Source organism: Magallana gigas, chromosome 8 (genome assembly GCF_963853765.1).
Source record: "Magallana gigas chromosome 8, xbMagGiga1.1, whole genome shotgun sequence".
In the NCBI taxonomy this organism is placed as follows: domain Eukaryota; kingdom Metazoa; phylum Mollusca; class Bivalvia; order Ostreida; family Ostreidae; genus Magallana; species Magallana gigas.
In genome coordinates, this window is record NC_088860.1 from 29,510,190 (window position 1) to 29,561,176 (window position 50,987).

The 50,987-nt window shown below is 33.4% G+C and overlaps 2 protein-coding genes and 1 long non-coding RNA gene across 8 annotated transcripts; all 3 read right to left on the minus strand.

Moving 5' to 3' along the window:
- Positions 1-13,305: 13,305 nt before the first annotated feature.
- On the minus strand, positions 13,306-24,455 carry LOC105320890 (small ribosomal subunit protein mS26). The gene is made up of 4 exons (XM_034474579.2): positions 24,099-24,455; positions 15,454-15,594; positions 14,857-14,980; positions 13,306-13,747 (listed from the first exon to the last, which is right to left on the minus strand). Exons 1-4 carry the CDS (start codon positions 24,326-24,328, stop codon positions 13,604-13,606), a joined length of 639 nt encoding a protein of 212 aa, XP_034330470.2. The 5' UTR covers positions 24,329-24,455; the 3' UTR covers positions 13,306-13,603.
- An 8,319-nt stretch (positions 24,456-32,774) lies between these two features.
- LOC105320889 (uncharacterized) lies at positions 32,775-41,130 on the minus strand. Of its 4 annotated transcripts, XR_010708338.1 has the most exons (4): positions 40,983-41,001; positions 38,842-38,908; positions 38,521-38,721; positions 32,775-33,504 (listed from the first exon to the last, which is right to left on the minus strand). It is a non-coding gene; the product is annotated as an uncharacterized lncRNA (long non-coding RNA). The 4 variants fall into 4 exon arrangements; XR_010708336.1 differs by lacking the exon at positions 38,842-38,908 and having other exon boundaries at positions 40,983-41,130; XR_010708339.1 differs by lacking the exon at positions 38,842-38,908 and having other exon boundaries at positions 40,938-41,035.
- Positions 41,131-42,307: 1,177 nt separating this feature from the next.
- On the minus strand, positions 42,308-50,643 carry LOC105320888 (protein mono-ADP-ribosyltransferase PARP14). Of its 3 annotated transcripts, none has more exons than XM_011419018.4 (8): positions 50,254-50,643; positions 47,719-49,034; positions 45,930-46,400; positions 45,673-45,828; positions 45,117-45,188; positions 44,543-44,749; positions 43,569-43,730; positions 42,308-43,129 (listed from the first exon to the last, which is right to left on the minus strand). In XM_011419018.4, the coding sequence occupies exons 1-8, from the start codon at positions 50,472-50,474 to the stop codon at positions 42,996-42,998; spliced, it is 2,739 nt and encodes a 912-aa protein (XP_011417320.3). In that variant the 5' UTR covers positions 50,475-50,643; the 3' UTR covers positions 42,308-42,995. The 3 variants fall into 3 exon arrangements, with proteins under 3 accessions (XP_011417320.3, XP_011417323.3, XP_011417322.3); XM_011419021.4 differs by having other exon boundaries at positions 47,719-49,270; positions 50,254-50,394; XM_011419020.4 differs by having other exon boundaries at positions 47,719-49,289; positions 50,254-50,392.
- Positions 50,644-50,987: the final 344 nt, after the last annotated feature.

The following is a 50,987-nucleotide window of genomic DNA, read 5'->3' on the forward strand; positions in this document are numbered from 1 at the left end:
AAGTTTAAGTACTTTGGCCCCTAAAAATCCCTAATTACGTAATAAATGGGCGTGGCAATGATTTTTTTCAAATAGATATTGGTACGATCAACAACTTTGCTTCTATAATGCATTACAAAATCTTTATCGTTTTTAAGTTATTTGTAATAGAGTTAACGAGTACCTTGGCCCCTAAAAAAAGGGGCCAGCCCCTTTTTCTTGATTTCTTTGAAAAGGTCTTAAGAATACATACATTTTTTGTTCTTACACCCATGTGCAATTGTAGATCATTTTTTAGATACAAATGATTGAATATTTTAGGGGCCAGCCCTCTAGATCCTTAATGGGGACAGAAATTCGTGTTTTGATAAGTGGAAATAATTTAAATCATTTATTCAAACATTTTCTCTTCTATGATGTCTAACAAAATATGTATACTTTTCTAGTTATTTTTCGTCAAAGTTTAAGTACTTTGGCCCCTAAAAATCCCTAATTACGTAACAAATGGGCATGGCAATGATTTTTTCTAATAAATATTGGTATGATCAACAACTTTGCTTCTATAATACATTACAAAATCTTTATCGTTTTTAAGTTATTTGTAATAGAGTTTACGAGTGTTTTGGCCCCTAAATAAAGGGGCCAGCCCCTTATTTTTGATTTTGTTGGAAAGAACTTTTGATTTTTAACCTCTTTTGTTTTATATGTCTTAACAAAATATCAACTGATAAAAAGATATAAATCAAAACGCGTGAAAATTTTGAATGAAAATTTGTACCCAATTTTCGTGCCCAGGCGAGCTCCAAGAAATGGCGCAACAGGCATTAAACAACTACATGCTGCACAACTCCAAACTATCGTCTACCTATCCTGAAAATTTGATATTCATATCTCTTATGGTTTCCGAGTTTATAGCTGCACAAAATGGGTCGTCCAAAATTACAAAATGGCCGACAATTCGGTACCGGAAGTGACTACGAAAAAATTAAGAAAAATGTATTTAGTTTAGATCACGCCCTAACATCTGTGAAAAAATGTTTGAGATCGGTCGAATAGATTCCGAGAAATCGCGTGCACAAAATTTGGAAAAAAATAATAATAACTAGATCTCGTTACGAGTAACGAGTAGGTCTTCCGTCCGATTTTGTTTTCATATGATACGATGAAATATCGATATTCTCTGCCAAATCTGCGATCTTGGTGAATCTAGGTTTTTTTGTCTCGAGACCGAAAACGGACGAACAAAAGAGGTTTATGAAAATAAAAGCTAGGGTTTTTTATACATATGTTTAGTGTACACTACTGTTAATCATAGCAGATGAAACATCAAAGATAATCAGTTAAACTTGTGAAAAAAATGAATTGTTTGAACTCTTCTGGTGAGTACCGGAAGTGACGGTTGACAAAAGACAACCCGTTAAATATATTTTCAATCGATTGTCTATCATTTATAAAAGTTTGTTTCTCAATCACTTACAGTGACTAAAATCTCGCTGGTATCAATTTTGTAAAAAAGGCTAAGTACCAAAGATATTTGAAATCTTGCTTGTTTTCAAGTTATCTGTAATATAGTTTACGAGTGTCTTGGCTCCTCATTTAAGGGGCCAGCCCCTTTCTCTTGAGTTCAATCGAAAGTTCTCACGAATACTAACATTTTTTGTTCTTACACCCATCTAAAATTGTTGTTCATTTTTGAGATACAAATGATTGAATATTTTAGGGGCCAGCCCTATAGATCTTTAATGGGGACAGACTTTGGAGTTTTGATTAGTGGAATTGATTAGAATTATCAATGCAAACATTTTCTTTTCTACATTGCCTAACAAAATATGTCTCCTTCTCTAGATATATTGCATCAAAGTTTAAGTACTTTGGCCCCTTAAAATCCCTAATTACGTCATAAATGGGTGTGAAAATGATTTTACCTGATAAATATTGCTACAATCAACAACTTTGCTTCTATATTGCATTACAAAATTTTGATCGTTTTTAAGTTATTTGCAATAGAGTTTACGAGTGTCTTGGCCCCTAATTTAAGGGGCCAGCCCTTTTTTCTTGATTTTGTTGGAAAGAACGTTAAATTATCTACTATTTTTGTTATATATGTCTTAACAAAATATCAACTGATAAAAAGATACAGATGAAAACGTATGAAGAATTTGAATGAAAATTCATACCCAATTTTCGTGCCTAGGCGAGCTCCAAAAAATGGCGCCACTGGCGTAAAACAAAATAATAGTGCACAACTTCAGACTATAGACTACCTATCCTGAAAATTTCATAGTCATATCTCTGATAGTTTCTGAGATCAGCTCTGCACAAAATAGGTCGTAAAAATGTACAAAATGGCCGATAAATCGGTACCGGAAGTGCTGACAGGAAAAATCTCAAAAACGTATGAAGTTTACATCAAGACTCATCTTCTCTGAAAAAATGGTCGAAATCGGTCGAATAGTTTTCGAGAAATCTCGTGCACAAAATTTGTGGAAAAAAATAATAATAATAACTAGATACGATCTCGTTACGAGTAACGAGTAGGTCTTCCTTGCGATTTCTGTTTTAAATCATACCATGAATATTCGATATAATTTCAGAACACCCCCCCCCCCCCAACAAACACACACTTTCAGATAATGTATACAAATCCCTAATTACGTAATAAATGGGTGGTGCAATGAGTCTTCCAGATAGATATTGCTACATTTAACAACTTTGCTTTTATAATGCATTACGAAATCTTAATCGTTTTTATGTAATTTGTAATAGACTTTACGAGTTTCTTGCCCCCCCCCCCCCAAATAAAGAGGCCAGCCCCTTTTTGCTTGATTTCTTTGAAAAGGTCTTAAGAATACTAACAATTTTTGTTCTTACACCCATCTAAAATTGTTGATCATTTTTGAGATACAAATGTATAAATATTTTAGGGGCCAGCCCTCTAGATCCTTAATGGGGACAGAAATTCGTGTTTTGATAAGTGGAATCGATTTAAATCATAAATTCAAACATTTTCTCTTCTATCATGTCTAACAAAATATGTCTACTTCTCTAGTTATATTGCGTCAAAGTTTAAGTACTTTGGCCCCTAAAAATTCCCAATTACGTAATAAATGGGCGTGGCAATGATTTTTTCGAATAGATATTGGTACGATCAACAACTTTGCTTCTATAATGCATTACAAAATCTTTATCGTTTTTAAGTTATTTGTGATAGAGTTTACGAGTGTCTTGGCCCCTAATTTAAGGGGCCAGCCCCTTTTTCTTGATTTTGTTGGAAAGAACGTTTAATTATCTACTACTTTTGTTTTATATGTTTTAACAAAATATCAACTGATAAAAAGATACAGATCAAAACGTATGAAAACTTTGAATGAAAATTCGTACTCAATTTTCGAGCCCAGGCGAGCTCCAAGAAATGGCGCCACTGGCGTAAAACAACATAATAGTGCACAACTTCAAACTATAGACTACCTATCCTGAAAATTTCATAGTCATATCTCTGATAGTTTCTGAGATCAGCTCTGCACAAAATAGGTCGTGAAAATGTGCAAAATGGCCGATAAATCGGTACCGGAAGTGACGACAGAAAAAATCTCAAAAACGTATGAAGTTTACATCAAGTCCCATCTTCTGTGAAAAAATGATTGAAATCGATCGAATAGTTTTTGAGAAATCCCGTGCACAAAATTTGTGGAAAAAAATAATAATAATAATAAGAAATCGTACGAAAACTATAAGGTCTTCCGTTGGAAACGGAAGACCTTAATAATAACTAGATACGACCTCGTTACGAGTAACGAGTAGGTCTTCCGTCCGATTTTTTTTTTTTTTTTAGATAAAATGATACCATGAGATATCGATACAATTTCAAAATTACCCCCCCCCCCCCCAAAAACAAAAATTTGGAGATAAAGAATAAAAACCCTAATTACGTCAGACATGGGCCTGACGATGACTCTTTCAAACCGATAATGTAGAGATCAACAACTTTGATTTTTATAATGCATAACAAAATATTTATCGTTTTCAAGTTATTCGTAATAGGATTTACGAGTCTCCTGGTCCCTAATTAAAGGGGCCAGCCCCTTTTTCTTGATTTTATTGGATAGAACTTTTGATTCTCTACTACTTTTGTTCTATATGTCTTGTCAAAATATCAACTGATAAAAAGATACTGATCAAAACATATGGAAATTTTGATTCGAAATCTGTACCCCATTTTTGTGCCTAAGCGAGCTCCAAGGAATAGCGCCACTGGTGCAAAACAACTAAATAGTGCACAACTTCAAACCATGCTCTACCTATCCTGAAAATTTCAAAGTCATATCTCTTATAGTTTCTGAGATCAACTCTGCACAAAATTGGTCGTAAAAAATTACAAAATCGACCGTAAATCCGGACCGGAAGTGACGACGACAAAAAATTCAAAAACATATAAAATTCAGATAATTTCCCATCATCTGTGAAAAAATTGTTCAGATCGGTTGAGTAGTTTTCGAGAAATCGCGTGCACAAAATTTGGAAAAAAAAAATAATAATAAACAGTACGAAAACAATAAGGTCTTCCGTTGGAAACGGAAGACCTTAATAAGGTAAAATATTGAAATCACGCGTTCTTCGTTTTCTCGCACAGTTTAAAAGTGAAGCTTTCCATATTTCATCTATATAATGATTAACGTTATGCGCAGACCTAGAAAGGGTCTTGGGAATAAAACTGCCAAAAATTAAGGGATTTAGAGGGGGCTAACCCCCCCCCCCCCCCAAAAACAAAAACAAAAAAAAAATTAAATTTTTTTTTAAAAAAATTGTAACTTTTATACTATTCATCTGATTTTTAAAATCTTTTCGGTTTATTGTACAGAGGAGAGAATACAATTTAAAAAATGTGGTCCGGGGGTTACTTTTTGACACCTTTTAGGAGTTTAAGGCGACTAAAAATGACTATTGAATCTTCGGCTGCAGTGTATGGCTTGATCTGTAGGGGAAAAATTTGAAACTCCCGATCCTTTCACTCAATTTTAAATAAAAACTCATGTAAATGTACATCGGACCTCATTCTTATTGTCGGCCAAATCTTAAGCAGAATGAACAATTTATAATTAAAATCCTGAAATCAAACAGCACGTATTGATTGTACGGGGAATCAAAATGTACACAGTGCACGGGATGTAAGCAAACGTATAACTATTCAGATGCATGTATATTTTTTGTATTTTGTTAAATCAGAAAAGATATGCATTATTCCTGAATGTTGAAACTGTGAAAATTACAGTCATTGATTTTATACTGAATAAATTTACATGTTACGTGTTTCGTCATTTCTTCATTTATCAAGCATAATTATATCAATCCCATTTAATTCAAACAGTAGATTATCCTTGTAAACGACGTGAAAAAAACTTTTAAAGCAGAAATACATGTGCAGAATGCATAACTAATTGTTTATCGACATCCTTGCGTTGGTGTAAACTGAACCCGCGATTTCTACTTTCGGTTTGCTTTCCGATCGCAGCTTTTGAAACTGACATGTTCCCCACTGTTCAATCAATTACTAACATTATTTAGACCTGACCTTTCTATTTATGTCCTTACCGTGGCATTAACACACTCTCACGTCCGTGAATTAAGTGGTTTTGATTGCACTCTCTGCATGGTCAATGAAATTCGTACGCGCGAACCCAAAGGTGCGTTCCAATCCCTCTTCACACAACATTATTCAACTTATTGTCTACCACTCTTAAACGCCATGCACATAACGATTTTTGTAGAAGATTGTGCAGGATTTGGTATCACTAGATACGACCTCGTTACGAGTAACGAGTAGGTCTTCCGTCCGATTTTTATTTTTTTTTTTAGATAAAATGATACCATGAGATATCGATACAATTTCAAAATTACCCCCCCCCCCAAAAAAAAAAAAAAATTTGGAGATAAAGAATAAAAACCCTAATTACGTCAGACATGGGCCTGACGATGACTCTTTCAAACCGATAATGTAGAGATCAACAACTTTGATTTTTATAATGCATAACAAAATATTTATCGTTTTCAAGTTATTCGTAATAGGATTTACGAGTCTCCTGGTCCCTAATTAAAGGGGCCAGCCCCTTTTTCTTGATTTTATTGGATAGAACTTTTGATTCTCTACTACTTTTGTTCTATATGTCTTGTCAAAATATCAACTGATAAAAAGATACTGATCAAAACATATGGAAATTTTGATTCGAAATCTGTACCCCATTTTTGTGCCTAAGCGAGCTCCAAGGAATAGCGCCACTGGTGCAAAACAACTAAATAGTGCACAACTTCAAACCATGCTCTACCTATCCTGAAAATTTCAAAGTCATATCTCTTATAGTTTCTGAGATCAACTCTGCACAAAATTGGTCGTAAAAAATTACAAAATCGACCGTAAATCCGGACCGGAAGTGACGACGACAAAAAATTCAAAAACATATAAAATTCAGATAATTTCCCATCATCTGTGAAAAAATTGTTCAGATCGGTTGAGTAGTTTTCGAGAAATCGCGTGCACAAAATTTGGAAAAAAAAAATAATAATAAACAGTACGAAAACAATAAGGTCTTCCGTTGGAAACGGAAGACCTTAATAAGAAATCGTACGAAAACTATAAGGTCTTCCGTTGGAAACGGAAGACCTTAATAATAAATAATAATAAGAAACAGTACGAAAACAATAAGGTCTTCCGTTGGAAACGGAAGACCTTAATAATAATAATAACTAGACTCTTGTTGCTATAGCAACAAAAAGGTCTTCCGTTCCTCAAGTATTATTCTGTACAAAACATCCATTTATCTTGTAAACAGAAAATGGATATAATATCGACTGTACAGGGATTCCCCCAAAAATAAACAAAACAAAAAGACAAAATGTCAATTTTGGAGTACTTTCTATGACGACCGGAAGTTAGGCCGGATCATACAGAACATAGTAAACATATCTTCATACATTGTTTTGTCTTTCCTCAAAGTTTGTATGTTCAAGTTTTTGATAATTTGTTGTTAATATCTCGTTGAGAAAAGGTTTTTGTCTCGGGACCGGAAATGAACAAATGGAAGTAATTAAAGAAATTGAAAGTACATATTTTAGTACATTTACCTACGATACTTTACTGTTCATCACATTGAGTAAAATGTTTAAAAAAATCTAAAGTTAAAAATAAAAACTTCTGTTGCTTGAACGCTTCGTAGTGAGAACCGGAAGTGACATACGACTAAATGAAACCTCTTGAATACATGTTCAATTGTCCATTATCCATACAAGTTTTTTGTCTTGATATCTCACAGTTTCTGAGCTCTTGTGGGTACTTTGTTTTTTAAAAAGAAGGCTACCTGAGATATTTAAGAGTTCTCACCGGAAGTAAAATTTTTTTTTCACCATCTGTGGATGACTTTTGTATTTTTATAGCTAAAACGTTATCCTATGCTAAATAACTAACAGATTTTAAAAAAATTAAAATTGGGTGTACTTCCTGTGTCGACCGGAAGTTACGCCGGATAAAACAAAATAGCGTTAACACATGTACAAACAAAAGTCTATCATCCTACAAAGTTTGGTTGTTCAAGTCGTCACCGTTTAAGAGATCTCGTCGAAATAAGGATTTTAGTCTCGGGACAGGAAACGGACAAACGGAAGTGCTCAATGAAAATTTAATTTATTATTTCTTGTTTACTTGCCTATCTCAGATTATTATTTATCAAAGTAACTGAAACTATCGAATGAAAACAGTTAAACTGAAAAACAACTTGATTTGTTTGAACTGTTCCCGTGTGGACCGGAAATGACGGAAGACAAAATGAATCTAGTTAAACACATCTTCAATCAAATGTCTATCATCCATGAAAGTTTCTTGCTTTGATCACTTTTAGTCTCTGAGATCTCGTTGGTACAAAATGTGGTTTAAAAAAGCTACCTGAGATAATTGAGTTATCTCACCGGAAGTAGAATTTTTTTGTTGATATAATATCGCATAGATAACCTATGTATAGATTTGTACTTATATTTTTATCATATGGAAAAGTAATTTAATGTTTAAAAATAATTATTTTTAAAGTGCTTCCGGTGACGACCGGAAGTTACGCCGAACAAAACAAAATAGTTTAAACACATCTAGAACTATAGGTCTATCATCCCACAAAGTTTGGATGTCCAAGTGCTTGCCGATTCTGAGATCTCGAGGGAACAAGGTTTTTTGACGCGGGACAGGAAACGGACGACCGGAAATGAATTTTTAAAAAATCAAAAAAACGGCTCGAGATATTATCATTCTCTCTCATCCCTGAAAATTTCAGGGAAATCTTTCAAGCCATCTTTGAGAAATTCTGCCGACAAAAGAAGGGAAAAAAAAAAGAAAGAAACAAAGAAAAAACACTACAATCACTATAAGGTCTTCCGTTGAAAACGGAAGACCTTAATAATAAGAAACAGTACGAAAACAATAAGGTCTTCCGTTGGAAACGGAAGACCTTAATAATAAGAAACAGTACGAAAACAATAAGGTCTTCCGTTGGAAACGGAAGACCTTAATAAAATGCTTTTGTTTGGTGATTCATTTGGGATATGAAGTTAGCGACATTGCAGAAAAAATACGTATTTTTTCTGCAATGATCGCTACCTTCATAATCCGCATGAATCACTAAAGAAAATATTTTATTGTTTATATTAACATTTTTCTTTTAATTAATTAATAAATTGATTACGAAAAGTACGTAAAATTCACTAAATTACTGTTTACGTACAGTACGTTATCTAAAAGAAACAGCCAAACTATCTCCTGTGAGACTGAGTCTGACATCATCATGATTATTTCGTGCAGTCCGTGATTTTTCTTAAGTCGCTGTTGGTTTCGACCAATCAATAAACGGGGAGTGTAGATTTCAGTCTGGCCGTTTCTCTAGAGCTATGAATTAACTATGTTTCCGTAAGAAATATCTAGGAAATGACACCTGGTAGATGTAAATTATTTTGCAATGGTCCAAGATTTTATCGCGAAGTTTCTTAATATACGATTATCGCCCAAGGCACATAGTTCAAAACTTTTGTTCCTCAGTGTTGAATTATTTTGTGACGGTGCATTACGACATGAATGTATTTATGATTTATTTCTATGAGGTGCACAATAATTCTACCGTCTGCGCATTAACTATAGCATTGTCTTTACATCCAGTATCCCCTTGTATCATTTAAAACACGAGGCCCACAGTCCCGTAGATGGACCTGTCAGGAAACCACATGTTTGCATTTTAAGCTTTAATTTACTGTGTTAACCCTACTCCGAGACTCCTGTGATTGTTACCTCCGCTTTTATTATTTGATGCTTACTAATGGAAATAAGTTACCTGAGTGACTCAAGTGACATAAAAATATTAATGTTCACTACATGGCCATATTTGTCACCCCAACTAAGAATTAACAAGAGGCTTACATACTTTTACGGTCTCCCGAGTATTATAGCCCTTAGACTGACCTATCAGAGGATGTCATTTTTGCTGTTTAAGATAAATTTTGGATTCTAAACCCTAATCCAAAACTCCTCCGACTGATGCCCCTACCATTTATAATTTGATTTTTCAAACATTTATTCATATATGGGTTGGGAGGCTGCAAGAGTAAGAAAAAATCTCAAATTATCCACACCTTAGCTACAAGGGACAACAATTGTAGACTTTTGGTAAAAGGCCTTTAGTTTCATTTAAAATGCATACAAGCATACAATGCACAGGAAATTGAAGCAGATTTCCTAAAATAGAACACTAAAATAGCCATATGTCACCCGAGTGTCTCAGGTGACTTTATAAAGCCTGATCCCCTTACCCATGGGCAATAAATTTAACAATTTATAAATGGGACATAATTAAAATAATAAAAATACATTCGTGAAGGTAAAACAGAAAATATTACTAGTATAACAATTTTATACAGTTTCACAACTTGGTCATATTGGTCCCACCTAGGGGCCTGAAACCCTAATTCAGCGACCATGAATTTCACAATATAAGTTGAAGGCTAGGCCTTATGAACACCATAACCATGTATGTAGTTTATCTCCCACTACTTTGAAAGTGGAGAAAACGATTTTCAAATACATTTTCATTACGGTGCCATATTGGCCTTGCACAAGGGCCTGAACCACTAGGCCTGATCCAGGGGCCATGAATTTCACAATTCATGGACATCTTTATCATGCATTTAGGTTGCCTCAAATATATATGGGAGTAGAGAGGATTTTGTAAAATTTATTACATGTTTACAATACGACCTAGCACACGGTTCTGAATCCCTGACCCTGGGACCAAGAATTTCAAAGTTTTAGTAGAATGTTTCGTTGACATCATAATCATACATGGTTTATCCCCCACTTAAAAGTAGAGAAGAAAAGTTTCTGAAAATATGGCCATATCAGCCCCTTCCTCGGACCTACACCCTTTCCCCTGGGGCCATGAATTTTACAATTTAACATTAATTTTCTTAGATTCATATAGAAATAGATATTTAAGATTTTCTAAGATTTAATACATTTTCACTATAAGGCCATATAAGCCACATCCTAGACCTGAACCCCTGAATTAGTGACAGGTAATGATTTTCAACATTTTTTGAAGAGAGCATCATGGATATCATAATCATATATTCAATTTTTCTCCCACTACTGTGGAAGTAGAGAAGATTTTCTAAGATTTATAATATTTTAACTTTATGGCCATAATGGCCCACCTTAGGTCCTGAACCCTTTGCCCAGGGGCCATTATTTTCACAACTTCTGTTGAAGGTTTCATGAACATCATAACCGTGCATTTAATTTCCCATAAATTCATATGGTAGTAAAGAAGATTTAATACATAATCACTATATGCCATTATTTGCCCACCCTATGGCCTGAACCCCTGACTTAGGGTAATCAATTTCACAATTTGGTAGAGGGCTTCATGGACATCATCACCATGCATTCAGTTTTTCTTACATGTGTTGGAGTAGAGAACAAGTATTTCCTTTCAAGCAATATGAGCTGTATTTTTGAAAATTTTGTTTTGCTGCAAAAGCCTGCTAGCATGATAAGTCTACTTGTAACTTAAACTTTTATGATATTTAAGATTTGAAACAAGAGGCCAATTGGCCTTAACGGTCACCTGAGTAGCATATATCCAATACACAAACTTGTCATGGAGTCTCATATATGCATCTAATTAATTAGGTTTCATACTGGAGTAGAAAAATTATAAATTTGTAATGACAACCACATTTAATTCAAAAAGAACTGTGAAACCTATAATTTTGGTGAAAAACTTAAAGATCTGGTCTACAAAATAATGAATTTAGTTTTCCTTTCAGGTGTGTGGGAGTAAAGAAGATAATTTTTTAACGTTACATTATGTATATGCATTAGCATCTATACATCCATTTTGGCCCTGCCCTTGAGTCAAAACCCATACCCCAGGGGACATGAAAATTAAAATTTCAGTAGAGGACTTCCTGGTAAACATAATTATTAGTCGTTTTTTTTTTATACAGATGTGTGAGAATAGAGAAGAAGATTTTTAAACATTATATGCATTAACACTTTATCGCCATATTGCCCCCCCCCCTCATGTCCTGAACCCCTGACCCAGGGGCCATGAATTTCACAATTTAGGTAAAGGAGATTGTGGATATCATAACCATGTATTCAGTTTTTTGCCCACATGTGTGGGAGTAGAGAAGAAGATTTACTAAGATTTAATACATTTTTACTATTTGGCCATATCGGCCCCACCCTAGAGCCTGAACCCCTGACCGAGGGGTCATGAATTTCACAATTAAAGTAGAGGGCTTCATGGACATCATAACCATGCATTTAGTTTCTAACAAATATATATGGGAGTAGAGAAGAAGATTTTAAGATTTAATACATTTTTACTATTTGGCCATATTGGCCCCACCCTAGAGCCTGAACCCCTGACCCAAGGGTCATGAATTTCACAATTTATGTAGAGGGCTTCATGGACATCATAATCATGCATTTAGTTTCTAACAAATATATATGAGAGTAGAGAAGAAGATTTTCTAAGATTTAATACATTTTTACTACATGGCCATATTGGCCCCACCCTAAAGCCTGAACCCCTGACTGAGGGGTCATGAATTTCACAATTTAGGTTGAGGGCTTCATGGACATCATTATCATGCATTTAGTTTTTAACAAATATATATGATAGTAGAGAAGAAGATTTTCTAAGATTTAATACATTTTTACTATTTGGCCATATTGGCCCCACCCTAGAGCCTGAACCCCTGACCCAGAGGACATGAATTTCACAATTAAGGTAGAGGGCTTCATGGACATCATAACCATGCATTTAGTTTTTAACAAATATATATGGGAGTAGAGAAGAAGATTTTCTAGATTTAATACATTTTTACTATATGGCCATATTGGCCCCACCCTAGAGCCAGAACCCCTGACCCAGGGGCCATAAATTTCACAACTTTGGTAGAGGGCCTCATGGACATCATAACCATGCATTCATTTTTTTCCTCACTTGTGTGGAAGTAGAGAAGAAGATTTTTGAAAATTTGGCTTTTTTTGCATATTTGGCCCCGCCCCTGGCACCCCAGGGGTGGTAGAGCCATAAATTTCACAATTTAGATTCTTCTTACCATAGAGATGCTTCACACCAAAAATGATAATGATTGGCCTGGTAGTTTTCAAGAAGAAGTTAAAAATGTAAAATATTTAACGCACGACGCACAACGCACGACGACGGACGAAGACCAATTGCAATAGGTCACCTGAGTGACTCAGGTGACCTAAAAATCTTTAATATTTGTAAGAGGAAAGATTTCTCTTTTAATGAATATATAGCAGATCAATTTTTGTTCAGGGTGACAATAATTCAATTTTGCTTCAACTAAAGCTTCTTAAAGGCTTTTCCCACAAAATTATGGCTAACAGAAATATAAAAAATATGATACTTTTGTCATTTTAGTAGAAAATAACATTTTCGTAATAAAAAAATTCAGCATGAAAATGCAGCTCATATTGCCTTGAGGATTGGGTACTGTACCATGTGATATTACATGTATTTATCATGTTAATGTAATGCAAAAGCTGTACATGCCAAAAAAAATCATTTTGTTGATTTCTGAAATAGCAAGGAATGAATAAACTTTACTCTTAGAAGACGAAGTGTACTAATGATTAAAATCCTTATGCATGCAATGAAAAAACGTGATTTGGATTATTATGTAACTGTATAAATGTTTTAATCTCTGGGCAAACTCATTAGCATAATATTTCTTAGCAGTAGTCAACAAGTAAATATTTACATGAAGCTTGGTCTTTAAATGACAATGTATTAGCATTAATAACAAAAAATAAGAATTGTTTAATTAAAATCCATTATTATATTCACTTTCCAATTTTTTTTACTTTATCTTTGAATAATCATTAATATTTTGTTTGACAATCATTCTGTTCTTTCATTTAAAACTAAGTAACAGTGTTTGCAATCCATAGTCTCAGAACACATTCAACACATCCTTGAAAAAATTTTCTGCAACAAAGCACAGAATGCATCAAATGGGATTTTACTGCAAGTCAATGGTTCGATGCAAGTTGGTAGGAGAGACATCATCCCTGCTTCTTTTCAGTACTCTCATCAAAGTTGATTACTCTAACACCTTCTTTATCAAGAGCAAACTCATAATCTGCTGTTGTTTCTAAACTTTCCATTAGTTTTTGCTCCACATTTTCTGGTGTAATAAACCCTGCTTCCTGAAAAGCATAAAAAACTATTCATAATAATAGGTTTGATTTTAACTATTAAGAACTGCAATATCTATCAAGAACTTTAAGTCCATCCTGCACTCAAGAACAAATTTTACTTGATCCAGTAACTGTAAGGTCCAAGAAAAAAATATAGTTGTTACATTCAGCAAACAAACCCAACATCTAACCTCTAACCCATTTTTTTTTTCTAATCCGAAAGTCATATTTCAGTTACTCATACATGTAGATAAACAATTGGATATTGTTACTTACTGTCATTAATGCCACAGAATGCACAAAAACCAATAGATATCTTTCCAAGTCATAATATAATATGATATGAAAATTATTTGCCATAATTTTGAAGAAAAAAATTAGACAATAAGCAAACAGTTGTCAAATTGTTTCCATGCTCGTTATAGTCAGTTCATCTTTATAAGTAAAAGTTCAGACAGTGATCCACAGGGGTAGGGTGGGGCCACAAAGGGGATGTCAAATTTTACATAGGAATATATATAGAGAAGTCCTTAAAACTCTTCTAAAAAACTGATTGGTCAGAAAAGCCTAAAATTTGTGTCAAGGCTTCCTCATGTTTTTTTTTCAAATCATAATTCCCAGAGGAATGGTGGGGCCACAATTGGGGTCAAATTTTTTCATAGGAATATTTAGAGAAAAATATTTAAAAATAGTCTTCTCAGAAACCAATCAGCCAGGAAAGCTGAAACTTGTGTGGAAGCATCCTCAGGTAGGGTAGATTCAGGTTTGTTCAAATCATGGTCCCCATGAGTATGCGAATACGGTACATAGAAAAAAAACCTTTATTCTTTTATAATTAAAAGAAGATTTCAAAAATGTATTATTTGCTGAAACGATAGAGAAATATTGCTGAAATGTTTGTTTTGTTTGGCACTTCCTGAAATCTGCTTGGAATGTCTCAATTTCAGGCAAATTTCAGAAATAAAAACTTTACACATGTTTCAGCAAAACATTTACATGAAGGCATTCCTTAAATTAAAAAAAATTCTATCAATATTAACTCACCAATCCTACCATCATTAATTACATAATAAGCTAGTTTTGCAGCAAATTCTTTCTTTAGCCAGACTTTTCTGTACCTTTTCTCTTTGGAGACGCTTTAGCGTTTCCTCAGAAAACTGTTCACTTATGAGCTGTTCCTGATTAAGCCAACCTAAGAGCTTATTCTGTCTTTGTTGGTTCATCTTTGACTGTTCTGCTTCCCTGCAAATATGATATACCAGTGTCATATCATTAATAAATTGAACACTGCAAAAGCTACAATCTACAGTAAATGATACATTCTGTAAGACATTAAGAAATGTGAACACTGTATAAAACCTAGATAAAGTCACCCACTGTACACTTTTTTGCATGCATGTACATGTATTTTTCCATTTAAATTTGAATCTTATGTCTATATTAGTCAATGAATATTTTTAACTTATCAAATTTTGAACATGATAAGTTAATATAAACAACTGCAAGGCATGCAATATAATTATACCCATGTCTAGAAATATACGTGTAAAAAATATGAATGTTTATATATATGTATACTAGTAGATATATAGGGTCATAATATAACAAACATGATATGAATTCAAAGTTTCTTTAAGAAATCAAGTTTAAACTTTCTTTCAAAAAAGGTATTCCAGTTTGCTTACAAACCCTTTTCTATTCTCAGTTTTACATACCGTATCATGGCAACTTGTTCATTCCAATTTTTCATTCTTTCCTCCATTTCTTTCCAGCTAGCTTTAGCAATTTTTTCTTTGTCAGCTTTTTTTTTTAAATCATTTGGCAAACTCTGATCAGGTACTAATTTAATAAGTTGCCTAAAATGAATTTTTTACAGATAATATAGTAAAGTTATAGCAGCTCTTTAATCTTGATAAATTCCTTCTAACTCTAATAGTCCTTATAAATGAAACATATTAAAGCATAAACAAAACCAGCAATGAAAGATTATTTTTCATTCACCAGTTAAAGGGGTATGGTCATGATTTTGGTCAAAGTTTATTTACCATTTTGAATGTTTGTAATGTTTCAACAAGGCAGTTCTAATCAGTCAGTCATCAAGTTATAAGCAAGATACATCACTTACGATTCTTTGTATTGTAAACAAAGCTCTTATCATGTTATTTTTTACATTATAAATGTTGACATGAAAATAAGACCTAAAATGAATAAAAAAAAAATTCTAGGAACTGTTCATTTATGTTCTAAATAAATTGGCAGATAGAATCAAAGTACTGAAAGTACTGGAATACGCTTAGAAAGCTTGTTTGCAAGTTGTTTGGAATGAATTCATTTTGGGGCACAATAGAATTCCAATACAAGTTTCAACATTAAAGTTTAAGCTTGAATTTTTTATCATGAAATTCTGATTAGCCCTGTAGTAAGCACCTCTGCTTTCTTCTAAAAATACTATTCAACATCCTCGAACGTATCTTGTATTATCATTAGCTGGAGGGCTAAGAAATTTGGATGGACAACCTAGGAGCAAGAGTTCCTGTTAAAAAGTTGCAATTTCACAGATTTACTTGCAAAAAAAACTTGTGCTTATCTTTGACTTATTAATCTTATTTTCACACAAAGTCTGTAAAAATATTCAATTCCAAAAAAATTCCTATGATACTTTACAAAAGATATTATTATTTTACTTGCCTCTAAAAAAATTTTAAGCACCACCACCAGCCCCATAAAGTGAAGTAGTGTAATTTGTTTACATGTCAAAATGATGACTTTAGATCTGCACCTTAATTTAACATACAGGTTATTCTCAATAGCTTGAAGTCCATGGGACCAAGGGAAAACGTTGAAGGATCAAGTGTTGCAGTTTTCAAAAGTTCTAAATTTTCCAGGTCGACCAATGGGTTTTAAATTTAGTCTCAATGGATGTTTCGATTAAGCCATTTATTTTAGTGCTCATCTTATGCATGTGCTTAAATGGTTTTTTTGGGGGGTTAAATACACAGATCTGGATGTTTAAAAAACTAAGAAAAACAATATTGAATAAAGTCATAATGTTTATTATTTGTAGTGCTGAAACGAATGTTCGAATATTCGCGAATGAATAGTAAATTTCTAATATTCGAATGTATATTTAGCATTCCAATATTCCATCACATGTTAAACACCCATATCAAGCACTGTAAACTATGCAGTATCGTGTTATTTCATTTTACTCGGAACGAAAGTAAATATAAAGCCATCTATGACTGCCATGCTTGGTAGAGTCTATTACTTAACCCAGTAATAGACTCTTCCGCCATGCTTGTTTACCTTGAAAGTAAAAGCAGGGTTTACATCGAACGGAGACAAACATTCTAGATTTTTCAATTCATGTCAGACGCTGAAGAAAAAAATTGCTTAACTGTTTGAACGAGCGTGAGCTACTGAGAGTTAATATCGAAAGGTACATCGAAAGTTTTTATTAAAAGATACCTCGATATAATTTGTTTTGTTTTTTTAAATAAACAGAACATTTCTGGAGTTATGAGCGTTATCAGTTTTTTGTTTAATACTATATCAAACATGGCGGAAATATTTGGACTGACTTACGAAGTTACGTATCGGTCTCATACAGGAGTCAGGGGCCCGTTTCACTAAAAGGCGTACGCCCGGCGTAACCTTACGCCTGTCGTAAGTCCGGACTAAGTCAAATATTTGGACTAAGGTCCGTTTCACTAAAAGGCGTAACTTTGCGCCCGCCTTAAGTTAAGACAAAAATCTACGCCTAGCCAAGGGTAGTCGTAACTTATGGCGTAAACATGAAATGATTGCTAATTCTGATGCTGAGAATATCGGTGCTTACCGTAATATTAAATTGTACAATTTGTCATGTAAATTTTTTAATATTTCATATGAAATTAAGAAAATAGAGAGTTTTGATAGGTGGTACCAATTCTCGAATAGAAACTTTCTTACCATATGTTTTATGCACATTCTTTATATTTGCACTTGCCGTTTAGATGTTAAAATGACATATTTAGACAATCGATATATAGTTGTCATTCGATTATTTTTATTCAATAATTTGATTTACGTTTTTCATATATTTTAGTAAATTGGGCAATGAATAATGAAGAACTACTTACATTATGCATATGTAGTACAAAGGTATATTTGTCTAGCATTTCAAGCATTTCACCCCCCCCCCCCCCCAACTTCCACGCAAAATATGTGTGAGCGGGATTTTTTCAATTTAAATCTCACTAAGTGAATTATTAACTTTTTTATTTTCCTCTTTTTTTATTTAATTTTTGGCGAGTAAAAAGTGTTAGCTTAGGTAGTGTAACTAAGGTTAATCACAAAAGTATTTTCAGTATTGTTAAAATGTAAATACCAAAATATGATGAAAGCTCCAACTACATGTATGTTTTAGAGTCGTCAAAAGTTCCTAATTTTTTTAAATATTAGATAATTTATTTATCATACAACCGATGCAAAACATTGACTCCAGGTTAAATAGATTTTATTTCGTAGGTTACATACACATCCTCTTTATTAGCTTCAAATTAATATGAAGACTTGTTCAATATACTAAATACACATGTAAGTGTACTTGGGTAGTTTATGTTGAGTCCACCATACGTCTGACACACGCATTTACAAATAAACGTGCATGCACTTATGGTTTGTACGTACCATTTCACTTAAATAATTCGAAAAAAAAAAGCTAACTTCGGAAACAAATTGTGTAAAAAAAAAAATTAGACTTGAAATTCATCAATTATTTCCAAGGTCATTTTTGCTCCACATTTTACATTGATACAAATCTTAATATGAAAGTAATAAATATATTTATCCGAGCCTCTTCGGTTTTTTTTTTTTTGCATGAAATATTAAAATTTCGCTATTTTTAGTATCTGTTGTATGGTTGTTCGATGCTTGCTTAATATTGTCCAATCCATGATTAAATAGCTCATTACTGCATTAATTTGCTATATTTTCTATTTTTAAACAAATTCACTGATTTTCTTTCAGGATATTATAGCAAGAGGAAACCAGAAAATTTAATAAAAAAATATTTATACTCAGGCCATAATTGACGCATGATCAAAATAAAAATTCCAAGGGTGTTCGAAACATGGTTAACTTTTCGGAGATATCGATAACAAAATAGTTTTGTTGAGTAAATAATTTTGAATGAACATATCCTATATGCTTCATCAAATATATCTTTCAAATAAAACAGGTTAGCAAGTTTTGCTGTGTGATTTTGTCACTAAACAGGATTAATATGCCTGAATACTCTCTCTCTCTCTCTCTCTCTCTCTCTCTCTCTCTCTCTCTCTCTCTCTCGCGCGCGCGCGCGCAAACACGATTGACAAGTTTCTATCTTTTTATCTATCTAAAGAATATCTATCTATCTACATATCTAAATATTTATCTATATATCTTCCTTTCTACTGTTTATCACCTGTCTGCGTATGTGCATAAGCCCGTTGTCAAGGACGTAAGCCTGGCCTTAACTTAGTCCGATACTAGTGTTTACGGCCAGGCGTACGCCTCTTAGTGAAACGCTGTTTACGCCAGACTAAATTTTGGCGTACGCCCTAAGGCCTAACTTAAGTTTCGTCGTATCTTACGCCTTTTAGTGAAACGGGCCCCAGGACTGCAGTATATTATTAAAGAAGTAATAAATCTTTTGATTGTAGTTGATGGAAATTTTTTAAAAATCAGTATATTATTATTTGCTTAAAAATTAAATGCGCACCCAATTCAATGGATGCTCATGCATTAAGTGTCAACTTCGAACTGACATGTTTAAGCAGTCTACACATACACCCACTTCGTAATACAAAGTATCATATATGCTTAATACATTGTCTATGAGTCTACGAATATTCGAATACGAATCGAATAGTACTCACGAATATTCGAATACTGATTTATGGTATTCGTTTCAGCACTAATTATTTGCACCACATTATGACCAGATTAGTCAGACCTACTGCACTGCAAGGCAACTTAACATAAAATAGACAAATGAGTATCACCTAATTGCAAATGCATTAATTACAATTGTAAAATCACAGGTGCTTGAGGCCAGGATCAACCCCCCCCCCCCTTCCACCCCCACCCCCAAGTATAAGACTCTATTTATTTTTTTATATCAAATTATCCTTTAATAATATATTTTTAATCTTATTGATACATTTATTGCACAAAATTACCAAAAATAAACATTTTTTAAAAATCAGACCTGATTGATTCAGTGATTTTTATCGAGTGAAAAATAGCAATGTGTCAATGAAGATATCTTCGGAATTTTCCCTTTCATCGATTTTAATTGCACTTCTTTCACAGGTATGTATACTTTTATTAAAAATTGATTAAATGAGCTACATAAATATCTTGGGTGAGACTATAGTTGTTTTTATCTATTTTCTTGGCAAATTGTTCAGAGTATTAAAACTTTGACAAAAAATGTTGCGATATGTCTGCATTACTAACATGACATCTTAGCATGCTACCCTTAGCGTATAAGGTGGCATGGGACAAGTTTTTTTTATACAATTCATTGTAGCCAGGGGATGCGTGTCTTCGGAACTCTGTAACTAGAATTTCCTCAGTTCCCATTTAGCACAAATACCTTTAATTCACTCTTTATAAGGCCAATCACCAATTTCTGAAGAAAATTACTAGTCAAAACCTGTAAAATTCTCTACATACTGGTTTTTATGAGATTTTAACCCTTTCATATTTTGCTAATTTATCATGGTTTTCAGCTTTTTAGACCTCCTCCAGCTAATTCCCTGCAAAGGGTTGACCTTCCGTACCGCGTGCATGTTGCACTATCACATGTCAGAAACATACCGGTGTATAGTTTACAACGTCTCATCCACCTACTTTTCTTGTTATTTTACCTCCCGCCTGTAACTTGCAATTTCACTGTGTAAAGTCAACACAACAGTCATAGCCGCAGGTTTCGCATTTTACTTCTGATTCTCATGTACCTAACATATGGGGCCTACATATTGCATATCAATTTCAACAAAATACACCCCTCTAACTAATGATAATCATAAAAAATCATTTCATGAATTTTAGGAACATTCATAAGCCTTCAAGTACAGCAACTCTCAATTTTACAAAAATATTGACAGGTACTTTATCCGAAACTGTCCCTTGCTACCTAATAAATAGATATGCGGATCAAACTCTGCAAGTTTCTATACTCTGTCCCGAGTTTTTGCTTCCACCACTTTTTGATGATTTTTAATAAAAATACACATACCTGTGAAAGAAATACAATTGAAATCTATCCAAGATATCTTCATTGAACAATTATCCCTTTTCACTCATAAAATTTCACAGGAACGAAAACAATTCTTACGGAGTTTTGTAATGGGAAATGTTTACATCTTTTCTCCATTCGGAATACACTCGGTCGGAATACATCGCGCAATTTTTTAACATTATCATCCGGGCTTATTAATGGCTGATGCAATGCAAAATCTCCGTAGACTTTCAATTTTTGGATGTGTATTGAAACCTGAAGCGGTAGAGGGGGCGTTTCAAAACAGATAATCTGGACATTTTTCATATCAGTGGATGAACGTAGTTTGAGCACAAAGGTATTTACTATTATTGAAATATCAAGCAAAAAGTGGTGGAAGCAAAAACTCGGGATAGAGTATAATGATTCTGACAGTGATATTGTGATCGTGTTATTGGTTTTGCCCTCGAGACGACCACACAGTAAAATCTTCATATTTATGCATGTATACTGCGCACACAGTTTACATTAAAAACGACGAATGAATCCTTACAGTTCTTAAATTCCTTCCCAATCAGTGATTTTTCTACACCCAATTTGGGTCCGAATATCGGCCCTTTCCCCTAGCAAAAATTTCAGATTTTTCCCAATTTGATCTGGGTTTTTTTCCAATAAAAAATAAGTAAAATATTTACGCTGTTCTTATTTACTTGAATTTTTCTCGTACGTTTTATCCCCAATTGAAAGCAATGAATCTCCGTCATTCAGACTCTTCCGTCAATATTGAAAATACAGGTGTTATATACGAAAGACAAATAGTGCCACATAAAAAAATATTTTTATCTCGTAATTACGAGAAAAGATCTCGTCATTACGAGTTATTTTTCTCGTAATTACGAGAAAAGATCTCGTTATTACGACTTAATTATCTCATTATAACGAAAAAATATCTCGTTATTACGAGTTAGTTTTCTCGTAATTACGAGAAAATATCTCGTTATTACGACTTAATTTTCTCGTAATTACGAGAAAAGATCTCGTTATTAAGACTTAAATATATCGTTATAACGAGAAAAGATCTCGTTATTACGAGTAAATTTTCTCGTAATTACGAGAAAAGATCTCGTTATTACGAGTTAATTATCTCGTAATTACGAGAAACGATCTCGTTATTATGAGAAAAGATCTTTTTAAAATGGCGCGTTTCATTATTCTATTTTCTTTATGTCAAGTGTATGAACTTCTGCAATGTCTTTTATTATACACATACTTAGCATAATCATCGCTTAGTAACATAAACAGAATTTGACATAAAATCGGACCAATCAGTTTTAACGAAATTTCAGAAGAAGGAGCAAAGCAGGTTGATTGATGAATTGATTGAACTATTTATTGATTAGAGGGATACGCGTAATTTGTTTTCAGACTCCAAAATGTTGATATACAAAATCAATTATTTTCAATATACATATAGGTTGTGTATGAACACAATTCAGGTAAATCCTGTATATCAATGATTGAAACTACATAGTCATTAAAGTCAACTGTAACAATAGAATTGTGTTTTTACGACAAGGGCTACCTGGTATTTACTTCGGAGTGGGATTATAATAAATAAGATGAAATGAGAATTACATGAAGTTCTTTCCACTTACTCATATTAGTTAAATGTCAAATCCGATCATTTTATTTAAAAATTAATGAATAATGTCCGTTGTTATTTAAACATTAATCAGAATTGAATTAACGTTCTTGGAAAGAAAAAGAGTGAACCAGTCGACTTGGAGGTGTTTTCAGAAATGCACCATTTATATATATCTTTTTTCATAATAACGAGATCTTTTCTCGTTATAACAAGATAATCAACTCATAATAACGAGATCTTTTTTCGTTATAACGAGATAATTAACATGTAATACCGCCGAGATATTTTCTCGTAATAACGAGATCTTTTCTCGTAATTACGAGATAATTAACTCGTAAAAACGAGATCTTTTCTCATATTAACGAGATAATTAACTCGTAATAACGAGATCTTTTCTCGTAATTACGAGATAATTAACTCGCAATAACGAAATCTTTTCTCGTTATAATGAGAAAATAAACTCGTAATAAAGCGATCATTTCTCGTAATTATGAGATAATTAACTCGTAATAACGAGATCTTTTCTCGTTATAACAAGATAATTAACTCGTAATAACGAGATCTTTTCTTGTAATTACGAGATCTTTTCTCGTAATTACGAGATCTTTTCTCGTAATTATTAGATAATTAACTCGTAAAAAAGAGATCTTTTCTCGTTATAACGAGAAATTTAACTCGTAATAACGAGATCATTTCTCGTTATTACGAGATAAAAATATTTTTTTATGTGGCCCTATGCGTCTTTCGTAGTTATATGATGCGTATTAAAGACCAAGACAACACGCATGGTTCAGGGGGAAAAGACCGAGTTATTAATTTAATCTGTCTGAAATCATGTCGCATAATGCAAAATATTATATTACACGACTTTGCAAGAAGGAAACAACTGGTCTGACAAAAATATCAATTTTTTTTGTCCAAATGCAAGCACGGGTATAACTATTCAAAGCGTTTACAAGGAGTTCTGTCAGAATATTGTCTTAATTCCTCTGATGTATCATCTTAACCTGTGCTTGTATTTGGACTTAGAAAAATTTCATACATTTGTAATAAAGGGAATTTCGCTTTAATATTATCACCAAAAGAAAGAAATAGGCTCACTGGACAAAACACAGATGCATTAATGAGAATTTGTCACCGGAACAAAGAGTTATGCAGTGAAAATTTAGAGAAACTTGTAGACAACTTCAAAAGATTAAGAAAAAGAAAATTACAAATGTAGAATTGTGTGTGATGAAAATTTGTTATTTTTATAGCAAATTTCTTAAAAGGTTATACATTTCTTGTATATATAGTATTTTACACTCAATAAGGTTTAAAAGCAATAGGCTATTATTAATTTTTCCCAAACTGTTGAAAATGTCGATGATTTTTCCCAAATGTAAAGGTCCAGGCCCCATTTGAAAAATGTAGAAAACTCACTGCCAATGTCCTTGAATATGTCTACATATTTCCTTTATTCTTACCAGATTGCTTTCATCTGAGTTCGATAGTGATTTTCCGTCCTTCTAAGCCATTCTGTTTCTTCGGTGTTATACTCATGTCGCTTTGAAAGAACAAATTCTTTACTTTTCGCTCGTGTGACCCACCGTGGTTTTCTCCATCGCACGAAATCGAGCACTGGTAGCGCTTGTCTTGAACACTCAATGCTATCAAATGTTACTCCATATTTTAATAACTTGCCAATTATTGACATGACTCTTATTAAGAAAGACTTTTAAAATAAGCTTCCAAGCACAAACACCGTAAACACGTTAAGGTAAACAAGTTCACGTTTTGAAGTCAATGAGAGCGGCCATTTTTGTGTGATGTAATAACTCGTTCTCGAGTTTATTCGATTTCTCACTTGAAATGGTAGACGGACTATGTCACACCTGCGAAACTTTTATCTGAGTTTGATTTAGGCATTTAAATGCATTTCATGATCTAGTTTTATATAGTTATTTAAAAGGTTGGTAGTGTCGAAGAGTTTTGCCTTGGACCCTGTGTTTATCCTACTATATATATATATTTGTTATATTCAGTAGTATATTCTCACTATTATAGTATATAACTCTAAATAGACGAATAGTTGGTTTGTTTCTTCGTATAACAAAACAAATGTTGACTGTTTTTTCCGGCAATATTTCGCGTCGGGCAATATTTCGTCCCTCGGGGGCTAATATAATCAATGTTGCCCTCAACCCCAGTCAATATTTTGTAACATTTATTTATAGAACTTATTTTATCCACTAATTAATGGAGGTAAAGTTTAAAATCAATAAAAGTCTAGGTTTTATATTTGACAACAAGTACCAAGACTCTAGGAAGAACACTATAAACATGAGACCGTGGGTGCGTTCAGAGTACTGCCGTTGGCTGACAAAATTACCACTGGTAGTTTTTTTTTAGCTCACCTGAGCCAAAGGCTCAAGTGAGCTTTTCTGATCACAATTTGTCCGTTGTCTGTCGTTGTCGTTGTCGTCGTCGTCGTCGTTGTCGTTAACTTTTCACATTTTCATCTTCTTCTCAAGAACCACTGGACAGATTTCAATCAAATTTGGCACAAAGCACCACTAGGTGAAGGGGATTCAAGTTTGTTCAAATGAAGTGCCACGCCCTTTTTAAAGGGGAGATAATTGAGAATTATTAAAAATTTGTTGGTATTTTTCAAAAATCTTCTTCTCAAAAACTATTCAGCCTGAAAAGCTTAAACTTGTGTGGAGGCATCCTCAGGTAGTGTAGATTCACGTTTGTTCAAATCATGGTCCCCGGGGGTAGGGAGGGGCCACAGGAGGGGGATAAAGTTTTACATAGGAATATATAGAGAAAATCTTTAAAAATCTTCTTCTCAAAAACTATCAGGCCAGAAAAGCTCAAATTAAAATGGGAGCATCCTTAGGTAGTGAAGATTCAAGTTTGTTCAAATCATGGTTCCCGGGGATAGGGTGGGGCTACAATTGGGGGATCAAGTTGTACATAGGAATATATGGAGAAAATCTTTAAAAATCTTCTTCTCAAAAACTATTAGGCCAGAAAATCTCAAATTAAATTGGAAGCATGCTCAGGAAGTGTAGATTTAAGTTTGTTCAAATCATGGTCCCCGGAGGTAGGATGGGGCCACAATTGGGGGATCAAGTTTTACATAGGAATATATAGAGAAAATCTTCTTCTCAAAAACTATTAGGCCAGGAAAGCTCAACTTTGAGTGGAAGCATCCTCAGGTAGTGTAAATTCAAGTTTGTTTAAATCATGGTCCCTTGGGGTAGGGTGGGGCCACAATAGGGAGATCATGTTTTAAATAGGAATATATAGAGAAAATCTTTAAAAACCCTCTTCTCAAAAACTATTTAGCCAGAAAAGCTCAAATTAAAATGGAAGCATCCTCAGATAGTGTAGATTTAAGTCTGTTCAAATCATGATCCCCGGGGGTAGGGTGGGGCCACAATTGGGGGATCAAGTTTTACATAGGAATATATATATAGAGAAAATCTTAATAAATCTCATTCTCAAAATCTATTAGGCCAGATAAACTCAAATTAAAATGGAAACATCCTCAGGTAGTGTAGATTCACGTTTCTTCAAATCATAGTCCCCTGGGGTAGGGTGGGGCCACAATTGGGGGATCAATTTTTACATAAGAGTATATAGAGAAAATCTTTTTAAAAATTTCTTTTAATAACTATTTGGCCAAGAAATCTCAAATTGGCGTGTAACCATCCTCAGATAATGTAGATTCAAGATTGTTCAAATCATGGTCCATGGGTAGGGCGGGGCCACAATGGGGGATACATTTTTATATATAGAGAAAAGCTTTAAAAGTCTTCTTCTCAAAAGTATTAGGCCAGGAAAGCCCAAATTTGAGTGGAGGCATTCCCAGATCATATAGATTCAAGTTTGTTTAAATAATAGTCCAGGGGTAGGGTGAGGCCACAATGGGGGATGAAATTTTACTTAGGAATATATAGAGAAAATCTTTCAAAATCTTCTTTTTAAAGACTATTTGGCCAGAAAAGCTTAAACTTGTGTAGAGGCATCCTCGGGTAGTGTAAATTCAAGTTTGCAAAATCAAAGTACCTAGTGGTAGGGCGGGACCGTGATGGCGGTTTGAATATTTACATTAAAGGTAGATTTAAGCTTGATGAAACCATGATTCCCTAGAGAATAGTGGGGCCACGACATGGGGGGGGGGGGGTATATAGAAATAGAGAAAAATCTTAGAGGTACAACAACAAAAGGGGCTTGGTATTTACCAAAAAATAAGAGGTGGATAAAAATTGGCAGATTTTCAATTTTTTTTTAGCAAGATCTACTGTACTCAGTTGTCAAGATATTTTGATACTGTAATGCTAATTTGATCAGAATTAAGGCAATTGTTGCTCAGGTGAGCGATGTGGCCCCTGGGCCTCTTGTTTTACCATTGGTATGCCAACGGTACCAATGTTTGTCGATAAAATTTGCCATAGGTAAACATTTCTGCAGACGATCTAGAGCTTTGTAAGCGATGGTAACTTTTTATGACGTCACAAAAATGGCGATTATTGTGTATTGCATTGAAGGCAACAGATTAATTTCACAGTTTTTCCACCTTGAATCTTGCTGAAGCTGAACAATTCATTATAATCATTGTAACATGCCTGAAGTACAACGGATTTTTTTTTCTTTCCATATATGTAGGCACGTTGCAGGTGTTTGGGGACATTGGTTGGAATGTGACTGCCATCCAAAGCACCCAAAACATTTTGAAAATAAAGTTTTATCCAATTTTTGGTTTGTGATGTAGGCTATCTAACGTTATTCGGCCTTAATTTTTTTTCAAGGAGGAGAATATACTCTATGAAAAAACTTCCTTTTATAAATGTTCAGCCATATTATATATAGAAAGTTTCCACAAAGCACCAACAGTTCTTTTTCAACAATAGGGATAGGTGCCTTTGATTGGAATGTCGTTGGCATCAACCATTGCATTTACTTTCAAATCTGTCCCTGGAAAAACGTTATCTAAATCACCGGGTGTATATATTAGTATAGTAATTTCATAGTGGTGACTCACTCTATACATGTACATGTTTTTCACAGATCTACGCACGTTTTGCAGGAGAAGAAAATATGTAAGAAAAAATGCTTTTCTGTACACCATTTATATTTCTGAATGTATCCTTTTGGTGCAAAATGATCAACGAGGCAAAAATATTGCATCTTGGTTTGACATGTTCCGCTAAATAATCAGCCATTGTTAACAAATGGTACACCAAAGGTACCATTGTTAACATTGGTAATTTTTCCACTCTTTGTACCCCAAAACTCGATCAGAGTACATATGGGTCCATAGGCACCAATGGCATTATTTGTTACCATTGGCAATTAGGTATTGGTACCACTGGAAATACTCTGAACGCACTCACGGTTTTTACTGCGAAACTGAAAGGGTCAAATAAAATCACGTGGTCTAAATTTGAATGACAATAATTCGCAGAGGTGGTATCGCGCCATTGAAAATCGGGAAGCCTGTTAAACGGGAAAGGGAATGAAATATACGTATTTCATTATGTGTTTTAATTACTTTTTTCTTCACATACATTGTGGCATTGTCTCACCATAGGTCGTGGTACACAAGCTTCGCTTACACCTCTGTATGTCACCCCTGAAAATGTCATTGTCATTTAAATTTAGACCACATGGTTTTATTTGACCCTTTCAGTTTCGCAGTAAAAATCGTGCTTCGTGTTTACAGTTTATTTCCTAGAATCTAGGTACTTGTAGTCAAATATAAAATCAAGACGTTCATTGGTTTTAAACTTTATCTCCATTAATTGGTGGATAAAATGAGTTCCAGAAATAAACGTGAAATAGAAAATACAGATTTTTTTCTGCTCTTGCAACAATTAACATGCTTAGTAGCGATCCCCCTAAGGATTAATTTTCGATCTGCGCCTGACCTAGTAATAGCATCAATAGTGAAACAGACTATACTATTTTATGCAGAATGTTTCTTGAATGCTAAGTTTTAATTCAAAACAGATCGACACCCATTCATTTTTTAAAAAGTACGATTATGCACACCAGAAGCACCAAGTATGGCTATTATTTTATTAAGCAACCCACTACATGTAGGGTGGCTAAACACGAACAATAACTCTGTTCTGAATATCATCGTTTAGTTTGTTTAAATAACCGCTAGATGATGAAAAAAGAAATATATCTTAATCTATTTTCATGCTTTAACATAAATCAAAGTAGGATATGATGTGAAAAACGACCAGGACTTACGTATTTCGAGAATATTATCCGAACACGTACACTTCCGCTCGAAGTTTCACGAGAACTGAACAAATCGGGGAAGTCTCGTGAACATTCATTCTAGCACATCTCAATTTATCACATACTTAGCAACGGTAAAGAAAACATTCCGAACACATTCGTTGGGGTGTCTGTCAACGCCGGAAAAAGTATGAAAGGGGCATGGTCACGATCTAGGTCAAAAATTATTTTTCCGATTTTAATGTTAACAAATGCTCCAGTAAGACACTTTAATAGGCAACCAAAATTTGAGTGTCATTCGTTGAGTTTTCTTTGCTATGTAAACAAAGATTTTGTTTACATTCTGAATGTTGAGGGTAAAGTTTCAGTTTCAGACCTAAAATGAATGTGTTAAACGTTGGGAACTGTTTATTTATGGTTAAAAATGAATAAGAAGTTCGACAAATCAGCTTGAAATTTTTTTTCTGGTATATTGAACCTAGGTAGACAAAAAAAGGGCACAAGCCTTGATTGCATGACAATGAATTTAGAACACTGTTTCTAGCTTATAACTCTAATACTGGCTCTCGAATTTCGGTTGATCGACAGAAATGCATTCCTAAAGCAGTGTAAAAAATCAAAGGCCTGAAGGGCCACAATGGCGTCGAGTTAAAGTTAATTTGAAGAGTAAAAACCTAAATAATTTTTTAAACAAGTGAAAAGCTGTCAATGTGACAGCTAACCGGGTTTTCTTTTTATATGCGAACTGTATCCATAATCCATGTCAACCCATATCCAGTGAAATAAACTACCCCATATGCAATATTTTGCTAAAAAAGACAGTTCAAAAGCTGGTATTTTTTTCACAAATAATCAGAAATAAAAATCCTAGAAATATGCACACCTCTGATACATGTATAATTGATCTGCAAAAGAACAACTTCTTATCTTTAAAACTGTAAGAGGAGTTATCCGTACAATGAGGGTACGCTATATGCAATATTTTGCCAAAAATGACTAAGATCAAAAGCTGGTATTTTTTTCATAAATTATCGAAAATCAAAATCCTAGCAATATGCATACCTCTGATATATGTTTAATTGATCTGCAAAAGAACAACTTCCTAGTTTAAATACTGTAGGAGGACTTATCCATACAATGAGGGTACCCTATATGCACTATTTTGCCAAAAAATGACTAAGTTCAAAAGCTGGTATTTTTTTCATAAATTATCAAAAATCAAAATCCTAGCAATATGCATACCTCTGATATATGTATAATTGATCTGCAAAAGAACAACTTCCTATTTTGAAAACTGTAGGAGGACTTATCTGTACAATGAGGGTACCCTATATGCAATATTTTGCCAAAAAATGACCAAGTTCAAAAGCTGGTATTTTTTTCATAAATTATCGAAAATAAAAAAATAAAAAAATACATTAGTCAACTTTAAAAAAAAAAATAGAAAATGTTATTTATCACATAACTAATAAAATTACAATTCATTACAAATTTGCTCACCTCTTAAAAAGTTTTGAATTTCAATTGAAAATTTAAGTTTATAGAAATATCTTAGGAGTTATAAATTTTTTATATTTTTTTCTCTATTTATATGGAAATAAATATTAAAATTATTATTGTGTTTAATTCTATATATTGTATACTGCTGATAACCACTCTGTCTCTTATTATCAATTTCATCTAAAATTCACAAGGGTCCAAATGACACGGGCCGAAAATATCGGGGGTAGATAAAAGAAAGCACCCATTCACGTTGTTTACAAAGTGAAAGTAGTTCACTTAACTTTTGGTTGTAGATGTACTTATCGCTCGATTAGGAAGTTTTGTTTCTACAAGATCAAACATTTGTGCATTGTCAATTTTCGATATGGATACAAAATAATCTATTTTGCAGGCTAGTACATTTCATAACCAAATTGAGTATGTAAGCCCAGCTATCGCATGTGTCTCGGTGCTAGTGTATTCATCCGCTGAAACCGAGACATATTGTTTTCAATAAAATGTGAACATTTTTAAAGACGGCAACCATTTCGAATCTGCAAACTTGTTTTGTTGACGTACAGTTCTGCTCGAAATTGAAGTATGTCATCTATTTTTCTTCAAACACATACGAAAACTTTGCACTCATTTGAGTTGTTTGGCTCCTAAAAATGTAACTTCCGGACGTACGATCCCTAGATGGCTTTCGAGCTTCGCTCGACGCCATAATAAAAACAGAAATAGAGAATTTGAACATGACCATGGCCCTTTAAAGATTTAAATTGAATTTAAAAATAACCATATTTATAGATAAAAGAAGCAAAAACAACTAATCATAACATTAACACTAGAAGACTTATTATATTTGTCTATATAAAAGGCAGATTTATGGTACGAAAACTCCGGATAATCTAGAGTTATTGAACATGGCTGAGGATCTAAGATGTCAAGTCAAGACTCCACGTTTGGTCATAACTCTGAAAATAGTCTTTACCACCATCATTCATTTGTCTGCTGATTGTTTACAAGTAGAGAAGTTTTTTTTAAAGAATTATTATATATATGTGCTTACTCACTAAATTACCACTAGAGTCCGGATCTAATACAAGAACCAAAGAAACTGAGCCCGTAATTTTTTAGAAGATGCTTCCTTGCTCACCATAATTTTGTGCTTAGTTTGTCTGCTGAATTCTAGAAGGAGAGAAAAAGATTTTTAAGGAATTATTACATGTAGTAATGCATATTCGCTAAATTACCACTAGAGCCCCATTCTTATACCAAAACCCCCGTCTCTTTGACCATACATTTCACAATTTTAGTAGAGGCTTCATTTATAATCATATTACTTAGTAACATTGTGCTTAGTTTGTTTGCGAAATATCAAGTTGTACATATAATACTGAAACACTGAATACTGAAATCTGACGCAGTTTATAATCCGTTCTATTTCCCTCAAATTTGGCAACGGGTAACACAACATGACAACGAACCGTTACATGCGCGTAATGTTCGCCGCAGAATTCACGTCAAACAATTTAAAAGCAAAAAAGTTTTCTTAAAAATTAAGACATTCAGTATAATCAAACAAAAAGTGCCTGTTTGGGAGGGCAACAGATGAAATTGACACCCCTCGAAAACCAGTCAATCTCCGCTTCGCCTCGGTTGATAATGGTTTTCTCGGGGGTATCAATTGTAATTGTTATACTTTCATGTTAAATACTGAAATCTGATTGGTTAAGACGCAGTTAATAATATTTACTATTACCCTCAGCGTTAGCAACGCACTTGGCAATGGGTTAAAATTAAAAAATGTTACATGCTCGAAAATTATGCGCGTACGGTTCGCTGTATAATTCACGTTATTCCTATATAAAAGCAGTAAAATTTTCTTAAAAATTTTAAAAAAAGACATTCAGTATAACAAAATAAATAGTGCCTGTTTGGGAGGATAACAGTTGAAATTGACACCCCTCGAAAACCATTGTCAACCTCCGCTTCGCGTCGATTGACAATGGTTTTCTCGGGGTGTCAATTTCAACTGTTACCCTCCCAAACAGGCACTATTTATATACTGCTACCCTCCAAAACAGGGAATATTTATAAATATTCTACTCCTCAAATACAATAAGATGCTACGCAAAATGTTGGTCAAGTTAACCCTAGCAGGCTCAGAGAGTTTAAACTGTTAATGCACAAAGCATGCTGACGGATTAAAACAGATTACAGGTGACCTGAAAAATATTGGAATGCCAATAACTTATTCTCGGGTAATAATAATAAGTCCCAACCACTTATTTTTTAATTTTATACCCTTGATATATTGCAGTTTAAACAATCCCATCTAGTCGAGATAATGAAGTTTGACTGTATTTGGTTAGAAAAAGAAAAATAATTCGCAATAACATACAAAGGATGGATTTGCATTTTCATCAGTAAGGTTCTTTTTATTCTGAGTAAACAACATCCTTTTGGAATCACAAATTGCATAAAACAATTTATTGAAGACAATGGTCAAATACATGCACATGTCAACTCTACGACATCATCAAACAACAAATTTAAAGTTTTTTATTTCATAAAATCAATTATTCTGATATATTTATCCATAAAATTGAAAGTGCAAAGATATGTTTACCAGAAAAAATGGATTTCAAGTTTACATATCATTTAGGGCTCACCACATTAGCTACAAAATCCTCAAACTGTATTAGAGTAAAATATGGCAGAAGACCTCCAAAGACAATTTGTACGGTCAAACAACCATAAAGCATCCTGGTAAACTTTTTGTTTTGTAAAATTGCCTTATACATCCATGCAAAATTTCCTTTCAGTGAACTAGAATTGTTCTGTGTTGAGAACATTCTTAAGGTGGTTAGAAAACATGGACAGAATACTCCAAACACAGTCTGAGTGGCCAAGCTCGTTGCTAATACTTGAGGCAAGCTTACATTGAGACCACTTATAATTGGTTCTCTAATAAAAAATGTCTGAGAGGAAACTGTTGGCAGCACTGATACTAATGTTGTGCCTGCAATCATGGCTAATGATGAAGATGCCGAGTATGAGAAGACCTTTGGCATGCCTGCTGCGAGATAGGAAGCGGTAACACCTGCTACAGAAGCTGCCATCACTGGTCCTTTTTGTAAGAGAAACCTTCAAAATATACCAGTGAAAAATTGTTTTAAATAAAAATATATATACACTAATTTTTCATTTCACACAGCAAAAAGCCCAGGGGCCATATATTACTCACTTTAGCAGTATATGTTGAGGCTTTTCGATTGATTTCACAGAGTTGACTAGAAAGTCACTAACTTCTACTTCATACACTATATCATAATCAGATTTGATGTCACAAACTGCATTCCATTCAATTGTTCTCTGACAAGGAATGTATCATAACATTAAAATCAAATTTTATTTTTACAGTTTTAAAATCATTTAACTTCTTTTCATGGATGCAGTCACAAATACTGGTGATATTGAAATCTATACACATATTATCCAAATTGTGTATCTTTTTAATACTTGACAGCTTTAATGTTTACAAACATCAATTCATATTGTAAACTTTTGGTAAAAAGAGATCTGCAGGCCTTTAATGATCACCAAGTAAAATATAAAGTTTGTAGCCAAGAATGTTGTGATATTTAATAGTTTTGGTGCACTATTGTCATTGAAGTCACTTTCTAATCCTCCTTAGCTATCATAGTATTGTAAAGGCAAAAGAATTTAATGATTACCTTGAGGTTTCATGATAAAGTTAAACGTAGGTAATAAGAGATTACAGAGCTCATCGAGACAATACATCACCTTTATGAGACAACCTTTATCATATAGACTTCAAGTCTTCTCATTATCAGACATAAACTTCTTATACCGGGGTATTACGAAATTTGTGAAATTTTGACACTGTCAAACAGATCATATAACCAAATGATTCTATTATTCTAGTCAAATTTGACCATCTTGTTATTGCCTAAAGGTCAGGTCGAGGTCACTATCTTTTTTCTCAACTTAAAGGATGATAAAAATATATATAGTTATTTGCAGTTATGTAGACATCTGATTAAGATATAAAGTTTCAATTCTTCAATGAAATGATAGAGTATCAGAATGTCTATCAGCTTATACCACTGAACTCAACTGGAATATATATTTAAACTAAAATTAATATTGATATAAAATACACAATTTATTGAATGATGGTGAGGGAGAAATGAAGATTAATCTCCTAGAAAAATCATATTATCCAACGGCAACGCCCAAGGGGAATATGATTTTCCTGGGGGAATAAATGAAATTTTCTTTATTTAATGTCATTTAAATAATCTATGCTGATGCAATTTAAACAGATCATTTGCAGTGTTTAAAGGGACTTTGATAGGATTTGACTTAAAATTTTCAAATTTTATTTTTCCATTTTCAATGTTTATAATGATAAATATAAAGGTTTATAATGTTATGTCAAAATTGAAAGTCAAATATAAAGTTATAGGCAAGATACAGGGTTCGTAATTCTTCGTTTTGTAAACAAAGCTCGAATATTGTCATTTTTACATATGAGTTGTATTGGTGTAAGTTTCAATCAAATGTAACTTTCTTTTGTTGATAATAGTATTCATGAAGATATTGAGTTAGTTTAAATTGTTTTTTGCATGTCATTTTGTCTAAAAAATAGAAATTCTCCACATTTCATTTTTTATAAACAACTATAGGACTCAATCTTTGCGCGAGTACTTAATTCTGCGACCACGCTGGGTTGTATCAAATCGAGAGATTATAAAATCGCAAACGTGGAACTTTGCTATTTATTTCTTATAGTTCTCAACTCTCAGAAAATAATGGCGAGATTTTAAAATCCGCGAAGGGTGCTTCTCGCGATTTTACGCGAAAATAAACTCCTCGTTTCATAATGAATTTACAGTACTTAACAATCAATTCTTACCTCTGTATCTCGCTTGTAACTTGTCTTAAGCAATCAATATTTTGGTCAATCATTTAAAATGCACCAGTACACCATTTTATACATAAAAAAAAAATGTCCAAGCCCCTTTAAGGAAAAACTAGAAATGACGTCACAATTATGCATCAAAAGTGTTGAATATTGCTGTCAATACATGTATTATATTTATTAATAAATAAAGATTTAAAGAAATACTCTATGTCAAAGTATAAAGTTTGTTGATTCACATCAGACTGGTTATAAGAAATTTAAGCTTTAGGACACTGTAACATCGCTGCTTAACTTTGAACTTAACTATCAATTATGAAATCTACAGCTGTACTGAGAAGACCAGTGCAGGATATAAAAGGAGGAGATGAAGATACTTAAGCTTGAAGTAACAAAACCAAAACCTGCAATATCATCTCCTGTGATCTGTAAATTTTGTAAGAAGAAAGGTCACATCAAGAAAAATTCTTTAGGAAAAGAATCTTTAGGTACAAACCCTGTCGCTAAACACTTAAAGACTGCCAAGACAGAGGATAGTCAAATGATAAAGCATGGAATGTGTCAAGCCGGACTGGTGTCAGTCACAAGGCAGGTGAGGTTGGTAATTTTGTTGATGCTTCACTCAATGGTTATACGGTGAAACTGCTGATTATTACTGGTGCAACATTTTTATCATTTCACCAGACATACTCAATATTGTGGTTGACAGAACAAACTAAAACCTTGCCAGGTTTACACAGCATATGTAAATTCCTAATTAAAGGGGAGGAATTAATATCCGCGTAATATCGCGAGAAGCCCGTCTCGCAAATTTTAAAATCTCGCTTTTAATTTTGAGACACATGTAAACAACATGAAACTAAGATAAAATTTCGGCATTCGCGATTTTATGTTATCGCGATTTGATGGTAAATCGTGGAATTAAGTACTTGGGTAAAATAAGGAATCTACAGTATGGAACAGCCATGAAAGTCATGATTCCTTTCACAATATCAGGTCTTTCTTTTGATCAGAAGTTTGCAATGGCAGACATTGGTATTAATGAAATATTTGGACTTGATTTTATGACAGTGAACGTCATGTTGAGTTATAATGCATCTATTTTAGGTCAGGGAAAGTGGATAAAACTTTCTTTTGAGAGAAAGTCGGGATGTGACAGAAGAAGAAACTTTCACAGGTCCTTCATGTGGTGAGTTAATTACGAAGCATAATGTCAAACCACCTTTATTTATTTAAAGACGTACCATTGTTGGATATAACTGAACCATCTGATCATTAAATATCTAAAGTCAGATAGTGGGTTCATGGCCAAAGCAAAGACAAAAGTGACTCCAGGTCAAACTCTAAGTGTCCTATTTGCACTTTCTTTGCTAAGACAGGAGAAGCATACAAGAACCACATCCTGAAGTGTGCAGTAGGAATTTTTAACAACACATTTTGCAGCGCTACTCAAGCAATAAGGAGATTAATGTTGAGACATGAAAAGAGAAGTCATCGAGGTTTGCTAGAGGAGTCTGACTACCAGTAAGTTGGACAGTAAATCAGCTGACAAACCAATGGAAGCAATGTTCAAGAAGAACACTAACCACCTGAAAGTCTGTTACAGTATCTGATTGAGAAGAATGATTGAATCAAGATTATTGAGATTTTATAGGTGAGTTTACAGATCAATCTAAAAGCAGCTAATGTTCATAGGATGAAAGAGATATCCAGGGGCCAAAAGAGAACTTGGAACCAAGGAAACCAGATGTTGCAGGGAATGAATCATCTGAAATGCTTCTGAAGGAGAGAATTATTAGAAAACACACAGTACCCATCAAACCACTCAAAAGATGTGCAACTTTCCAGTAGCGAAGAGAAAAGCAAAAATAGTGGATGCTTGCACTCAGGCAGAACCCAGTCAGAGAACTCTAACTATGGTACCAAACAAACTGAGAGGTTTTGTCAAATTGAGGTTGACATTTAGGAGATAGAGGATGTAAGATATTTAAGTTAGTCTGCGTGGCATTTGAATATGGTTAAATTTACAATGTATTAATAAATGAATTCTTAGTTTGTAATAATTATTGTATTGGATCTCTTGATGTGCATGTGGGTAAAATTAGCTGCCAGGTGCTAAGCTGAAAATGAACCAAAGGAGAAGGAGATATTTACAGTTGAATAATAGGTATTGTTTTAATACAAGCTCATCCGTTTGTAACAGTGTTGAGTGCTTTTGGCAGGCCATAGAGAGACTGTCCTGTTGGTATTGTATGTAAGTTATTAGTCATTTTTGCCACTGTGTGTGTGTACAGTCCAACCTAAACAAGACAGCAATAGTACAACACCTAGAGTGTCAATCATATTCATTATACCCTTGTGGAGGTTCTTGTGTTTGTAAATGTACTCGTTTCCCTGAAATAACTTTCGCAATATTAATCTGGGTAAGGTTAGGCTGTACCGATCATTTAGCATAATCTGGGTAAGGTTAGGCTGTACCGATCATTTAGCAATCAATAAAAATTATTACATTTTAAAAACTTGTTAAAAAATCTCTAAAGGGTAAGTTTTAAATTTGTATTTTTGTAAGTTTCTATGTATTAGCTGAATTTAATCTGGATTTCTCAATTTTTTTTGCATACATACTTTTTATTCAAAAACTTTAATTTTAAAATTTTAAATTTGCTATTTCTGTGTATCCTTATACACTAAAACATTACTAATAAAAGCCTTTTTAAAATTTCACAAACTTTGCCTCAGTATTCCTGAAAAGAATTTTTCTTAATACAATTCTGTGTCAAAATTTGAACCTCAATGTCCTCGTTTCCACAAGTTTCCGAATCTAGGCAGTCAATATTCAAACAAACATGTACCGCTTGTTTCAATATAATTTTATGAAAATTTTCCTTCCTTCTTCAAATGCACTTCAGAGCAAGATATTAATTTGTTCAATGTTGAACCCTGCTAGTTATTGTTTGAGCTTAAATATCAATTAAAAACAAGAGGCTCATGAGTCACATTTCTCACAAAAGCAACAAAGTATATTGCTAGCACAGCATAACTGTTAAAATACAAGTTGCATATCTAAATTTCCTACAAACCTTAAAGAGGCAATGTTATATTTTTAGCAGAAAATTTTCAAATATTGTTTTTCTATTTTTTTTGTTTACAATACTTAATCAAGCATAAGTTAATGGTCAAACAAAATTTAAAGGCAAGTCGTCAAGTCTACTTACGTGTCTGTATAATCAGGGTGAGCAGATAACTTCTTCTCAATAACCTGTTTGACTTCATAAGGGTTAAGGAGAATTGCCCCTTCTGGAAGCTTGGTGTTTCGTTCCCAGCGACTGATGGATGCTGGCAGTGTCCTTGATATTTTATGTTTCTGTTGAACTCTTTCCTTGTCTTCCTCCATGGTGTTTATGCCAAGTTGAATTCTGTCAAAATAAAATACATACAGGATCTAGTTGTGCACTACAAAATAAGGCAGGGACAAAGCTTAAATTAACATATCTAATGATTAAGACAAGAGAAAAGCTGTCAATGTGATAGTAAACCTGGTTTTATTTTGTGTGTGAACAGTATCCATAATCCATTTGTCAACCCTGAATTGATAAATATTACCTATCCAAAGAAATAGGGTATTTTATATGCAATACTGTGGAATCATTTTTATTCATGGGGGTCAGTGTTCATGGTCAGCCAAAACTTTCCTGGACGTTATTTCGTTGGTGTATAATCTGGGTAATTTGAATAAACATTACACAACTGATTGTGTATAGGTTTATGGGGTGTAAATTTGTAGGCAAGGGTTACCCAAGAAAGCCACAAACATTGGTCTCCCATGAACAATGATGATTTTTTCCTATTTCAAATTATTAAAAAACAAACTTTTCCATTGACTGTGAATTTTACTCTCAGGAACATTGCCCCTTTCCTTGCCTTCATATTTTCTGTTAGATATATTTTTAACAGGTCTAGGCAACCTCCGTTTTTGGAGGATAGATTTTATCCTCCGTTTTTGGAGGATAGATGTATGCGCCCCCTGGTGGATCTTTTCAGATGAAGGGCACTTAACTCTGTTTTTACAAAGGGAGTTAACTATGAATAAAATATAATTATTATACTATAAAAATATCACCTTATTTAGCTATTGATAATTATAATTATTGATAATATTTAATAAATATTTAAGTTTAAATAATTGCAGGGCTGATTTTAAAGAAAAATATCTTATGTGAAGACTCTCACATTTTTTTCAATATTCTGGATAATTGATATCTATAAATGGTATCATTTTGATTAATAAAATTTAACAATGTCTTTTTGTGTGAAGGGATTAAATTTAAATGATACTTAATAACATGTGAATTAATTAGAATAAGAGCTACAAAGTTCCTAAGGTATATGCAAACATTTACTTTGTACATGTACAATATAGCAGATCAAGATATCTATTGTGTGTCTCTCAACGTGAATGAACTCATTAATGTTTTAATGAGTAATAAACATCACTATTTTGTGATTTTTATTAAATGAAACATGTAAATAGTCTATGTCATTTGTAAAACTGAACACAGGAAGTACACACTTTCAAAGCATATTGTGAAAATACTATACATAGAATTTCAAATCGCCGCATACAATCATTAGTTTATTCCCTTAACTTTAATTCCCATATGGTCTGGTGCTTGCATTTTCTCATTAAAGATATGCACGAAGCCTTTGAAATATACCAATGCTATCCTCCAAAAATGGAGGATAATTTCACCCACAATGCAAAGTGACTTTCCATATATGGTAAAAATCAGCAGCCATCTTGAAATTGAGCTATCCTCCAAAAACGGAGGTTGCCTAGACCTGTTTAATCTCATTATAATCACTTTCAACATTGTTGATTACTGCATACTTTTTCTGTGTCCTGCATACATTAACTATATGAGTAATTTGATAAATGACAATAATTATGCCAATCAAAATATTACAACTGTCCCATAAAAATTGTCAATTGACACACCCGGTCCATCAAACAGAAGGAAGACGTCATTATGTTCACTGAACAAGAATATAATTCAATTAATTACAAAGTAAGTGGTATACATGTATCAATTTATTTTTAAATTGGGTTGCCCACATTAAAACGTGCTCAATTGGTGCTCATGGCTGGGTTTTTAATAATTTTGACTTTAGGTATTATTCATTGATAAGATTGCTGACTCCTGTGCTATATCTTTCAAAATAATAGTAATTTAATGCTTAAATAGTATGCTTCCATACAAGTTACAGCTTTTTTGGCCACTTGGTTTTTGACAACAGGATTTTTAAAGATTGTTCTTAATAGAATAAATAGATTCGTAATTATGTAAAAATTTGACACCAAATTGTGCACTAAGCTAACCCTGGGGATCATGATTTGAACAAACTTGAATCAACACTACCAGAGGATGCTTCATCATAAGTTTCAGCTTTTCTTGCCAAAAGTTTTCGAGAAAAAGATTTTTTTTAAATTACCAAATCTTTATATGATTTTATTTTTATATTCGATGTTTTCAATCTGTCAATCATAAGACAATGTACACATTTTATTTAAAACTGCTTTATGATGACTTGCATATTATTTAACAATCAAACATTTGCTAAGGAATAAACGCACGAAATCACGTGTTAAACCATCAACCACTCTCCAACACAAACAAACTTTGAGTATCTCTTCGATGTCCTCAGCCCTGTCCTCTCTTTTTGGAGAGAACGTTGGTAATGCCGATCCCGATCGGATTCGAGAGTGACTAAAATGAGTAGCAAAATCCGAGCCAGGCCAGGCGGAGTTTTTGTTGTTTTCTTAAATACTCATTTGTTCTGCACTACTTTATTTTAATACATCATATTTTGCCAGGAACGTATATACGTCCCTGATTTTTTATTCGCTGAGATTTTTATCATCAAACAATACGGATCCCATAATAATTTTTTTTTTCAATTTACACATAGAAAATTGACTTATCATGGAGTTGACCCCTCCACTTTAAAATTTTTTTTTTAATTTACGCTTAAAAAAAATGCTTATCATATTATACAAAAAAAAATGGAGTCCCCCCCCCCTCCCCACCTTGGGATTGGGAGCATGTAATAGATGGACGTGAAAATAAAGAAACCATTGAACCGCAAAGGAGCTGAAGGATTAGAATTTTCGTGATTTTGAGAATTATCTTTTTTTTCGTTTTGCTTGTACAGTTTTTTTGGATGAGTCTGCCATCCGACAATACCCTTAAAAAATCAAAGTACTGAGAGTACTGAAAGACAGGGTCTCGAAATTGTCCTTGATTTCCTCGAATATGCTTCCAAAATTTATGAGTTTGAATTAGGCCTAGTTGTTACAATCTATGTTAATTCGGCTTTTTTGCAATTGTGTGATACTTTGTCTAAATTTTACTTCTTTAGTTCTTGGAATCTTATTGTAAAAAAAAATATTTCTAACGTCAGGTGCCTGTGTTTGGTATACAAATGTTCACTTTGTTTGTTAATTCAGAAGTTAAACTTTTATTACGGATACTATCCGACTTGTGGATTTTCCCTTGGATCACAAAATTGAATAAATCTAATGATTAAAATTATCTACTTTGATATACCGGTAGTTGTTTGATTTTCCCGGTTAGTAGTAATTTTTAAAAATTTTCCTTGGTGTCTTATTTTACATAATACTAGTATACCGTTGTGTTAATTTTCTACAATTATGAAGGCCGGGATTGAGTAAAATTTAGACAAAGTATCAGAATTGCAAAAAAAGCCGAATTAACATAGATTGTTACAACTAATTCAAACTCAAATAAATTTTGGAAGCATATTCGAGGAAATCCTGGACAATTACAAATTTAAACTTTCAAGACCCCGTCTTTCAGTACTCTCAGTACTTTGTTTTAATTGTGAATCATGTGACATGCCGTTTTTTTTTTGGAAATATAGGGCCTCAAACAGAAATGATACTTTTTGTGAAATTTTTGCTAAAATTTGACATAGAAATTGATAATTTGAAGAAATCAAACAAATATTTATTAAGTTTGAACAATTATTAGTTATGATTTTAAAACAGTATGAAGTTGAACACATGTAGTGACTATAAAAGTAAAATCTAAGTCAAAGTTTATAACTTCTTGCTTTACTGGTGGCTTCAAAGGCCAGTACACAATGAACAAAACAACAGCTGTTACAAAATTTTGGAGTAATCAAATTATAACGCAAATAAAAAAAAATATAGTAATGTCATCTTTCCAAAACTTTGCATACAAATAGACATACATTTAATATCTCATTTAAAAGTAAAAAAAGTAGGGGCAAGTCTCCGATTAATATTTCATAAAAAATATGAAAAAATAAAATATTTTCACAAATCATATTGATTTGACATTAAACAATTAAATGATAAATCATTCACCCTTACATCATGACTCTTACAAATGTTATAAACAAAAATATTCTATTGAAACATGAACAATACATCTAATTTTTCCTTGAGCATTTTCTTATATTTAGCATTTTCTTCGATCTTTGTCCGATAATAACTCTTAAACATTGAAAATTTTGAATCTCCAATTCCAATTTCATGTAGTATCATCTCAACGAATGAATTTTGTTATTAGAACAGTAGTATCTCCCTCGTAAAATGTCATCAAATGATCCCTAAGCTTACATTTTATTGACATTCTTTAGTGATTTTTCATGTGAATAACACACATAAAGCTCTATTAATGGACCGTATTGCTTCTTCAAGGATATCAGAGGATTCCCCACAGATCAGCAAATCATCACTCATTTTTTCTTCATATTCCGGATTCCACAACCTCATGTTTTCTGTTTAAAAAATTTGATAGTTATTGTTTACAATACAAACAGGTAATATTCAAGATAACATGAACAGAAAAGGTATTACTACAACAGAATGACCAACAATTAGCGAATTCGTCTTAGGTATTTTACAGATGAAACGAAACACTTTTGACATTTTGGGGTATCAAAGTAATATCTCAAAATTATTGATATTTAAAAATTTGGAAATTTTTCAATTTAACAGAAAAGTTCATGAAAGTCATATTTGTCCAATGAATGTGAAAAAACTTTACATATTTCTTGATCATATATCTAATTTAGTCCAGTAATTTTGACTGCGATTCCGTACCACACACTCGACCGAGAAAACAGCGATCTTAATACACAGAACTACTACTGATCTGCAGTTAACCTTGGAATAAAAAGATTTAATTAATGTACTTGTGAAACTAAGTTTAACAACCTATATATCGCTCTCGCATTCCGTTGTGCAACGCTTCTAGCACATGTTGTTCTAGAACAGCGATAGAGATGTGGGTAAGATGAAGAGGTCGTTTACTGCCGAACTCTTCCAGCGCCTCCAACATAAACTGTGCTGTAATCCTTAGGTTACCATGTAAAGAACCTGCAGTAGAATGAGTAGATGAACAAAACTAATAAAAACAACCCATTGTATCTATAAGTGTATACATCTTTATGTAATAGTATAATGCAATTTCCCTGAATTTAAGCTGCAATGAATATTGCTATTTATAAGTAAATGTTTCAATCATGATAAGTTCAAATCAAAAGTTCAGAGGATGACTCTTACATTATGAAAGTTACTCGATAATTTCTATGTGATCTTCTATAATATAAAATTAAAGTTTTTTTTCACAGCAACTTATTGCAGATGAAAATAAACCTAATTTGTTTACTTGTATATTTTTGCTTCATTTTTCATCCACTTAATGTTTTAAAAAAAGCAATATGCATAATATTTTTCTGTCGTACCAATACCCAGTGGCTCAAAACATGTATGTTAAAGCTTGTAAAATGTTTTGATTGTGAAATAATTAAATATCACCCAATCATTAGACGCAACTGAGCATTTGATATAAAAGGTGTTGTGTATCCTTTGTGGTAAAATATAAGTTTGGTTTACTTTGTTCAAGATAAAAACATGACCTATTATCACCATGACTATGGATATTTATTTTATAAGATGCCTGTATAATAAAAAGCGCTTTGACTTTAACAGTTGTTTAATGCTATTCCAATGGACATTGAATTAAGTATTTATCAAATATTTGAAAATCCCCAAAATGAATCATTTTCATTATTCATTACATTATTCAAGTCCTTCAGATTGGTTTCACGAACGTACGATCAAACCCTCCGTACATTAGCTAGGTAAATGGTCGTTAAACGCTGAATTTCTGTAAATTAACAACCAACCTGTTCCAAGTGCTGGGAAAGCCAAGCTTGACAATCGCATCTCCTCTGCTTTCATCAAACATTTTACAACCATCTTCCTCCAGGCAGCAGTCACGTGACTGGTTTTGGCGATGGATGCCGCGTCGACGTGGTAAATAAATCTACAGCGAATCTGAGACATTTCCTCAGATGTTGTCACTGTCAGTCCATATTTTAACATGTCTCGACCTGACTCGATAAAAAATATCGCAATGAGCATCAACCAATACATGTACGAGTACTTTTCGTTCACTGTTTAAATCTTTAAAAATTATTAATTACTAGAGGAAGAAAATTTGTTCGGTCACGTAAATGATTTTTACAGTTTGAATAAAAATGAAAGAATAACATCAAATAATGATGATTACACAATCTGATGCGTATCACATTTAAAATTTGGCATTTAGTCCTCATCATATACATTCAACACTCTTGCCACTGTCTATCAATACTTACTATAAACAAAAATGAGCGAACACTGCTCATCCTCGAATACAAATTAGTTTTTCATAGGGTTCTTTCAAAGATCTAGTATACACAGCAAAAGGAAACTTACGATTTTCTGCAGTATTCAATTGTTTTTCCAACGAAGAACCGCCTTTGATGAGTATGTTCTGAGACACAGCACCTAACGGATGGACACATTTAAACAAGAAGCTTATCCATATTGCTGACCTACGCAACATTAACTTTTCCCCCAAGTATATTGTTGCGCGCAATTGATCATAGCTTACTTAATAAAATACTATTTATTTATTGCTGGGGATTCTAGGCCAATATGGTGGTCGGAATTGTTATATTATAATCAGTAATTGTTATATTACATGATTCAGTGACATATTGATATAAACATATCAAACTGGGTGTTATCAAATGAAGCTAACCCCATCATCTTTAATTACTTTGAAGATTGAGAAATGAGATTTGTGACAGAAATCATTGCATAACAGTTACCATCAGGTAAAGATTTTTTGTACTAGCTTCTTCAAAAGTGGAATTGCACTGATACACTAGTATGTACATGTACGATGACCCACACATCTTTTGCTCTGTTTACTATTAAAACAAGTCTAGTTCAGGGGGCCGAATCAGGTAATGTGAAAAGCGCTTACCTTTCCGAAGGTCAAGACATTTGTTAGAACTGTTAACAATGGCATCTACTGTAAGGTTAGTGATGTCCCCAACCAATCCCTGTACCTTCAGTGGCCCCACGTCAAAAGTGAAGGAAGAGGACACGTGACATATTGGAGTGGTATTCCAGTCTAGTCCTGGTAAATATAGGACAATAGATTCTTGAAATAAAAGATGTGATACATGTAATCATCATAATACAAACAATATTTTCAGACAATCTAATAAAAGGGTTAACCTGGCTTAATAGAATACGAAGCAGTGTTGTGTTTGAGCTGTCCCTCCATTCTGCAAGTCCATGGAATTTTAGACGCCCGGAATTCGTTCAAAAAAGAACTAGCAATTTCTCTTTCATCACAAAATACAACTGTGTTGATCCCACTGTTAGTGTTGAAAGCAAAATATTCTCTTAGGAAATTTGCTAAAGTCTGGACTTGGTGACTGGTTGTGAGTGTTCTATTACATGATAACGCCAAAGATCGGAATTTCTGCTTCTCCAACATAGAAAAGCAGCGGCTGTATGCGGTCTTTAGGGAAACCATTGGACTGGCTTCTTCTGAAGAACCACTACCCGTATTCGGTGAAATAACATGATACACAGCTAAACAATTTTTGAGTTTTCCAGCTCCAGTGGCAGTCACACTCCATTCATCAGGTTCGCCCCTTTCTTTCAAGTATTCTTTGCATTCTTTTGTAATTGCTTTTCCACCTTTTCAAGGAAAAATAAGATAGATAGATAGATAGATAGATAGATAGATAGATAGATAGATAGATAGATAGATAGATAGATAGTAAGGTGTCGATGAGAGACGATAAGGCAGGTTTAGCAAATCAACGTGTACGTGTAGAAAAACAATATGTCCATTACGTCATCACTCTTTGTAATGACGAATCTCTACATGTATGGACACAAATGGCCCGACGTGAAGATTACAAAGTACCCGTAAGGTCGCATCCCACCTCTTCGGAAGTTTTGGGATGGGTTTTTTTTTCATTCCATCGATAGACGAAGCCTAAATGAAGTATACGACGAAATCAGACTTGATTAAATGTAAAATATTCATTAGTCTTAATTTTTTGAAAAAACAAAACAAAAACAAATCAACTATAAATGAAAAAGGGAGATATTAATTTTGAAAGACGACACTCACGACACATTTTATTTTTAGAGCTAAAAAGAAGCATGAGAATCCGATGTATTTTGAATCATCGTATATGTCGTTCGATATGATATTATTTAAAACAATTTATTGCAAGAATCTTCGGGATGTATGAAGATTTATTCTCCCTAAAAATCGGGAAATACTGGTAGATTGTTCATGGGGAATAAACATTCAAACATGCGCCCCCCCCCCAACCATATTTTGATAAATGGATATTGTGTTATTTAAGCATTCAATGCTTATTACCAAGCGGTGCAGACAAATTTAATACCGCGATTTTAATGCAGACATAAGGGGAAATTCACTCTGAATGTAGATATAGAGGTTTGAATACAGTTATTGCTTCTTATGAAACAGCAATGACTCTTTGGATTTATAGATTCTTCAAGACTCTGAATTTTCAGTCAAAACCTGAAAATTGCAAGTGTTTATTTTTATTGAACACCTTTGTTGCAAGTAAATATGTATATAAATTTTAATATATCACAGTCGATCAGAGGGTCATTGCATGTTTTGTACGAAAAGATAAGTGTATTTAAAAAAGCCTCTACAACACAATTAATTTTTGTTAAAACTCATGTTTCTTTATATCAATACGCATCGTATATTACGTATATTAATATTTAATATTATGGCTTTAGAAAATAAACACAATTGATCAAATAGCAACAAGAAAATATAAGCTGCAAGTTTGATTTTACTGGTACTTTGCATTCTACACTTCTTTTCAATAGTATTGAACTAACGTGTAAAAATCCGTCATTACAAAAAACTGATGACGAAATGCACACATGTATATTTTCCTTTATACACGCACACGTTCGTTTGCTAAACACCCCTAATGACAAAAAGAGAATGAACTACCTGTTTTGACAACCATCTTTGACTGCTGGGTGATTTGGTTGTACTTCTTATCTGAATACACAAGTAAGACGTCACATTCTACTTTACTGAGCATCCCTGCCATTACAATAATTTTTTTATGTTTTATTTTGTCCTCGGGGCCTTCAGAGAGGTTGAGGACATCCACTGTACAATTTAATTGTGTTTCTAAATTCAAACACATGTCCAAGAACTTTTCCCGGTACTCTGAAGGTAACGAAAAAGTATGTCTTTTAGATTTTATAGTTAGTATCATTCTTTCCACATCTTGCCTAAAACAATTTATTGCTTCAAATTTTCCTCTAACTTTGATAGCAGAAATTTTCATGTTTGTCGAAACAACAACATTATGTTTGGTGGAAAGTGTTTTAAACTCTTCTGTTCTATTTCTAAATAGATATCTGAAAACACAGGGTCGATAAAAGTCCGTTACTTCAAATACTTGGCCTCTTAAAAGTATAGCTTCCACTTCCTTCTTTATTGTGTGAATGTGGTCAATAGTAGCTACGATACGAACCGCTAATTCGACGGGAACGAAGTCAATTTTTGCAAGCTCAGAGAATCTACATTCGATTTGCTTAAACATCGGGGTGTATTCCGCAGGAGTGATGGAGCCTGTGAGATCACCTTCAATGTCAACTTTCTCTTCCACTATTGTTGTACGAAGAAGAGTTTCAGATTTGTTTAAATCCTTTTCTGTGAAAGCAAACAACGTTATGACGTCGGAATGAGATGTGTCCAAGTAGCAGAGAGCCCTTGATGCAGCGATTTTCGTACACACATGTCGCTTAGCGTTTTTTAATCTTAAAAGATAGCTTTTAATTGGAGAAATGTCACCAATCAGTCTCTCTTTAATAATGTATCGTTCATTAGCAATTATAATACTTGCACATCGCAGAGCTTCTTCATTTCCGAGGAGCAAAATTCTTTTCTGAGACAAGTCAAAAGAACATGTAACAGAGTGTACGCTGTTTGCAATTCTTGTTTTGATGCCAGAATTCATTAAGAGGAAAATTTCACTATCTGATAATTTGATTTCCATTTTGTTTTCCTTTTTGAAGTTTTCGGTCTCAAGTAGTTCTATTTGCAATATTATTTTGTCTATGAACTCCGGTACACCGACCACGTGCACTGACTGGGAGTCAGCATCTTCTTTAATCAGTATCTTCTGTGGGCTTGCTAGTTGCTGTATAATGTGAGAACATTTCTTAGATGTAAGTGGTGTTGATCTCACGCCAATCTGCTCCACAAATTGTTCGATGCAACCTTCAACATCTTTCTGCCAATTCATTACGTCTCTGTAAAAGATTCAACCGGAAGAAGTCAAGTCCACATCCGAATCAAGCTCAGATTGATACATAACTCAATACCTTATACTTATATTTGTGTTTGTCGAATTAGTTTTGTCACTAGCCAAAGACTATTAGAACTAATCGCTGTTATCGATGACAAAGCTTTGAGCCTTTCTATAGATACTGGCCAGTCACGTAAAGATAGATTCTGTTTTCAGCGTTGAATGTTGGCCATCTGTTTTCTACAATGGAGGGTTCAAACTAAAAAAAGAAGACGGAAGTCAAATATACTAGTGGGTAATTACCAGTAACAATAACCAACATTTCTTCCTTCTTGAAAAGGTTGTATCATTTACTCGCGGGATAGGATCGATACTAATAGTTTTAGGAAAATTGGGGGGAAACAAACAAGAAGGCCACATAATAACCTCAGACAGATATAAATGAGTGAGCTAATGATTAATTCATACACTTAAATAAACCATTACACATCAAGATCAGATGACCAAAATACAGTTATCCAATCTACAAAATGGCCTTAAAGAGAAATATGTCCTTTGTAAAATAAGTCACACAACGTTGACATTTGAGATGTGGTGGGTCTCTAGTAGGAAAGAAAGTTGTTACTGATATAAAGGCGTTGAGTAAAGATGATATATCTATATATATAGAGTGTTCATTTTAATCATAATAATATACATTCTTGAAAGAAATTCATTCATTATGAAAATGATCCTTAAATAAAGGAATAACAAACACCACCCCCTCCAAAAATAAATATAGGGACAGATCATACCTTATTTTTTGCAGTAATCAGTGTGAACACTGATTTACAGACATAAATAAGACATTGGAAAATAATCTTGAGCCATAGAATGCGTCAAAGGACAGGTTCAGATATAAAGTTTGTCTCCCCCCCAAAAAAAAAAATGAATTCATAATAAATTTGAGATAAATCCAGCCATTATTAAACTGTTAAACGAGTAGAAAGGAAATCTCACACACTCTCATTTCCTTAACTTTTCAGCGATCAGGTATGCTATACATGTATATGGACAACTAAATTTATATGTGTCTACAAAGTATACATATATTTGTAAAGAAGATAAGTCCTTTGAGAAACAATCGTCACCGACATTAAATATATAGTAGTAAGTTGTATGATAAGCACAGACAGGTATATATATAGTTGTAAGTTGTATGATAAGCACAGACAGGTATATACCTGTTAGAATCACTGCACTGGACGACAAGAGCGTCACTGGAAGACTTTGGCCACTCCACTGTGGCGTAAAAAGCCGCCAGGTCTCTCTCTAGATCCTGCTGTACCTTGGTGGCGGACAGGATGAATTCCAGCTTTAGGCTGTCGATTCGAAGAGATAGTCCTCTCGTTAATAGAGAACACGAAAACCCGCCTGACACTCTGATAGACGACAGTTTATCCATCTTCGATTGTTCTGACTGTATTTCAATGTACACCAATATAAAACATCGCTTTTGTAAATGTTTACAAGCCGGAAGATTGAGTAGATAACAGTATCAATACGCCTGACTGTTACATACCAGTGTTGACTGAGAGGACAATGTTCACCATGTACCTCTTTATATTTATAACAGTATCGTACTTATATTTCTTACGTACTTTCGTTTTAAATATCAATCTGATTTATGTTTGAATTCCCCTAATAGAAAAACCCGAACATTATCGAGAATTATGAAGAAAAAGTCATTTATTGATACAATAATTTTTATTTATTTCATGAATATAATTAAGTTACTGAAAAAATAGATAAAGGTTAGCAATTTTGTTTCATGTATTAATGTCTAAAAGCAAACCCGTGACTGTGCTAAATAAAGTACTTAAGTATTATACTATATTTAAATATATGTACTATTTTTAATACAGTCATCTTCATATTTTTATATATAAAACTCTATACTTTTTTCTAACTTTCCTAT

Bases quoted from the DNA above. Each gene is read 5' to 3' on its own strand.
- LOC105320890 (XM_034474579.2), bottom strand. From the start codon at position 24,328: ATGTCAATAATTGGCAAGTTATTAAAATATGGAGTAACATTTGATAGC. The intron at 15,595-24,098 runs GTAAGAATAAAG...AATTCATTTTAG, and splicing joins ACTCAGATGAAAGCAATCTG to GCAACTTATTAAATTAGTAC. The intron at 13,748-14,856 runs GTACAGAAAAGT...TATGCTTTTCAG, and splicing joins AGCGTCTCCAAAGAGAAAAG to GAAGCAGGGTTTATTACACC.
- LOC105320888 (XM_011419018.4), bottom strand. From the start codon at position 50,474: ATGGATAAACTGTCGTCTATCAGAGTGTCAGGCGGGTTTTCGTGTTCT. The intron at 45,829-45,929 runs GTTAACCCTTTT...TATATTTACCAG, and splicing joins TTCGTATTCTATTAAGCCAG to GACTAGACTGGAATACCACT. The intron at 43,130-43,568 runs GTTGTTAAACTT...TTTTTTAAACAG, and splicing joins AATGCGAGAGCGATATATAG to AAAACATGAGGTTGTGGAAT.